This window comes from Phaethon aethereus (genome assembly GCF_964289735.1).
Source record: "Phaethon aethereus genome assembly, chromosome: 7".
NCBI classification, from domain to species: Eukaryota; Metazoa; Chordata; class Aves; order Phaethontiformes; family Phaethontidae; genus Phaethon; species Phaethon aethereus.
The window spans coordinates 34,335,425-34,407,513 of record NC_138583.1 but is presented as its reverse complement, the minus strand read 5'-3'; the positions used below and the strand labels follow the sequence as shown (position 1 = coordinate 34,407,513).

Here is a 72,089-nt window from a genome sequence, read left to right as displayed (position 1 = left end):
GAAAACTCTCTTGATGGAGTCAGCAGCTTTAACAGGGAATTGATAAATCAATAAGTTATTTCAGATCAAACTGGGATACAATTTCATATCATAGAATCATAGAATGGGTTGGGTTGGGAGGGACCTTAAAGATTATCTAGTTCCAATCCCCTGGCCATGGGCAGGGACACCTTCCACTAGAACAGGTTGCTCAAAGCCCCATCCAACCTGGCCTTGAACATTTCCAGGGCATCTACAATTTCTCCAGGTAACCTGTTCCACTGTCTCTCCACCCTCATAGTGAAAAATTTCTTCCCTTTATCTAATCTAAATTTATCCTCCTTCAGTTTAAAGCTTCTTGTCCTATCACTACATGCCCTTGTAAAAAGTCCCTCTCCAGCTTTCTTCTAGGCCCCCTTCAGGTACTAGAAGGCTGCAATAAGGTCTCCTTGGAGCCTTCTCTTCTCCAGGCTGAACAATCACAACTCTCTCAGCCTTTCTCCGTAACAGAGGTGTTCCATTCCTCTGATCATCTTCATGGCCCTCATCTGGACTCGCTCCAACAAGTCCATGTCCTTCTTATGTTGGTGGCCCCAGAGCTAAAGGCAGGTAGGTCTCACGAGAGCAGAGCAGAGGGGGAGAATCACCTCCCTCAACCTGCTGTCATGCTTCTTTTGATGCAGCCCAGGATATGCCCGGCCTTCTGGGCTGCGAGCGCACATTGCTGGGTAATGTTGAGCTTCTCATCAACCAATAGCCCCAAGTCCTACTCCTCAGGGCTGCTCTCAATCCCTTCATCCCCCAGCCTGTATTTGTGCTTGGGATTGCCCCCACTTATGTGCAGGACCTTGCACTTGGCCTTGTTGAACTTCATGAGGTTTACACAGGACCACCTCTCAAGCTTGTCAAGGTCCCTCTGGATGGCATCCCTTCCCTCCAGTGTGTTGGCCGCACCACACAGCTGGGTGTCATCAGCAAACTTGCTGAGAGTGTTCTCGATGCCGCTGTTCATATCACTGACAAAGATGTTAAACAGCATTGGTCCCAATAACGATCCCTGAGGAATGCCACTCGTCATGGGTCTCCACTTGGACATTGAGCTGTTGACCCCAACTCTTTGAGTGTGACCATCCAGCCAATTCCTTATCCACCGAGTGGGCCCATCTGTCAAATCCATGTCTCTCCAATTTAGAAACAAGGATGTCATGCGGGATAGTGTCAACAAATGTTTTGCACAAATCCAGGTAGGTGACATCAGTTGCTTTTCCCTAATCCACCAACGATGTAACCCTGTTGTAGGCACCCACCAAATTTGTCAGGCACGATTTGCCCTTAGCAAAGACACATTGGCTGTCATCAATCACCTCCTTATTTTCCATGTGCCTTAGCAAAATTTCCAGGAGGATCTGCTACATGATCTTGCTGGGCACAGAGGTAAGGCTGACTGGCCTGTGGTTCCATGGGTCTTCCTTTTTCCCCTTTTTAAAAATGAGCGTTATGTTTCCCCTTTTCCAGTCAGTGGGAACTTCACCGGACAGCCACGACTTCTCAAACATGATGGCTGGTGGTTTAGCAACTTCATCTACCAGTTCCCTCAGGATCCACGGATGCATCTCATCAGGTCCCATGGACTTGTGCATCTTCAGGTTCCTTATATGGTCTCGAACCTGATCTTCTCCTACAGTGGGCAGTTCTTTATTGTCCCAGTCCCTGCCTCTGCCTTCTGTGACTTGAGCACTTGTCGGTGAAGACTGAGGCAAAGCACTCACTGAGTACCTGAGCCTTCTCCATATCCCAGGTAACCAGGTTTTCCATTTCCTTCCAGAGAGGGCCTACATTTTCCCTAGTCTTCCTTTTATCACTAATGTACCTGTAGAAGTTTTTCTTGTTGCCCTTGACATCCACGGACAGATTTAATTCTATCAGGACTTTAGCTTTCTTAACCTGACCCCTGGCTGCTCAGACAATATCTCTGTATTCCTCCCAGGCTACCTGTCCTTGCTTCCACTCTCTGTAGGCTTCCTTTTGTGTTTGAGTTTGCCCAGGAGCTCCTTGTTCATCCATGCAGGCCTCCTGGTATTTTTGCCTGACTTCCTCTTTGTTGGGATGCATTGCTCCTGAGCTTGGAGGAGATGATCCTTGATTATAACCAGCTTTCTTGGGACCCTCTTCCCTTCAGGGCTTTATCAGGTACTCTACCAAGCAGATCCCTGAAGAGGCCAAAGTCTGCTCTCCAGAAGTCCAGGGTAGTGAGCTTGCTGTGCACCCACCTCGCTGCCCTAAGGATCTTGAACTCCACCATTTCTTGGTCACTGCAGACAAGGCTGCCCTTGAGATTCACATTCCCCACCAGCCCCTCCTTGTTGGTGAGAAACAGGTCCAGCATAGTGTATCTACTCATTGGCTTCTCTATAACTTGGAGAAGGAAGTTACGATCAACACACTTTAGGAAGCTCCTGGATTGCTTAGGCCTGGCTGTGCTGTCCCTCCAACAAATATCAGGGTGGTTGGAGTTCCCCATGAGGGCCACAGCTTGTGAATGTGAGGCCACTCCTATCTGTCTATAGAGGCCCTCATCCACTCGGTCTTCCTGGTCAGGTGGCCTTTAGCAGGCTCCCACTATAATGTCACCTGTCCTTGCCGTCTCTTTAATCCTGACCCATAAGCTCTCAGTTGGCCCCTCATCCATCCCCAGGCAGAACTCCATGCACTCCAGCTGGTCACTGACATAGAGGGCAATACCCCCTCCTCATCTCCCCTGCCCATCCTTCCTAAAGAGCCTGTATCCTTCCATTCCAACACTCCAGTCATAGGACCCATCCCACCACGTCTCCATGATGCCAATAAGATCATAGCTCTGCAGGCATGCACACATTTCTAACTCCTCTTGTTTATTCTACATGCTATGTACATTTGCACAGAGGCATTTAAGTTGGGCTCCCGGTGAAGCTGACTGACTGGCTGGAGTGGCTGGAGCTCCTTTGTGCTACTCTTCAGGTGCTCTCCTGCTGACCTGTAATCCTTCTCCAGGCTCTGGACATCTATCACTGGCACTGGCATCAAACTGGTAGGAGTGGGATGGATTGAGGTTCCCCTCCCCCAGCAACTTTAGTTTAAAGCCCTCTTCACCAGCTTGGCAAGCCTATGATCGAAGATGCTCTCCCCCTTCTCTGACAGATAGACCCCATCAGACCCCAGTAGACTTTCTCAAAGTGAGTCCCATGGTTTCAGTAGCCAACCCCCTGGCCATGGCACCCAGTCCTGTAACCATTTGTTGATTCACCAGATTCAACTGGCCCTTTCAAACCCCTTCCCTTTTACCAGGAGGACTGATGGAAAAACTATCTGTGCTCTAGAGTCCCTTACTGCTGCTCCGAGGGCTCTGTAGTCCTTCTTGACACTCCTCAGTTATTTGTCCATACATACTACAAACCCATTGACTGCTCCTGGCTGTATTACAGGATACTTGAATAAATTCACCTTCCTGGAACTCATATGAGTTGTTGTTACTCGTGGTCAGATCTTGGCACCTACTTCCTCAAAACAGTCCTACTGTTTCCATCCAAGACTGGTCCATATCCACAGTAGCCATCAACCCCCAACTACTTGTGGTTCTGCCCTCTACAAAAATCTAATCAGTGCCTAGTTTTGTAGTTTATACAACTAGGAGCCCAGGCTAAATTATTCTTTCTGGTACAGTCTGGACCACTTTTGAATCTACACTTCAATTTTTCAAGACTCAGCCAGGAGCAGTCAATGGGTTTGTAGTATGTATGGACAAATAACTGACGCATAAAGCATCTTTCTTTTCAAAATAAAAGTGCTAGATTTTCACAACCATGAAGTGTAAGACTGGATTATGTCTACACAACATTGCAATATTGAGCTAGGCCAGGGCTAATTAGCCAGCAAAGCACTGTGTTGATGTAGGTATGGTGCTGTTAGTATCCAAGTTAGGTCATGCAGAGTTTGATCAGATATCTTTGCATGACACTTCAGAAAATATAGAATGATGAATCATAACTTTTAAAAATATCTTGCTTACCAGGGATATACAGAGTCCATTTCTATGAATACAGATAAATATTGTAGAATGAATCATAGAATGAATACGCACTCTATTATTGCTTGAGAAAGACGTCTTAAATAACAAAGACAAAACCAGTACATGAGTAAACATGCACTGCCTACTTCAGCCCTTCACCTTCTCACAACCAAAGATCCTCCCATGTTTTTCACACTCCAGTGGAGTCCAGTGAGCCAGCACAAACTGCCTAGTGTCTCCTTGCACTGCTGTAACAGTCTGGGGCAACTGAATAGTCTCACTTTTCAATTCCAGACTCTTCTTAATGAGACTAATGTGACTTCAAACAAAGACCCAGCTTTTCTGGAGATAATAGATTTACAGTTACCTCAGTATTAGCTATACTGTAAACCAGGTAATACCTACCATTCTGCCAAGGTGGAAGCCAAAGTACTATAGCTGGCAACTGGTAATGGCAACAATTTGGCAATTTTTGTCAACAGAAAAGGAAGTAAACCAATAAATTAGCACACAAAGATTTACAGAGACAAGTTTCCTCAATACAAGACAGCATTTTACCAGTTACTAAAAGGTTAATAAATTTGAATATTTCCAAGAAAAAGTAAGGGTATTACAAGATGAATAGATAGCTAGATGGATGACTGTAAAATACTAGAAAATTGCTGATTGCTTTGCTAAAGGGCAGAGGCACATTACAATCATTGTCTTTTGTTCTTGTGAACCCAAGGCAATTTTTTTTTTTTTTTGTAGTCAAGTTATTTTAAAATGAACCATACAAGAAACTATGATGTCCCAGGAAAATGTGAATATAACCCAGGACATTTAAATGGGTCATGAAGCCCTCCTGAAGCAATACTGAAACACCCCAATATATTTGCCCATTTCACAGGCTTCACACAGTCTGGAAAAGGCTAGAAAATATGTCTTTTTAGCAATACTACAGTATCTTAAGGTCAATGTTATGGTAACACAAGCTTCTTCGCTTTCATCACAGAAAGGAAATTGTATGGTCACTGCAAGATAAAATCCCATCCAGTTCAAAAATTTAAAAATCCACCCTTCTTCATGCCTTGCTGATGCAACTAGATGAGGTTACCTGCTTAGAAAAGCAAGGAATAGGAAGAGAAGCATATAACTGTGGCAAAACAGCTCCCAAACAGATCTTGCTTGGTACTTAAAAGTTTCCATAATAATTTTTATTATCCTGCTAAAAGAAACCAACCCCCTCAAATGCAAACATCAAAACTCCTTCACCTTTTCAAAATCCTGTGATGGTTCCTGAAAAATTCTTTTGATAATACTGTGACCATTCCTTTCAGAAACTCAGAAGAAGAAACAAAGTTTTCCTCTGAAGAAAAATTAATCCATATCCAGTCTGTGAGGCTGTTACACAGAAAGAGTTGCCTTATCTGGATTCCCATTGTAGCTATAAGCTTCTCTTCCTAGCGGCCATCTGGACTAGAATGCCTTTAATTTTATTACATCCTTGTTTCGTCATGAAGAAGTAGAATGATTTAATGCAAGAGTATAATAATTCCTGGGACCACCACCCCATTCTGGCCACAGTTGAGAGCTCCCTTGATTTGAGGCTCAGCAAAGGAAGGCTTGCTTTGTCCTCTGGTCTCCTTAAACCCCTGCTCTGGCAGGAGCCTGGCGACACTGGGGAGAGTCAGGGCGGCAGCCCAGGAAGGCTCTCCTGGCACCATTCCCAAAGACGACAGTCAGGCTGAGGAGGAGCCTGGCAGCCTGGTCCAGAAGGAAAGGGACCCCAAAAATCCTTGGGGACAACTGGGATTTTTGGAAGCCAGCAGCTTTGGGGGCCTCCTGGGCCCCCTTCTTCTTTAGGAAAGAGCTCCCTGAAATTCCACTCAAAATAGTCCTAGTATTCCCCCAACCACATAATATCTGCTTTAAACTTATGTTTATATGGTAATATTTAAATTATAAAGCACTAGCCTTTCACCTTTAGGTTCCTGACTGGATTCAAACCTTCCTCCTAAGGGAAATGAGTTTGGTGGCCTAAGCTGAGTCTCGAGTAGACAAAAGTCCTTATCTCTAAACTCCAAACATAATTCAGCACAACACAGCACGATTGGAAGTCCCTGCTCAGGAAAAGACAAGGAATGAGCTTGTGTCAAAAGTAAATTACCTAAGTAATCAAATCAATACTGAATTCAAAGTGGAAATATCAAAATTATCAGGTGGTGCTGCAGAGTCTACAAAATTGCTGTTTAGCACAATGTTTTCCAGCTATATTCAAAATGAGAAATGTCATTTAGAGCAGATAAACTACAAAAAATGAGGTCAAAGCTGCAAAGAAGCATAAGCTGAGAACCTTAATAAATTAAAAAAATTACTTCAATAGCACCTTATCTCCCTTGGAAGAATGCATACAGTCTGGAACTGTGTTTCTTCCCTCTTCCCAAGTACAAGGCAAAGAAAAACCATGATCTGCATCTCAGAAACATTTGAAGATGTCTGAGCATGTGGTAGAAATACCATTTAGAGGTGAGTCCTTACGCAAATTTGACAAGTTTAAAACTGGACATTGTACGTTGTGGCAAAATACCTACAGATGAAGTAACATACATTTAAGTTAAAAGAGATTCAAGAAAATACAGAAAAGTACAGTTCTCCTCTCTGGTTGGAGGGGATAAAAAGATGTAACAGGCTGTGAACATCTTCACTTGATGATGAAAAAAGCAAAAAAAAAAAGCAGCTCTTGCGGAAAAAAAATTGTTGTGTTGTGATCCTTAAACCATCTCCTGGTCAAGTTAATGTGACACTAGATATTCACTTCTTCCCTGTCTGCTTGCTTTGTAGTCTCTACCCTTTACTCACAACAAAATGGATGACAGTTTCATTACAGAATGGCATCACTTGTCAAACTTTGAATTACTGATCATAAAAATATCAGTTATTCTTTCAAGGATTGTTTGAGAACTCTTTTTTTTTTTTATTTATCAGCATTACTGTTTAGTGCAAAGTACACAAGGGGTTGAGGGGGGAAATGGTGGTGGAAAGAAATCAAACCTGGCTGAAGAGCTATGTTTTGCAATACCTTACCCATACAAACAAGCTTCTATCGCAGTTATAGACAGCAGAAATAAAAGGGAGCTTTTTGGCTCACAGCTATAAAAAAAAAAATTATCATAGTGATGAAGTTCCTCAGCCATCAACAGAGCTGTGATAACGCTGTTTGATGATGATTTTCCCATGAATGTTAAACAGCCGCCACTGCGGAGGAAAAGGAGCTTATCTGCACCTAATACTGATCTCTAATTCCTGCCCTTCTTGAACCATCCATTTTCTAACAGCATTAACTGGCAAATTTACATCCCATCTTAATGCTGCTAAAGAGGACAGGAGATGAAGAGTAAATGACAGCAGTGTAATGAGGATGGCTTTTTTCTCCTTTCTCTTTAATGGCTGAAGATTTACACAATTGTCTGTAAGCTTATATAGAGAGCTTACCTGAACCTTTTGCCAGCATGGATTCAACTTACAGGAGCTTTTGTTAACTAAATACACATAAATATTTTTAAGGAGGTTTAATATTGTGACTTCAAAGAAAGCTAAAAGACAGGATGAGAAAAAATATTTTTTTAGCATTTTGATTATGGATAAAAATTGCTAATATTTCTTTCTTAAGCAGATGCAGTTGTATTTCCAAAATACAAAAATCAGATTTTAATAAAAATTCTTTTTCTGCTAAAAAAATACTTTTTTTTTTTATTATGTAGAAGAAGAATCTTTTTTCAGGTTACAGAATTTTAGTGAAGAATTATCTCCAAAACTCAGAAATCAATGGTTATCTAAACACATTATGTAGAGCGGTGTTTCACATGTCACCCATAATATGGATTGCTTTCTGATCATGTAGCTTCAATCAGAATAGAAGGTGCTGCACCACATGGCAGAAAGGAGAATAAGAATGGAACTTCTAATGGTTCTAATATGGGAAACCACAGCAACAATACTTGGCCAGATTCAGTCAAAGTATTTCTATACATCTAGATGATAATTTCTATGGAAATTAGAACCAGTTCTAGATGTGCTGTTGATATTCAAAAGGCTCTTGCTATGGCTCAGGCTTTTGCTCAGATACAGAAGACTAAATTTAATTAGCAACAATTTTTTTATTATACTTTTTTTTTTTTCCAATTCTTAATTTACTTCACATATGTTATTTCTCCAGGGTGTACAAGAAAGGCTGTAGTTGAAAGGGAAAACACAAAATTGTTTAAAAATGTTTAGAAATGCAAGAGTGGAGGCTTCAATTCCCACTCCGTAAGTAGAACCCAGGGCAGCATAGGTGTCTCAGTAAAATGCAAGAGAGGGGATTTGCTGTTTTTCAAAGACAGCTATGATCTATTCATGTGATCTGTCAAAGACAGTTATGACCTATTAAGTTTACTCCTCAGAAATTTCAGTGTGTGTTTAACATATAATGCCACTATTTCCATATCAGGCATGTCACAAGTATTTAATACATACAAGATGAATATGTATCTATTCATGTATGCATACCTATACACACACACAAGTATAATATTGTATCAAATGCGTATGTCAAACACACACATCACATAATAAAATATTCAAAATTAATTTATATTCTTCTTTCAGCAACATTGGTATACACTTCTCCTCCCTTTCTCAACGGAAAAACTGTAAATGTACCTTGAGAAGAGCTTCTCAGCAGTGTACTGCATGTCTGCCCGTACAACTACTGTTGCTCATCTAATGAAGATTCAAGGGCCCTGAACCACTGTTGTTTTAGAAAAGAGAAAACACAGCAGTCACAGGCCAATCACTATTGCTATGCTGACTGTGGTGACATATATTCCAGAAGTACCTGTATCTCTGAATACAAACTTTCTTTATGCTTGAGATAATATTTGGCATTTACATTTATAAAACATACCCATCTAAAACTCCAGGGCCTAGATTTTCAACGATGTGTAGGTTTCTAAACTGCTTTACTACCTTTGATTATTCAGACTTACCTTTTGAAGACATTAGGACATGCTGTAGGTAGAACCCAAGACATCAATTATAGGATTGATTACTGAATGACATACTTTGCCATTAGGTATAAACGAAAATTCGTGTTCTGTTGTCTTCTGTTCCTCTACATTAATCTCTTGGTCCTAAGAGGCTGATAAAATAAAGTCAGCTAATTTGTAATCTGTCATTACTGTCCAAAAAAATGTAAACAATTTGAGTTTCAGTTCAATCTAGTCAGCCCTCAACCCCAGGACATTGGCCATAACTTCCTTCTAACCTTTTAAGGATACCTAGATCTCAAAGAGTGAAATAAAAGCAATACATACCCAGAATAAATAATAAGTTCATCTGAGTGCTTCTGTTTATTGATCAAAAATAAAACAGATTTTATTGCAAATAAAATACAATACAATATACAAAATAAAAACAAAACAGATTTTTTTGCAAATGATAACCAGTTTTAAGTAGTACGTTGCCATGACCCAACACTACTTAGATTCCAAAATCACTAATGAAGTTGCCACATAGAAGTCTCCACAGAAGAAACAGAGAAGCCTGCATTTTGGGATGTACAGATCAAACCAATTTCAGAGGCTGGGAAGGTCTGCATAATCTTGTTTTGGTTTTGATTTTCCTTTGAGTATCATCCAAGCCTTCACTACAGTTGGCTTTTTGGCAGACAGAAGTGTCTTGTCACAGACTAGTATGCCTCTCCCAAATAGGTCCCAAATTCAATCACTTTGACCACCTTTCAGATCTGAAATAACCACATGCTTTTTAATCCATCTATCTGCATGACATATTAGTACTCTCCCATCTAACTTTCCTGGCAGCCCATCCTTCTACATTGCATGCAACTTCCTGAAAGAATAAGGACGCAAAGGAAGAGCCTGAGCTCAGAAGAAAATGAGAATCTTAATATACAGCAGGATATAGATGTAGAGGACACTGGAAAAGAACCTAGGAGAAACAACTGGCATTCATGTCTCTCTACCTCTTCAAGGCTGTAATCCTGAAAGTATCTCACTACATCTAGATGAGAATTTTTTACAAAATTCTACTTCCAGGGCAAAAAGTGTTCTTTTCATGAGAATCAAAACATTATAATTTTCTTATAAAAATAGAATGAAATATATCCATCAGGCAGAAACTCCTTTTGAAATAACTGAAGGAGGTTTGGGGTTTGCTTTTTTTTTATTAAATGAAATTTAAGCTGATTCATTTAAAACATCTAAATAACACTTCCCATGAATCTCTACAGTATATTATGAAGGAAAACACAGTTCAGTGTTAAACGACACCATAGAAAACATGCTTGGTCTAACAAACTAAAATGAAACATATTAACATTTTAAAATTGTTTATATAACTACCCATTACATTAAAAAAAAAAAATCAATCTGATATAATCAATCAATAAACGTCAAAAAACTTTGGCATAGTAGATATTTCTGTTTTCAGCCAATTCTTTCATACGTGCACACAAACTTAGATCTACATTTAAAATCGGTTTACAGTTGGCTGCATGGCAAGAAGGCCAAAACCAAGGTCAGCATGGCAGTCTTCCCAACAACTTTGCAACGAATATCCAATTTCCATTTTGCTCCACACCATAAATAAATACAACAGTATGAAAGAAAGAAAACTACTGAAGCAACAGTAGAGGTCCACATGCATTGCATACTTGAAATGAGATTAAAATATGAAATATAATTAAAATATCATCACAAAATTTCATCGTTGTCTCAGTTTGCAGCATGTACTGTCAGAATCACTGTTGGCACTACAGCATGCCAAGTGTACCAAAACTGTATCTTACTATAAATTTCAGATTCTTTCTGTGCATATAACAAACATTTTAGTATAACAGGACATAGTAAAGATGCACCTTCAACTGTACTTCACAAAATATTTTCTCCTGGGCTGCATATTGGGAAGAGAGGGTACAAGGAAATAATGGATGAAAAAATACAGACAGAAATTAGGGGTTTATAAAGAAAGTGCAGAGAGACAACAAAACGACAAACCCAAAAAAGCCTTAAATGCTATCCAGATTGCTTGAATACATCATGATGCCCCAGATCCTGTTAACACTAAGCCTTACAAAGAGAGATGGGAAACACAATGTGGTGTAACTCTGCATTAAATCAAGGTGAATCCCTCTCTGCTGATTATCAAGTGAGGATAGATTTCCTGCTCCATTCTCTGTCCTTATACGGGAAGAAAGATACTGTGACCGATAACATCTAAAACCATAATAGGAAAAAGAGATTACATTAACTGTTGCTTAAGAACTTTCTTTGTACCAGAGAAACAAACAAATTGAAGGCTTTAAAAATCAAAAGGCAATTTAATGTTGCAGTTCTACACAAACACAAAAGGACTAATAAAGAGCTGCCTCCTCCTGTTGCAGGTAGATCACAGAACTCTCACTGTTTCAAACATGTCAGCAGTGGCTTCCTACTACCACACCTTATAGCAGCCCTGGGAATACATGGCTGCCTAGCTTTATCTTCAAAACTGGATTATAGGCTGTCTATGCTAGATTTACTATTGTACCCAAGAGAAGAAAAATGCAAGGCGGCTATGCTGCTGGGAAGAAAACATTCAACATACCTGAACATGTGAGGTCTGTTTTTCATATGTGATGTGGCTCTTTGTGCCCCACCACCTATCCAGAATATCGAGCCAGAATTCCTTCCCAGACTACAATGGTACTAGATTGTATAATGGAAATGGATTTTATCTGGCAGAAAAAAATAAGCGAAATACAGAATGAACAGTCTGCATCAGAGACCCCTAAATCAGGACCAGAACAATAAAAATCCCAATACGCTTGACTGAACTGAAAATCACTTCTCACATAGAGGCTGTCCTGGGGATGTCGGAAGCTGTAATATTGCATGCTTGAGAAAGCCAATGAACAACTGCTGTAGTAAGAAATGTTTCTGACTACAATGAAGCAAGGAAGTGATATGCAGGTGAGAGGTAACAGCAACTGGCCAGTAGTCCCACAAGACATTGCAAGGACATTACAAAATTACCCTGAGCAAAGTGTGCAGTTCATCTCAGGTGATCTCCCTGATCTTTGTCTCCGCCTCCCACACGCTGGTTCATAGATGAGGATGTGGATGTCCAGAAAGTCCAGTACCATCAGCTTTACTGTTTGTCATTTGATACAGACCTAGTATGCTCTAGAACTCTTCATGATCCTCACATGGCCACCCTTATTTCTACAGTGTGTTAAGATATATGCCTGGCCTTAATTCGCAAACCAATATATCCATTTCGGTCAATGTGACTAGGAAATAAAAGAAAAAAGAAGAAAGAGGGGATCATGCCAAGGAGTGACTTTATATCTAACCACTCAATACTGGGCATCCAAACTTGATCAAATAGGTGGAAGCTGTAAGCAGTAAACACAACAAAAGATAGGAGTAAATATTAACCAACCTCGGTTAACTTTTTACATACAAACCCCATAGTGTTTTGCTTGTAGCTGCAGACTTGCATTCATTTTTGTGAATGTGTCAAATTATGATGCTTATAATGCAGTACTGTGAATTCAGCCTGTGAAAAATATCACCAATGACATTTTTAAGTGGTCCAGTTTAAAAATGTGACCCTTAGAGACTTGATGAATAAAATTAGTCAACTCTGTAACTTTAAAATAGCTCTTTTCTAATTAAAGTGTGATGAAGCTTTCAGCCTATCTAGCTTGGGATGCGGAGTGCACAAGCAAGCCAATTAGAGATAGTAGCAAAAACAAAATGGTGTCACAAAAAGATTTACCACATCAGTCCCTCCAGCAGCTGTACCATTTCTGCTGATAAAGGTGAAACAACAGCTACTGCTGCAGCTAAGGCTGAAGCTAATGTTAAGCTGACAAATCAACTTTTAGAGTCTTGGGAGATTCAGCAGAGCTATCAAGAGGCACAAAGGCTACTAATGCTTATGTCATACTTCTCAACTCTCACATTTTACCCAGGAGACGCCAGATTTTTTTGGCTTAAAAAATTTTTTATTTTTGTATTCTCTTGGGCAAAAAAATCAAAGAGGCCCATTAATTCAATGAGAATTTCACATATCTCTCTGCTCGATTTTTTTTCCACAAGACTCACGCTGTTTGAGGTTGAGAAGTATGCTCTACTTTGATAATGACACCCTGAAGGATAGCATTGGTAGAAAGATGAACACGCAACAAAATCCCAGCTGCTGGTATTCCATGCAAACATTCACTACGTTTTGATGCTTGAATTCAGGTGGAGAGACCACCATATATCATTACATTGTCATTCAGGGAAGCCTACATGGTAAGACGCAAAGAACAACTCAGCTAGTATTTGAAACTACGCAGCACAGAAAAGAGAACAGATTGGTCTGACTCTTGTAAGCAAGCATACGACTAGTAACAATCTGTCAAACATTTGCATGCCTTGTGTTAATCTGGTTCACCACTTCTTAGAGGATGTGATTACATGCTTACTTGAACAAATCTCCCTGGCTGTCTAGTGGTAAGCATTAGTATAAATGGGAAGAGACAAACAGATATGATGCCCCAAAAAGAAAAAGCAATGATTTTTATAACAGAGTTTCCTCATGTTGTTTCAATCTTTCATATCTCAAAATGCTGGGGGGAAAAAATAAAGTTTTTGCAAAACTTGAAGTTCTATACAAAAGGTAAAAGCAAAGCAAGTGTTAGAGGACAGACCAAGGTCTTGCAAGTAAAGTACTTCTCATGTTAGGTTCAAATTATGTTCCAGAAAAAACAAGAATACAGCTCCTTTGAGGTCAAAAGCACATGTGTTTGGGCACCTAAGGACAGAATTACTAGATCTTCTATATACTGTTACCAAAACAACCCGGTGTACTCTGTATTTACATTCAATCATATTCCATGTGGAAGAATCCTAGTAGCATAAAATGAGAGGCAAAGATCCAAGAAAAGTATGTAGCTCAGATATTAAAAATCTATATCCAGCTTCAAACAAATCTATTCTCCCTTGCTTCAGATGCAGATCATCTTGTAAAGAAACAACACGAGCCTAATACATATATTATTCAGAAATTGAGGTGAGCTATAAAATAGAAATACAGATGCAAAGTTTCAGGACTCCGTATTCCAGAATATTTCCCCTGTAAAGTTCAGATCTGAAACTTAACCCAAATTGTATGTGTGTGGCTCTTCAAAGCCATAGATTTAATTCAAGCTTAGGTACAACGTTATTATTATGAAGAAATAGTAATAAAAAGGCTAAGTTAGCAAGAGGATTGGGAAAAAATGTAAGGTAAAGTATAATTTTAAGATGTAGGTAAACACAGAAGAATGATGTCTAGTTAATTACATGTAGGAGAATGGAAATAATATGAATTAGGAGCATGATATTATTGAAGGTAATAGCACCCAATAATACATCATAGATTATATGAGATAAAGTGAAGAAGAGTAGATTCTTTACAGGTGCAATCAGAAAAGGTTACAAGTAACCACCATATAGTCTACCATCTATGGATGTGACATGAAAACTGGCCTTGCTTTAGAAAATAGTATAGGTATGGCGGTTGAAATCCTATATAATTACCACACAGTTTTTCAGGGGAGGCAGAACAAAGGATGACAGATTTTTGGACTCATTGGATTAGGAATACTTGCAAAACATAGTGAAAACATCTGCATTTGACATAAGGTGATGTAAACACACCGCTTTGGAAACACAGAACCATACTATGGATTTGGTGCTGGAAACAGGAATTAGGGGAGGAGAGTTCCTAAACTCTTAGAACTCAGAAAAAACTACAAATTCCTCAAATTAAGATTTGATTTTCAGTCTGCAAATAACAGAGAAAAGAGATCAGAAGAAATATTACAAAATGTCCAACAGAAATACATTTCTAATTGACCAAGGCCATCCTGTCTTTATAATGCTGATACCTGTATTTCTGATTTTGTCTTGCCAAAGACGTTTTCTAAAACTGTCAGTTTAAGCAGCACGTGCAAAATACAATCTGTTTTTTCCTGGGGCCAGCATTTTTTTCTGGGCTGTGAAAGCATAGCTCTGATACAAATCTACATCTATGTGTGCCTGCTGCATTAGTGATCATACGCAATGGCCAGTCTGTTGTGCGAGATTATGGGGATACTGCAGGCAGGGGGCAAGGGATCAGCCAGGATGTGTACAAACTTCAAATTGCTGGCTACACCCCTGACTGAAGTCTACATAAATTATGTCCACCACGTTCCCATCATTTATTTCTTTTGTCATTCCTTCAAAGAACTCGGTCATATTCTGTCTGACAGGATTTATTCTTGGTAAAACCATTGCTGATCTTCTTTTAATAACCCTTTCCCCTATAAATACCCAGCACTTTCATCCCTAATGATTGATTCTCATATCTTAACTTTCAGCAATATATCTGAGGATAGCTATTGAAAGGCAAGTTTCATCTGCCAAGGCAAGTATAAAGATGAACTCAGGTGGCTTTATGCTTAAATGTCTGTGTATCTATTTATTATCTGCTAAGCTACAAACAGCTCATCATTACAACAACAACCACTGAAGATGAAAAGGGTGTCCTTCACTCAGTCAATTCTAAAGCAGCAATCCAGTGTCTGGAAATAACAGTTTAAATTTTTTGAACAGGAAAAGGAAAAAACAACCTTTTATCACAGACATATTACTGTCAGAAAACCATTTCCCACCCCCTCCATCAATACATGTCTACTACAACTAATGCATACGTATTAAAAAATGTGACCAGTTTGTTCTAATACAGACTCCCAACTTCTATAGCTTCAAGTTCCAAAATATACTGGTTTACCATATTTGATTGGTGAGATTTTATTCTAAAGTTGCAGGTAATAATTGAGGTTGTCATATATTCTAGTATTCATATTCAGTTAGTTAATAAGTGGTTTATTTCCTCCCGTTTCGAAACATGAAGAAAAAAAACACGGTATCTACTCTTGCTAATACAAGTTTACATGCCTGTGTCCACTCTAGAACGAGCTAATGCAATTCCATGTTAGCATTATGTTGGTCTTACTATTGCACTGATGAAGAAACATCAGTTAGTCTGGAACTCAGCTGCTGAAATTTTGACTGACACCACGCATGAAAATCACATTACCCTGGTTGTAAAAAACTGTCTCTGGCTACCTGTAAAGTACAGGATTATGTATAAAGTCCTAGTTATTAACTTACAAGTCCTTAAATTGACTTGGGTTTGAATACCTCAGAGACATTCTGGAACCATACATCCCCAGTCGTTTTCTTTGGTCTCAGTCAATTGGATTAGTTCTTTTTGGCTGAAGACATTGAGCTACAGGGCATTTTTAGTGTTTGTTCGCTCCTCATGGAATTCATTAACCATGGAGGTCAGCCTAGCTGACTCTCTAACATGCTCTAAATCTGACCTTAAGGTACATATTTCCAGATTGCTTATTAGGATGTATAAAAGTTATGATTCTCTCTGTTAGGTTTCTATAGTCTTTTCACATAGGTACATATCAGTGAGTGTCAGTATTTCAGAGATAGAATTAGTCTTGTCTCAGGGTTATTTTCCCCTATGCACTGCAAGAAAAAAACCACACTTTGTATTATTGCTACTTTCCCCAATAGCTTTTCAAGGATCCACAGAGGAGAGACTTGGCAGATGGAAATCCAATGCTTAGACAAGACATTCCTATTTTTAAAACACGTTTGACAACATCATCTAGATCAGTATTTCCAGGAAGCACAACAGGCGAAATAGAGAGCAACTCTCTTTTTAAGTTTTTTGAAGTCTTTCATTCAAATATTATGAGTATATGCTTTTAAGTTATTTATACCCGTCTTCCTTTTTCTCACCAGCACACACCCAAAGAAGCTCCCTTGGTTTTAGCTGGTCTGCACCACAGTAAATGAGCACTGAATTCAGAGATTAGATAAAAATAAGTTCTGATCTAAATAATTAATAAGACTAGATCAGATCATAATTTTACTTTACTTTCTTATTAATCCCTACGTGGTACAATGATACTTACATTCCACAGTGGTACAGCAGATGGACGTATTCTAAATTATAAAATCATAACAAACTTAAATGGTTGACTAATGAGATGCACAGCCTAACACTATTTGATTTGGCCCTCCCTCTGTGTCCTGGCAAAAGTCTTAACTAGCTATAGAGAGGACGATGCAATCAAAGAGGGAGGCATGGATGCATGTAATCCATGAACGTGCTCCCTATATTGGTATACCATACAAAGAACAATTCCCTACCAGCAGTGTATGAATAACTGTGTCTTGAGCTTGCATGCCCATAGCTATGGGTAGATGTCATCAGTTTAAGGAATAAAAGCTGTTTCTACAGACATGCAAGGCAGATTGGTGAATTTGCCTGGTTTAAATTAGGCTGAGTGGTTCATGATGGTGTAAGGAGGGGAAAGATATTTTAATAAAACCAGCCAAATCAAACCTTCCCTGCCCAATCAACTTTTCACAGAACAGGTTGACAGGGTATTAAAAGCTGTTCCATTGCATTCTGCATGTGAAAAGGGTGCCTAGCATCTAGATTTAATAGAGCCCTAAATAGCTATAGATAATTTATTCTAGTTATAGCTTTAAGTTCTGTTTTTCAGAGAATATGAGTCTTACAAAAATGGTTTCCATGCAAATCAAAACCAGCTGAAAGCTTGCCAAGGCCAAGATGTAATTTAAGATGGCATTTAAGCTGCTCTGTCTTTTCTGTCTCTAGAGATATCATCATAAAATAAAAGAATTCATAGGTAATGTTTTCTTCATTATTCAACTGCACAGTTCTGAAGTGAAAAAGATAATTAGACATACAGTGCTGTCAACACATAGTTTATGAGGAGATTCTGATTAATTAGCTATGGAAAAGGTTTTTATACAGTCATAATTAATTTATATTTCAAGAAAAAAGGCAAACAGACACTACACAGATTTTAATATTTTTTTCCTCTGACAGATTTATCAAAGTAATTCTGAAGTTCTGTTGAACCTATTGCACTTCATTGTTACTTTGTAAAGCGGGAAACAGACATCTAACAGCACAACTAATATTGACTTCCCTGGGAGTCAGACAGCTTAACACTCTCACACCACTTTGAAAAATGCATTTTTTCTCTGCTGAACCAGCAAATGAAACCAGTGTGAACTGCTCACCAAGACACTGGCCTGGAATACATTTTATCAGCAATGCAAGATTTGGATGTAACACACAAGTTGCCTTCTAAGTTCTATCATACTTCCTTCTACCAAATGGACCTGATTTACAGTGGGACTGAGGTCAAAAGGTGATTATTCCATATTTCCTTTACTTTTGCATATTGAGTATTAGCTAAAAGAGTTAGACATATTGTCTTCATATATTGTCATGTTAGCTCTAGGCTCGTGCTCACACTCAAATGCAAACTCGCCTAACTGACCTCACAGGCTACACGTTGATTTATGCTTTGGTTAACACTGGAGTAAGCCAACCAACACAGCAGGCAAAGAGAAGGATGATGCAAACCCAAGTAAATTCAAGTGCATAGAAGAAATGCAACTTGTTCAAACCATATGGTACAGAAAAAGTGAGCCTGTATTCAGGCACAGATAACAAAGACAAAGCCACAGAGACTTAACTGGTGTATCTTCAGTAAATTACTGGCAGGGATTAATTTAATCTAAATAAGAAAGATGAAAACCTCTCTGATCTTTGACACAATCTTTAAACTGCATCACTGTGTTCTCAGGTATATTAGCCAGAGCACGTATGTACTATGATATAAAGTTTCATTTTTTCTGAAACAAACACATTACGAATTCATGTTTGGACATGAGGCTAAAGGTACAAGCACACACGGAATCGCCAGATACCGATCAGGGATTGCTATTCACTTCTTTTAGTCACTTATTCTGAGAGAGGTAAAGTCTCCTCTTGGGACCTTCATCAACAACCACTGAAGACAGTGGGAGTCTTTCCAATATAATTTGGCTCATCCCTTTGAAAATGTTCAGGTAGCATTTCAGTTATAGGCAGAATTAGAAAGACTGCCAAAACCACTGTTTCTTCTCTTGTTTCAGAAAGGACCTTAGTGATAAAAAGTAGCTTACAAGTCCTAAACTGCAAGATCCCAGGTAATGTCCATTCAATTTCTGGTTAAGTTTATTTGATGCAGTACATTACATTACTCAGAATGATTTGGAGCTATAAAAATGTTACAATAGTGAAGATTCCTGAATAAATAATTCTCAGTTAAGTGTTAGCACCTAATTATATTAACTTACAGTAATTACTGATTCAATTATGAAATTGAAGATTAACCTGAAAATGCAGACTGGATAATTTATTTTTATGATAGCTATACAGCAATAGCACATGTAGTTGGGCTTCTTTAGGCAAAAGCAAGGTAAGAGTTATTTTAACACTCATTTAGGAAGCTAGATTATCTTGCAATACTTGAAGAATATCTGGGTAGAATACCTACTGAATAGTGTCTGACACAATGTTGCATTTTATTACATGCACAGATATGGGGGAAGAAAGAGACCTTGATATTTATCATCTCTGTTTATGTTTTTTATTTTTTTCCTGTCAAAATTTGCATGGGGACTTTCATGTCAGAATCTGATTTTTATAGTAAGTAAAAGCAGTGAAATTATTTCCTAATACACTTGTGTTTAGATTTTTTCTCAGTAACAGAAAAGTTAGAGAATGCTTTATGGTTCAAATTTGTGTAGAGGGGAGAATAGGCTCAACCGTCAGTCCAAATTATTTTAGTTAAGTATTTAGGGAAAACTTTTGACTATTAAAAGAACGGTGAGCTAGAGTAAGGTGAAGTTGATATAAGTAAAGCTTCCTTTGGGTCAGGGAAGATGGACGAGACGAACTCCTGAAGTTCCTTCCAGACCTCAGATTTTATGAAGGTGTAAAAAAAGACTTTTGGTGTTTTGATCTCTCCTGTAATCTCATTATTATAAATTTTCAATAATGAAGTAAAATAAAAGAAATTGAAAGAAAATTATAATTTTAGTATATTTATCATAGCAGAATAACTGCTAACTTTCCATATTTTGTGTGACTAAGGAGGGAGTTTTGACACAGATTTCTACTCTCAAATCACATGACTAAAAAATAACAGCATGCCTTGGAATTTTAAACTGGTAATTTCTCCCAAATCAAATTTTCAGTGATGATTTACTTATTGTGCTACTTATAATAAATATCATACAAAGATAACAAGTTGTATTTGTGAGTGGTGCATGTCGCATATTTAAGAAGTAACAAAGCAGTAAAGATTACTTCACGTGTACAGATTATGTATTATTTGTTAGTGTGTCACTTCCAGTACTCTTTCTTTTCCAAGCGAAAGTATAAAAAACATGTGATTAGCTATGACAATTTATGTGTTAGCTTTTACCCAGATAAATGTCAGATTTAGATAATCCTATGGGATCTATGCTTCAAATGCTTAGAAACATGACTCTGGAAGTTTAAGAAAATATATACATACATATTATTGAGATTAGTATACCAAATAGTACAGTCCTGCAATTATAACGTATAGGGTAGGATTGAGTTTAGCAACCATCTCCAAACATTTCCTATGTGAATTAATGGAAGCCAAGTATATGGTAAAGGGGAGTGGATTATTCAGTAAAGATGACTGTTAAATATATCATTTCTCCCTAATCCATCTCAGTCCTAGCATATTTTTTAAAATTTCAATCTCAAGTATATTTGTAACTTTCAGGAAGATAAAATACAGTGTATATGCCTTCCAAAAGTGACTGCTGTGGATGATTCTTTTTACTCCAATTCATGGGCTTTTTCACAGCTAATTGGTTTTTCCTCTACCATTCCTCCTTATTTATGTTTTTCTCATTTTAAATGACAAATATCTATAAAGTCCGCAGACAAAATAAGTGGCAGTATGAATACCACTGCTGTAAAGGCAAAACATTTCTATCGTAAGAGGAATTCCTACAACTGATCAAATTTTTGGCCCATCATGGGATAAATACCTGTTGATATTCTGCAAGCTTTGTGAAGTATCACATTTACTATACAGGCCATTGTTGGGGACTGAACCTTGCAGGAAAATTTTGTTATTAATCCTCAGGCGTCTAAATCCTTCTCCAAAATTAATTTTGCTTTTGAATTTTGTCCCTTAGGACACAGACAAAGTCAAGTGCACTATGACACTACCTTAAAGGGAGAATTTATGTCTTGCAGAGCACTTCAGAGACACAAATAGTTTTACATGCATACTTACTGAGCGGGTTGCTGTATATCTAGATCTTACTTTTTTCACAGAATCATTAAGGTTGGAAAAGACCACTAAGATCATGAAGTCCAACCATCAACCCAACACCATCAAGCCCACTAAACCATATCCTGAAGTGCCATGTCCACACGTTTTTTGAACACTTCCAGTGATGGTGATTCCACCATCTCCCTGGGCAGCCTGTTCCAATGCTTGACCGCTCTCTTGGTGAGGAAATCTGTTCTAATATCTAATCTAAACTTCCCCTGGCACAACTTGAGGACATTTCCTCTCATTCTGTCGCTATTTACTTGGGAGAGGAGACCAACACCCACCTCATCACAACCTCCTTTCAGATAGTTGTAGAGAGCGATAAGGTCTCCCCTCAGCCTCCTCTTCTCCAGACTAAACAATCCCAGTTCCCTCAGCTGCTCCTCATAAGACTTGTGCTCCAGACCCCTCACCAGCTTCATTGCCCTTCTCTGGACACTACAGTCCTTCAAGGGTCTTTCTTGTAGTGAGGGGCCCAAAACTGAGTATTCAAGGTGCAGCCTCACCAGTGCCAAGTACAGAGGCATGATCACTTCCCTCCTCCTGCTGGCCACACTAGTGCTGATACAGGCCAGGACACTGTTGGCCTTCTTGGCCACCTGGGCACATGGCTGGCTCATATTCAGCCGGCTGTCAACCAGCACCCCCAGGTCTTTTTCTGCCGGGCAGCTCTCCAGCCACTCCTCCCCAAGCCTGTAGCATTGCATGGGGTTGTTGTGACCCAGGTGCAGGACCCAGCACTTGGCCTTATTAAACGTCATACAGTTGACCTCGGACCATTGATCCAGCCTGCCCAGATCCCTCTGCAGAGCCTTCCTACCCTCCAGCAGATCAACGCTCCCGCCCAACTTGGTGTCATCTGCAAACTTACTGAGGGAGCATTCAATCCTCTCATCCAGACCATTGATAAAGTTATTAAACAAGACCAACCCCAAAACTGAGCCCTGGGGAACACTGCTTGTGACCAGATGCCAACTGGATTTAACTCCATTCACCACAACTCTCTGGGCTTGGCCATCCAGACAGTTTTTTATCCAGTGAAGAGTACACTTGTCTAAGCCACAAGCCACCAGTTTCTCTACGAGAATGCTGTGGGAGACAGTATCAAAGGCTTTGTCATATACCATGTTGCTATACAAGAAAGTGAAAAGTTCCAAGCCCTGGCAATTTGCTCTTTTGACTTGCCTTGCTCATCAGAGGCTCAAACTGGAAAAATATAAATAACTTAAAGATAATGAAAACAAAAGAAGTAAAATTGTTTGTACAACCTCATTTAAGTTTTGGAGAAAGTCAGATTGTTTCACATTTAAACAGAAACCTGTCACTACTCAACATAATGTAAACAAGTTATATAGGAGTTCACTGTGTACCACTTTCATCCCACTCTTTCTATTTCATGACTCATTTACTGCATGTTTCAGTTACTCCCAAGACACACATTCTCGATAATACTAAATATTTTAAGAATTCTTTACTATTAAGAAGTTGGCAACTTGAGTGCATGAAAGGACCATAGGAGAGGCAATCAAGCTTTCCAGTACAAATCAGAATTTGACACTGAATGTGTAGAAGAAGTGTGAACAGCAAGGTTAACCTTGTACTTGAGTCTTCCCTTTCCCATTGCTGTTAAAATTTATTTCTTGCTGATGGTTAACTCACAAACGCAAAATTTACACACCTGACTGCCAACTATGCACAGCTGCATAGATCTTGCTGCTGATCCAACCATCTGCAAAATTCAGCAGCCAGTTAATGAAGAAATCCATAGCACTCTTAGGAAACAATACTTAATTTTCCAAATGCTGCCTGCAACTCAAGAGAGACATCCATTCTTTGGGATTCTTGATTAACAGCACTGGATTCAATTTGGGGCCCTAAATGAACAGGCCAGACAGTTTTAGTATTTCTGAGTTTCATCAAGGGCCTGATACAAGACAGACTGGTTTTGATTCATATACCGAAACAGGCTAGAAGAATCAATCTCACTGACAGCTATCCATAATAAAAGTGGGCCACAAGGAAGGTGCAGACCTTAAAAAAACCCACCAGAAATCCACATCAGATAGAATTCTGCTGTGCACACACTGTTTGATATATGAAAAACATGTGATTGGGGCATTCTGACACTTTGAAATATATGTAACTAGATATACTAAGAATTTAGAGTGGGAACACTAGATTTAGAATATACTGAGCACTGATTTAACTGGGCCTTTATCAAAGCATTTATTTCCTCAGCAAAAAAAGCAGCAGACTAATGTTGTGCAGTTTTGAAGAAAAAAAGGATGAAGAAAATATACTGGGCACTTACAATACAAATGATTGGCTGTTAAGAGATAAGGGATGACATAGATGATGTCTCCATCTCTTAAACTATATCCTTCTCTTGGAAACCAGCTCTGTGTAAATTGAAAATAGGCAAGACAACTTTTAATGAGAAAAGAATAGGATTCTGTCCATTGTAAGTATCACACCTAATTTTTTAACAATGTTCCAAACCCAAAGCTTTTGGAAAATTAATGTTGGAAAATAATGAGATACAATAAAACTATGGTTAAAATGTGCTAAATTACGATGATCTGCCTGACACTCTCTATGTAGAGTTAAGAAGAAACATTTTCCAAAACGCTTGTTGACTTAGAGACATTAATTCCTCTTTTAATTAAATGAATAATTTCTCCTGAAGTGTTTATTTCTAATCAAAGACCATTTAAGATATTTTAAAAATATTAAATAGCACCCACTTTACAATGTGTGTTCTGTAGACTCTTTCATCACCCAAAATGTACACACCAATTACTTTGCCTTTTGCACAGACTATGCTATCCCAAAGAATTCCAATGTGTTTTGGAAATATAATTAACAATATGGCATGTCAACTTCCACTGTTGATACACAACCATTATTTCTGAAACCATCAGTGCTTGGCAATACTGTGTAAATGTTTAAAACAAAAGCAAAGAATTGGTTTTGTGTCTAGGGGGCAAATATAATCACTTAACTTGGAATTTGATTGGGATTAAGCACTGGGGTTTACAACCCAGCTCATTATTGCATCCCCATGGTATCTTGATGGTTAGCACCCTTTAGCTGCATAATGGGTCACAATGCTTCATTGGGTGACTGCATCAGAATGAATAAGCCTTGGTTTTGTTTTGTTTTATAAGAGAGTTCGAACCTTCTACAAAATATGCGTTTGGTATAGTTAAAAGGAAAGCACTTTGGCGGTAGAGGTAGGTAGGCTTGTTGCAGCATCTAGAAGCTGTACACACTACATCCCTTCTGATTTCAGCTTTCAAGGGATTACCAGGCAGCCACAGGCAGACCTCTGGGTATCACCTGGCCTATTCCTGACATATTGCCTACAGTAAAATGGGTTGACTATTGCAGCTACAGAGGCCCAACACGCTGGAGGAATCTCACGCTCATCACTTAGGCTATCCATATGGTCTGATACCATGATAGCCCAACAAAGACTATGACAGGATACACTAACACTCTTAAACACAGCACAAGGCATTACAGCTAGAATACACAATGATTTTATGGTTCATGAATTTTGTTTCATGAAACAATAAACTATGTTTACTTTCCATGGTTATAAAGGAGGATGTGAGAATTCCTGGGTTGTTCCAAAAATGTAAAGCAGGATCAGCAGTAAAAGATGTTAAAGCAGCAGCATTTCCCTGAGAAGCAGCCAACTTAGAAGTGGAATATGGATTAGTGTCATCAGGAGCAGCAGCAAGAGCTGCACAGGCAGTCTGATGGGGCACTTCCCTCGCACATCATTCTGCAGCTGTACAGCTGAGCCACTCAGAAAATCACAGCTGAAAAATTTTGTCCAGAACTATCAAGCAGATTTGCACCCTCTCTACAACTCTGAATTTTACAGGTTACTGAATAAAGATGAATGAATATCTTATGTAGCAGGTATAATTTTCATCTCTGGAAAAGAAAAATGTAGCTCCACTACTGTGCACAGTAATGGCATGGACTAGAATTTGATGTGCCATACAGTATCTTTGCAGAAGTCTGTAATCTCTTGTTGGATGAGGAAAATAAATGTTGTTTTTAAACAATTCAGTCATACTCTTCTTCAAATTCTGTTTTATTTGCAAACATTATAGCTGGGAAGTCTCTAAACATGTTCAGATGTAACAAGGAAACACTCAATGAATTTTCTTCTTTAACATGTCATTTTGAGACTACCTAAATACTCTTATTAAATATAAACTAACACAAAATATGCTAGAAATCAGTCTTCCACATTAGTTCAGTGGTAGCATCAATTTCAGTCTCTGTCTTTAACTGGCTATAGTCAGCAAATCTGCAGGGAGTTCATGTATCTGCCTTTCTCAGTTGAAACGGGCCAGCAAGTTAAAAAATTATGAAGGAACTGATTACTGAATGACTGAAAGTCTGACTGCAAACACCATTTTTCTTTGGAAATACAAAAGACCAACCAATATTTACACCATAAAATATTTCAAGTGGCAAAAGGCATTTAAATTTAAACTGCACAAGTTCAATAATGCATTTTGTCAATTTTAAAATATTCTGAGTTACCATAGGGCAAATTTACATCACACTACAAGGTTCAGTTAAAAAAATAATATTCTGGAAGCCTGAGTTTACATTCTAAGATGTCTCACAGAAGGCACCTGAAATTGCAAGTACCAAAAGTGACAGCACACTTTTGAAAACATAAGCTTCTACTTCCAAAGCACAAAATGTTATTATTCTTACTTTCAGACATGAAAAAGCCTTAGTTATTCACCACACATACTCAGAACCATGTCTAGTTTCTTTGCTCTTGTATGGATTGAGTTGGTTTCTCACACTGTCTTTATTTCTGTCACTTGAGTTTGTTCCTATATATCTTTTTGTGTTATTAGCATTCTAAAAAAGTTGAAGAATTCAAAGTAGTAAGTGAGATTTCCAATATGACTAGCTATAGTATTTACCATTATAACATTAGATTCAAAAGACCTTCATGCTACCTGAACTGGTAATTCCTTGTTTTGCAAAGACTTCTGATCATTCTGACTTTGTGTTCTCCTTCTTAAGGTGAAATAGCTTTGACCATGAAGACCATAGCTCTGCAAGATTTTAAGGTAAAGATACAGTATGAAATATCACCTTATTCACAGTTTGTCCATTCCACAGTATAACATAATCACATGGCTTTTACTACCTCGCATGTCCTGGGAGTAGGTGAAAAATAAGAGAATTCCTAATTTTAATACTGAAGAACAACTTTGACCAGAAAGTTCCTTTATCCCAGTGAGTTATTACTTTTTGCCACCAGGAGACAAGTCAAACTTTTTAGCCCCATGCTACAGATGAGAACACTGAGGGAGCAAAACTAAATGACCTATCAAATCTCTGGGTAGTATCAATATCACAAGTAGGAGCTTGTAACTTCCAAATCAGTATTTAGGCTATTGGTGAGTAGCCTCAAATTGTGATCATGGGGCCTTGCAAATAGTCAAATTGACCATACAGTCATAATAACTATGCATTTAAATTAGCCAATTTGTTATTATAATTACAAGTTCAATCTGAATTCTGTATGTGTAATAAAATTTAGAACTACCCCAAATATGTTTCTCATAGTAGATTGCAATTTTTAATTTCCTGACACTCTGCAGATGTCAAAGAAGGGTTACTGCGATCCCTATGTCTTTTAATATGCCCTAAAGATAAGTGAATCAAGATGAAAAAATCCATGAACCATAGGCAACCTCATTATCCATACTCTCTGTGCTGTTCATTTCCTAAGGATTGTTCTATATGTGGGAAATTATCTATATTTGGTGTGTACTATAGCAGGATAGATCTATTTTCCATCTGCTACATTTTCCCCCCTCTAAACTGTACTCCCCCTGTTGGTATAATCAAAAGATAGCCACCTGTCTCAAAGAGAAAAGTATAATAAACATGAAAATGTATCTATTTCATCCTATATTTTTACCAAAATACACAAAAATTCAACACAATTTTTATATACTCTTAAAAGTGAACTAGGCCTTAACAGTTAGCTACCTCATTTTGTTCTAAAATTCAACAGAATTTTAGAGAAAATCTCTTTTTATACAATCTTTTGGATATGTCATTTGCCATTTATATTTGATGGCCTTAAGGAAAAAAAAGTTACAAAAAGGTATTAATGCAAGTAGATAATAAAGCTGCATTCTATAAATCTATAGCAGCTTACAGTAATCATTAAAGCATGCAAAACTCTTTCATCTATTCAAAAATATGCAGTGCACAGAATGCCTGCTAAGGTGCATGACAAGTCAGAGTTAAATATATATTAATAAATGAATTAGCTTCATAAATAATAGCCATAATGACATTTTAGGAGACAATAAGTCTGAGGATTGTCAGAAAATGGTTGATGTATGAGCTTCACGTCTCAGTGATTCTTCAAAATGAATAGGCTTTGCGAGATAGTTCAGACCCACGACCAGCCTATTTCCTTGAATAATTTACTTGTTGTCAATTTGTACAGCCACATTACACATGCAAATTGTGCTGCCTGTGCAAACACCACTTGGAGATGATAAAAACAAATTTACGAAGGCTATAGAGGAAGGATTTATTTCACTTTCTCGCCCAGGTCAAGCAATACATGTATCTGACGATTGTGTGTACCCAATTTTGTTGTAATTATATCAGCAAATTATTCTTTATAATCTTATTATTTTTAGCAGTCTCCTTGTGCTTGGGATAATTAGCTTTCTTCACTCAGTGTAAAAACAATTCAACTTGCCAGCTAGGCAGGGCACAGCTCCATTATCTGTTTTGGGTTTAAATTTATTCCCTATATTCTTGGACACTTTGTGTAAATTAAAAATTTCATAGTCCCTAATACTGTACACGCTGTTCATTCAGTGATGAATTAAGGTCCCTAAACCTCTACGTTTGCTATTAGATATCTCACCCACTTTATATGTTAATCTGTGCTAATGAATTCCACAACCCCTAGCCACAGCGAGATGACTAAAATTATTACCACTTACAGAGATATGCCTTTTTCATTTAAAGTTCAATTCAAATTGCTCCCATAAACAGTCTGCCACACAAAGATACCTCCTTTAAAGAAGAGTTACTTACCTGTAAGTAGAGTTCTCTGAAGGTAGCATTATCTTTGGATACACATTCCTCAGCCACGTGACCTCTGATTTGTGGCAGGGGGGAGTGGATCCATCCCTTGATAGTTAAGACTTTTTCCTCAAGGCACTTCATTACCTCTGTGGCTCCTGTGCCTCAAGGGTTATTTATACCACAGCCTGACAACACAACTGCCCCTCGCCCTCTAAGGTAGACCCTGGACCAAGCTGAAGAGCGGAGAGACTCCTTAGAGGTGGCCGTTGTGTTGGCAGAACATCTACACAGCAGCTTTGTACTGAACGAGTCTCAGGTAAGTGTCTTCTTCCCTCTCAAGATAGTTACCTATGAGCCTGTCATTCACAGCAAGAATAGCAAATCCAGTGAAACAAAAACAAGTAGAAAGCAACAAAAAAAGCTAGCACAGTATCACACGTGTAGCACAAGTCACCTGGATGTCAGCTTGCCCATGGTACAGCTACTTTGCACTTCACAGACAGCCTGGATACACAACCAAAATTCTACCACTCTCAAAGGAAAATAATTTCAATATTACAGTTTCCTCAGTAAAGAACAGCAATACCCTCTGCTGAGCAATTGTGTTTCAAACCAGTAGAGGGCATTGGCATACGTAGAGACTAAATAGGTTCATTACAGTAGCTTGAAAAATCAGCTGTTATTTATATAAATGAAACAGTAGCACATTTGAAATACAGTACAGAGTATCAAAACTAGCCCTTCAAAGTTAAATCAACACAAAATAACACTAAAAAGATCAAGATTCCTCTAAGACTTTCCAATTACATAGACCTTTATTGCAGTACAAATACTAAACTAAATAATTTTATCTGATATCCTTGAAAAGTACTTAAAACAGTGTTGTTTGTTTCACAAACTAAATCAAGAAGAGGTGGAGTGCCTTGCCCTAGCTCTATATCTGAGTGCCACATGAAGGAACTTCTAGCTGTAAGGCTCACTATTGTGTTTCTAAATAACGCCAGTTAATACACAAAGAAAATCTCTCTGGGAGGTTAAGAAAACTGCTTTCTGACTCTTCTTGCATAAAAACAGTCAGATGATATTTCATTTAGTGATATTGCAAAAGGGTGTTTCTCTTCTATTGCCAGAGCAGATGAAATGTATCCAAGATCCCAATCCAGTATATGGACTTTGCGTTCATTAGAAGAAAATTGGGATTGATGTATTTGGATCACTGAAATTTGTCCTACACTAGGTGAAGACCTTCAGATAGGTGTGTTGTCTACATTGCAGTGAATTATATGGCTGCAGGTCCCATAAAACATATCCTATAGTCAAAGTAACAAATGCAGTTGTGGCAACACAGGGGTCAGCTCAGCAAGCACAACAGTCATCAGGTCTCAAGTAGTTGAATAAATGCTATGGCACTTAATGAGAAGTGAACTTCATAGCCTCATTGTACTACCATCGCTGGTATCCAAACAAGTTAGGTTAAGGTTGGTATGGGTACACATACAACAGCTCAGTTACGCTTTTGCTTTCTGCAGAAATTCTAAGAAACCAGATCTTTAGGTACTTACACCTTTTTTGCAGATCTACACCACAGAATTAATTAGTCTACCTGTTATTTGTTTCTTGGTTTAACCTAATATCTAAAATCTGTCACAGACCTTCAGTGGCAACTTAAAATTAGTTGGCTAAAACTTCTCTACCTGTTTGTGCTCATTCCCCTCTTCCTCATCCACACCCAGAGCATCACCACTCTTAAGGCAAAATCTGATCTGCTTTTGAATCTGTTCCTAAACTGCCATACTAGTCAGTGGTCATAATCAGAATTAACCCACACAAAATACAGGACCGAAAGCTGTGGTAGTTTAATAATTTGACCAGATATCGCTAACTGAGGGGAAGATAACATCTGTTATGAAGGCTGACCCTTTGGAAGCTGGCCTGATTAGCCTTCCAATGCAGCCCTTGCCAGTGTCTATCAATGCCCTGAACAGTCCAAATGGGATCAAAACCTGCAAGAGTTTATGCTTGCAATAGACAAGGTTGATGAAAACTCTTTCTACCTGTGAGGTACTAAACTGAAAATATGTTGCTCATTCCTCACAGGAAGCCTGTGGTGAGAATGATAACTGAGTGCAGATCTTCCAAGTTTCAATCATGACTTTTGAACAAAAAGTCTTACTTTCTTCCTGAATACTGACTCTGTGCTAATACTTTAGAGATGCCTTTTTTAAAAAAAAATAGACAAACTTGCTCATGTGTTGCTGATGTTTAAAACCATGGCCATTTCTTTCTGTATCTATGGACAGAATTTTCATCAAGCTGCAAACCTCAGAGGAACAAGGACATAGTAAATGACAATATGACAATCTTCTCAGTAAAAACTCAGGGCTTGATCCTACATTGTTCAGTTATGTAGTGCTGTCAAACAAGCAAAGTTAGAAGCATTTGAGCAGACCTGCTGTGATGCTGCATAACAAAGAGCCCTGCAGACTGACCATGAAGCTCTTGACTTGTGGCTCTAGCAGCACAAGGACTAAGAAGGGAGCACATAGCAAAGCTTCTCAGCTGTACACAAGCGATTATACGCAAGCCCATTTTCTTCAGAATACTGTTCTTTGTTACATCCCTTTCCATTTTTTTGCTTAGTGTCCTTGAGAACATGGGAATGAGTACACAAGGGGACTTGAGGCTTAGATCAGTTGACAGAAGACAATCTCTGGTATATAAACCAACTGTACACACGTACGGTCAACTTGCGTTCCAGTGTAGCCTGCTGCACACTCTTGGCCTAATCCAAACCTAAGTGAAGCCAATGGAAATCTTTCCACCGACTTTAACAGGCTTTCAATCAGGGCTCAGGCAAGGGCCTGCCTGGATTAAAGTCTTACTTTGAATGAGGTAGAGAGAGCTCAGATTACAAAACATCATTACTACTTACAATATATACTATAGAATATTTACTAATATACTTTAATGTATGGTCTTAGATAATGTTCTTTGGAGATTTCCATTAATTGTCTCTATGATGGTTCTTGTAATGTTTGTTTAGCAAGAATTAATTTGGTTCTTATATCACACAGTAGGTGGAAGAAAAACCCTCTGTAATCCTTTTAACTGACTTTAAATGCCCATTTGAATAGAATTATTTTAAAGGATTAATAAAAAGTATTTTTTAAGTTAGCAACAAATTAAAAGTTTAGGAAAAAACAGGTTATTTTATTGTCTTTACATCTCTCTCTAAAATCATATTAATTTTTCTTTCTAACACTATTTTACTGTATTAAAATATAATCATCTAGAAGTATTTCTCATTATGTTAGCAAAAATGAATACAGGGTAGATAGTACACCAGCACAATGATGGTGATCTGCTAATACAATAAGGTCTTCCTATTATGTTTAAACAAGAATTCAGTTCTTGATCATTTCAACATATTTCCAAAACACTGTCTCAAAAGGATAAAATATAGCTTATTTCCATGCTTAAGAAAAAGTTTATGATGTCCTCATTTACTGCTAAAAAACAAGAAACAGCTAATAATGCATAATTTATCTTGTAGTAGACTCCATTAGGAAACTGTGTATATTTTGTGGAAATAAGCGGGTACATGATTATTTATGATTAGCTAAACACGGCTTCCAGCATATGTTTGAGGAAATAGTTCAGGTTTCCACCATGTCCTGAAACCCAGCAATCTAATCCAATCTAGTCTAGCCAGTCTGATGAAGAGAATTACACTGGGATAATCTGCCGTGGGGAGCAGGCATGTACACAGCCGTTAGCTTTTCAGGTATCTGACAAATTTGACCACTTCTGTTACAGTTACTAATTACCAATACTAATAATACAGTTATTAAGAGAATGTTTCAAGAAGAACCCAAGCAATGCTGAGTTTTGTAGATCATAATCAATACTTTTTACCCAGAAACTAGCAGCACGCTTGCTTTCAGTGCTGCTACGTGAAAACAAGCAAAGGTGTGGAAAAATGCTCTGCTCAGGCTTGATACAAGTGCACACTGCCAAATGTGGTTGTGGTATGAAAAGTCCATTCTAAACAGTCCCAGGAGTAAAAATAGCACCAGAAGCACAGACTGGTTACCCAAAAGAATACAGGATATCCTCTTTGCAACAAAACTTGCTTAAGACTACCTCAGGACAGCATGAAATAGAAGCACCACAGTGCTATGTACTAATACTTAGTTATTCTACAGTAACAACAGAAAGACCGACCCCCAGAGCTGCTGTTTTCAATTCCTGAGCAGACCATGTGCTCTGGTCTACAGAGATTCCTGTAGCAGGAATCTCATATTCCTCCTGCCACAAGACAATACATCTGATAAAGTAGGCTGTAACAACTGCGACCCAAAGCAGTTATCTGTAAATATCAACAGCAGAAGGTAAAGGTAGGGAACAGAGATATAGAGAAAATCACCTAGAACCTGAAAATTCACAGAGATCCTGAGAGTTTCAAATTAAACTAAATGTTATATCTAACTGCAGTAGGCCTTCCTTCTAAAGATTAAGTAGTTTTTAACAATAGCATCAAAAATATGTAACCTGTAATTACTGTGTTGCACTAGTTTGATGTTCCATGGGAATCTCCAAAGAATGACTCGTTTCACTCATGAGTCATTGTTTGGCAGGTCCTCAGGACAGGAATTCAGGTGATAAAGGAAGTCAGATCAGTTGACCAAAAGGAAATAAATCAGATGATTTGAATATTTGCTCAAAGGGGAACAGAAAACCGGCATGAGAAGAATTTTACACTGAAGGAAGTTTTGGCCAAAATATCAGCCCTCACAAAATTGACGTGGGGACATTGGTGTTGGTCACAAGAGTGTGCTGCCTTGTCCTTTCTTTCCCAAATAAAAAGACTCTACACATTTTTTCAACCAAAAAAAAACCCCAATAAATTGCAAATTCTGTGAAGTGGGCAACAATTTGTTTTGCAGCTTCAGCAATCACTGACCTTTTGAACACAAATGCTTCTGGATTGCTGAAAGCCATGTAGTAGCTCTGTCCCCCTTTTTTTCTCATGGAAGAACCTGTGATAAGTCAGAATTTGTTGCAGGAGGACTGGAGATTATCCTGAAATTTGGCTTTTAAATTACAAATGCAATGAACTTGTAATTATAAAATGAAATGCAGGTGAACATTTGAGTACTTCATTTGTGTGCACAACCAGTGCCAATTTGTGGCACAAATTGGCTTGTGGCTACTAAATAAGGAGCACAACATTTGGATACAAACTGTGTCATGAAATTAAATTTGTCTTCTGAAAATGTATCCCCACCAAATATATATTTACAGGTCATAAAGATGTCACACATCTTTCAACTTTACAAGTGTTCTCAAATTAGCTCACAATAAGAAAATATCATGAAGCCTAATGGTCTAGCATCTTGCTAGAACAAATGGCAATAAATATCCAATACGTTTATCAATTACCATTTATCTGTATACCAAATACAATCAATTATTAAATGTAAATAAAATAAATCTCTTAAAAATTGATTTCCCAGATGAGAGGAAAATCTAGTTAGCAAGCTGAGTGTGAAATTTACAAGTAGTTCATGAAAAAGTGATTACTTACGGAATTAATTGATTTTAGAAATGAATCCGAGGATGTAAAATTATGGCATAAAAAGGAAGTGAATCTGAAGATCTGTTTTAGGTCTATGAGAAAGGTGTTTACTTTTTCCTTCCACGCACAGCCAATCCCAGAAGCTGTGATCCACCAAGAAATCCCTACTCAAAGATGTATTTCCTATTACTCATCTTCATAACACTTGAACTCTTGCCATTTTTTCATTCCCTTCATAGCTGAATTGTTTGTCCACAACTGTGTGTGTGTCCTGATTTGGTGCCAGCAATCCCTTTCTCAGAAGTCTTGATACTGAGATTTAGCTTTCAACCTGGCAAATCGTTGCTCAGAAATGCACCTTCTTACAAATTATTTCAATCATGAAATCTCCCATCTTTCAGACACATTTCCGTGCTTGTTATGTCAGCCTTATCCCATCATCTTTTTCTTTCAATGTTTCTGTGCCTCCCTTCCTGTTGCTCCTTATGTGCAAGATATTCTTTCTGAATCATGTTCAGGCAAAATACCTTTTTGTCATCTGTCTCACTTCTGAAAGCTGGAAGGACAAGGTGTAAGAGAATCTTCCAAATAAGCAAGTCCTTCACTGAATGCTCTGCATAAACTTAGTGTTCACCTTTGAAGCATCTAGCACAGTGCTATTTGGCTCAGACTTCCCAACAAGTTTCTGAGATCTTTTCCACATTCTTGCAGCAGTTTAAAGAAAATGTATGCTCTGATGCTGGAAGACAATCCATAACAACCGACCTTGCAAGATCTGGGACTAGCGTTTTTGAGGATTTCTCTTCACCACATTGATCCAAGACACTAGTGGGAAATTTAAAAGGATTTTTCCATCCTTGAAGAGTAATGTTGCTGACCCTAGTCATTCTATCCCAGCATAAACACTTAGTTATTGTTTAAATTACAAGGTTTACTTTTGGAATAGACCCCATAATCCTTTATGGCAGCTAGGATTGCTGTAAACCTGGACACCTGTCTGTCTTCCAGAGCACTGCTGTTAATTCTGACAAAGACACCTCACTCGCACATGTTGGGCTGTCAGATCCTTCCGGAGCGAGGAAGTTGCTCTGTTTCCCCAGAGTGGCCTCACTGCGAGGAGGGGGCCTATGCCCCCACAGCCCCCAGGGGAGAACCCCTGCCCAGGAAGGCAGCACCTCTGCCCCCGGGCCGGGGCCGGGGCCGGGGCCGGGGCCGGGGCCGGGGCCGGGGCCGGGGCCGGGACCAGCTCCCTCGCCTCTCCGTCCCGGCACAGGCCGCCCGCCCTGCCTCGTTGCCACGGCGACCAGAGAGGTCGTGCCCAAGACAGCAAAGCGCCCGTTGATTGGCTGTGGGGCAGAACCCAATCGGCGGGCGGGGTGTTCCGGCGGTGCCAAGATGGCGGCCAGGTAAACACGGCCGGGGGGAATGCTGGTGCTGGGGTTGTGGTGAGGGGGGGCGGGCTGCTCGGCGGTGCTGCCGGGCTTGCGAGGGGGGCTGGAGGTGCCGGAGGTGCCGTCTGCATTCTCCTACCTGGGCTTGAAGCGTCGCTTCGTCTGGGGTGGGCTGCCCTCGTTTCCCCGGCCTGTCGCCTTCCCCGAGCGGGCTCTTCGCTCCGTCCTCCCCGCCGGCGGGTTGGCGGAGCTCACCCGTACCCGGCCTTGCCCACCGGGCGGGAGGGTGGCGAGGTTGCGCGGTCCTGGGGAGCGATCGCGTGGAAGGGTTGGACGTGCTCCCCCGCCGCCCGTGCGGAGAGGCGGGAGGCGTTTGCTGCAGTATCGTCCGTAAACCGAAAGCAGCCGCAAGCAACTGCGAAGTGGCAAAACCTCAAAGAACAAGGAAGAGAAAAAAAAAAGTTAATAGCTTCAACCTGTGTACTTATATTCTCTACTTCTCTCCGAAATAGTAAGTATTAGAAGCTTTATAATGTGCTTGTCTAAAACATCTGATTGGTACTTTCTCAAGAGAAACTAAAATGTTTCTCATTATGTGTTTTGCTATTTCTGTTTCTCTCTTCTGCAGACTAATTATGATTTTATCTCAGAATGGGTAAGCACACTCTGGTGTCTTTGCAGTGACTTTAAGTGGCTTGGACTTGTTTGAACTGGAAGATGTGGAGTGGACTGTTACCTCCAGGACTGAATGAAAGTGATGTTGACTTAAGTTCTGATGATGGAGATGAATTGCATAGTTCCTTTTCAAAAAAAGATGCAAAAGAAGATAGTGAAAGAGTTCAGCTTTCTGAATTCCAGCAGAATGGACCTGAAAGTAATACTATCAGTGAACCCATTGTGATATCAGTGACAGATGGAGAAAAAGAATCTCAAACGTGCCCTTCTGGAATTTCTCTAAATATGTGGAATGTGGGTATTGTTACAGGTGTCCAAATGTCCAGAGCATAAATATACTGAGCAATATGCTCAAAGTTGAATGGCTAATTTTTAAATTAAAATAACTTAGTCTTGAATATTCAATATATAAATCTGAAATTAAATAAAATATTAGCAAAGTGCAGTCATCCTAATATACCTTAGATTGTTTCAAGCATGCTAAACAGGAATTTAGATTGGAGGTGTATGTAGCTTTTTTTTTTTCCTCTTTAATGGTGATTGAAAGTGCAGCAGGGGGATGTTTGGATAACTATACAGTTGTATAGAAGCTTGTAGTTTTGGTAGTGTATGGGCTCTTGAGTTTCTTCATAACTGCTTTCTGCATTAGTAAGGATTTACAGCTAAGTATATCAGCCACTGTACTGGTGATGTATCTCTTCAAAATAAAGGTGTAATCCTTCCTCTTTCTGTAGGGGTTAGTCGCAGGCATTCAGATTCAGTTGCTTATAACCTCTTGATTTTCCTGTTGCAGGCTGAAGACTGAAAAAATAAATATAAACAAAGCAGCCTGTGCTTTAGGCTTTCGAGTCAAAATAAGAATTGGCAAAAACTAGTTACTGTTCTCCGTCAGTCAACCCATGTAGGTAGCCTGCTGTGCAACGACTATGTTGTCAGCAGTACTTGGATGACAAACTACCAGCTAGGCAATAACAATACGTTGAATAGCTCAGGAACGGGCAACGAGCAGAACTGTGTTCAGTGTCATGTCCCATGAGAACACTGTTGGGTTTGGATAGTCCTGGGATTTAGGGAGGGCAGAAGGTCAGAGAGAGGTGATGAAAGATTAGAGCCAATTCTAGTTTAACACTCAGAGTTGGATGTTCTCAATTCATAAATTTTAATGTAATAGATATAAGTAGGTAGTATGGATAAATAAGATATTGGGACATTTCTCAGCACATTATGTAATTTTTTTAAAAATGAGGGAAAAAAATTAAAATACTGATTTGCCTTTTCTAAATCTTGTAGAAATTTGTAGAGCTTCAGAAGAAAAACCATGAAATGAAAACCCAAGCAAAACAGGGAAACAAAGGCCGAAAAAGGAAGCGTCCCAGAAAAGGTATTTTTATGTAATTACATAATTTATTGTCCTAAAATGGAATTAGTATCAAATACATTGGAAGTGGGATTTGCTGATGTGTGGTGGTTTTTTTGTTGGTTTTGTTTGTTTTTTTCTTTCTTACCAAAAATTGAATGCCTGAGTAGATGTATTCTAGCTATTGTCTAGGGTTTTATTTTTCTAGTTGTATACATCACTTGTAGGACTAGGTTGTAAATTGCTGCATAAAGTTGAAGTATTATATTTCTTCCCCCCCCCCCCCCCCCTTTTTTTAAAGGAGGTAGGACTTAGCTAATACTCATTTATGGCTAAGTGTATTTCAGTAATTCTATAAAACATACTTTTGTGTATTCTGGTGTAAAACTTCTTTGCAGATGTTGTAGGAGTTTCTTCATATGAGAAGTCCTACAGCTGCATGGTTTAAATCCACATGATCATTGGGTAAAAATCTTAATGTGTCAGTCTTTCAAAGGAAATGTGATTATAGTTCTGTTAACTTCATTGGCTGCTGTAGGGTATTACTGTGTAATATTGGATTTTTTTTTTCCCCCCCTAGAAAAACAGAAAAAGAACGATGAAGTGACTAAGAGGTATAACCAGGTCAATGTGATTATCTGAGGTCTGTTTTTAATATCAGGCAAAACTTGTGAAAAGCTTGGCCACTTGCATGGCCAAAGCCTAGCTTTGAACGTCATGTAAAATATCTGCTGAAGTTGTTCAGTGTCTTGTTGAGCAGGCTGAATTTGATACCAGTGACTCATTGATAAAGTTTATTGCTTGATTTTAAAAATAAACACAAATGTATTTAATGTATCTTAAAATGGACTTAATGTTATTCCTAGATGTTTTGCATGTAATGGCATACAAGCTCCTGTTCAGCCTGCTCTTCCTCCTCTTCTTTTTCCTCCTTGGCAGTGTTAGGTTTATGGTCGGACCTGGTGATTTTAAAGGTCTTTTTCAACCGGAATGATTCTATAAGCTTGCTTTCAAGATTGTGGAATTACCCTTACAGAGGGGAAGGAATAATTAATTTCACTTCCACTAAAAACTGCAAATGGATGAAAAGAGCATGTCTGCCAAATGGAGGAATTAATTTTAGTGTTGAAAAGAATATTACAAGTTGTGGAAAGGGAACTGGTTATATTAATTACTTTTTGTTGTTTGTTTTTAGTCGTCAACAGTTGGCAAATGAAGACAAATGGAAAGAACTTACACAATACTTTGGAATCAATGATAGATTTGAATCACCTGTGGATAGCAGGGCTTCACAAAAGGTGACTGTTGATACAAAAGCAATGTCAGGTTGTACTTGACAGTAAAAGACCTCTGCCTTAACTGAGATAGGAGAAAACCTGAGACTATTTGAAAGTTAGTAAATGCTCAAGTCACTCTGAACAATAATTTTGTGCACTTTTTTAATTAATTTAATTTTAGATATCACATGAATCATACTTGGATTGAAAGGTTGCTGTGCTTTCTTTTGAGACAGTATCCATGCTTGTTTCCTGTCTGGTTTTGTTTTCTGTTATCATGAGGGACAGAGCACTTCATATGCATTGTTTGACTTTTCTTTTGGCTTTTTTAGTCATGTTATAACTTTGAAATGTGTCACATAAATCCTGTAGTTGACATCAGTGGCTATAGGTATTAGAGGGACAAACCTACCATACAGTTTTACTGGATATATGACACTTTCTGTTCATAAATATTGTCTAACTAGTCATATTTGAAATAACTAGTACAACATGATGGACAAGTTAAACTGAAAATATAATGAGTTCCTCATAGCAGTATTTGTTCTTTAGCTTTTCTGGTAAAGGCCTGTATAAGTTCTATGACACTAAATGTTTAGTTACCCTCCTTTATGATACGTTTTCTATTTTTCATTTGCCTCAAGTAAGTTTCTGCATTCAAGTCATAAGACATTTGCTTCTGTCTGAGTTCTTTCTTTTGGTGGGTATTTAGTTGTCATTAAACTGCTCAAGATAGATCTGGAATGAGGCCCAAAGTGTTAAAATGCAGATGCTCTCCACATAGGTTCAGATATTTTATCGCTAGTGGAACACAGGTCTCATTAATTGCAGAAAAGGCATCTAACAGAATTGGCTATCACTTTGATTTCCAGTTGTGCACTTTTCCTCAACATCCACCTGAACAGTTCAAGCGCAGTATTTGCAGATCACTGTTTCTCAAGAATTGTTAGCTTTTTTGCTTTTATCTTTTTAAAAAAGTACATGTTATGAAACTGTCAAATATGTTTTCTTTAGCATCACTAATATTTAAAACCAGTGAGGCTGTAAATTGCCTTCTGTTATGAGCAGGTGAGTTTTCTGTGAAATTCTGAAGTCAGTGCAACTGCTGTGCTACCCTTCTGTATTCCTTCAGAAGTTTCCAACTATGATTTCCAGTAAATATTTACTTTTCATTGTTACATTATTTGTAAATGTTGTTCTTATTTTCAGAGGTTAAATTTTGAAGCTTTTTCTTTGTTTCCCATAGGACTGCTAAAATTTTTAATTTATAAGTACAGTGGAGTGGAACCATGCCAGAACTCAGTTTTTGGATAAAGATAGGATCTTAGAACTATAACGATACAGTGGTAATTGCCATTCTTCATGTTACCTGACACATACATTTCACATTTTGTTTAGAAAGCTCCAGGGATGGAAGAGATAAGCCAGATCTTCAGATGAAATTTTATTGTGACAGGCATAAACTAGTCCGTGTAATTTTTTTAACCTACAGTATTATCCTGCACATAAGGTGGAACTAATGCAATGATTTGTGCTCAGGCAGCTTTTCAGTGAATTCTTAATTATTCTGTCCATTACAATACATAGACAAAGTGATTTGTGTTACATAGAAATTACAGGTTTATGCAGTGTCTTAAAAGAAAGAATTTTATGAAAGAACTTGAGAAAGGAGATGCTCCCTTTAAATGTGTTATTTCTTCTTGTCCTAAAGATATTGGCTTTTCTTTTTCTAGTCTGGCCTTGAACTTAGCATAGAGAAGTCTGTGGCTGAAGGTGACATTGATAAGGCTGAGGAGCTGAGTGATAGATTAGCCGTTCGTGAGGTAAGTGGGCTATTAACAAAAGCTCTTGGGAAACGTACATCTGTACAAAAAGTGTCTTAACTAAAATAGCATTGAAGATTGTTTGGGCCCTCTTTCCTGCTTCCTAAGCAGATTTCTGTCAGTTGACTGAAGTATTTTGCTGCTGATCTAGTCATGCATGGACAGCTGTATATAAGCTATGACAGCTATGTATAAGAATTGAAAATACAATGGTGAACAATCCCAAGTAACCTTGCTGTAAAGCCTTCACGCCGGCTCCACGAATCAGAGGAGTCAGTAACTGGTTGTCTATACTGAGCTTTTGATTTTTCTGCATGTCGCAAGCCAAGAAAACAGGACTAGGATGTTCTCTTTCCGTGAGTTCCCTGTGGCTCAGACTTCTCCTTGCATTCCCTCCCCAGCAAGCTTGGGAGGTGTGAAAAAAGGTAGAGATTTAGCAAGTTTAGAACTAGAAATGCGTCAGTGCTGCTTTTCCTGTGTATTTACATGATCAGGAGTTGACAGGTGGAAGAATTCTGGAGAAGAATGGGAGTAGATGGATGTCAGACATACTGCTGTGGCACTAGAATGATGTTTATAGAATTAATGGATTTTTTTCTTTTTGTCATTTTTAATATAAAAATGCATGTCTTTAAAAAAAAAAAAAAATCCAGGTGAGAGAAATGCTGGTTTCGTTCAAGACACTGTCTTGTTAGTTGGTGTATCGGAGTAATTTTATGAAGGCTATGTTCCTCTTTGCTGTAAAAAGTGGACCCTTTAAATTTGTAGGTAGTGCTGAGTGAATACTTAAACTGGTGAGGAATCTACCAGATATCTCTGGTAATTGCAATTTCTTGTAAGAAATAGTTAAATTGGTGAACATATGGTAGATGGTAGCAGGTGAAGTACACAATTGAAAGCCATGAAGGCTGTTGTACCCACTGCTATTTGTGCACAGGCGAGAAAATGCAAAGAAGGACAATTAGGATAAAAAGATAGTTGGAATAGTTTTGAAGCCAGGTAAGAAAAAAATAACTAAGTATTCTTTGAGGTGAGTACAGGACCTATCATTTTTAAGTCATCTGAGCTACAGTATTTAAATCATACATATTATAAATTTATATTAGAAATTAATTATATATTTTTGCTTTCATTCTTCTATCTTGCATACTCTTCTGTCTTCACAGAGTTAATGGGAATTTTCTGTCCACTCTATACACTAGCAAAATCCAAAGGTATTGGAAAAGCATTAAGATGGACAAATTCCAAATACTTCTCATTCTCATACAACTATTTAAAGTGTTCCCCAAGTACAGGGTCTCAAGCTAATCTTTAATGCAAAATTGCAAATTTATATCTGTTTAATGCAATATAATATCACACTATTGTGATGGCTTTAAAAACAGATGGCTTTTGAAATGGGAAATACAGTTCTTAAGGTTCTGTAAATAAGGTTAGGTAAAAATAACTTTTTATACAATCATTAAACTCCTACAGTTAGTCACTTAGGGCAGTTTCTAATGACTAGACTCTTACCTGCCTATTCACCAGTGATCACAAAACTTCACTCTGCAAAGATAACAGCTATTGACAGTGATAGGACTGTGTCCTAATGTTCCTTTTAAGTCTGACCAGCTTCTTGCTGTGATACTGTTGCATTACCTTTCACATGTACAACGTGAAAAACACTTGCTGTTCCCCTTCACAAATGTCATTATCCCATCTACTCTAAAGTGGTTAGAGTATCATAATCAATAAAACATACTGAGGTTCTAGTGCAAATTGTTTGACTATAAAAACAAATTAATGTAAGAAGTTTTAAGGTTTTGTAATATTTATGATAAACTATTATCTGATTTCGGTAGCCATGCGATGGTACAACATCTAGCATATCCCAGGTGCTACAGCAATGTATTTATTTGTGGAACATTAGATCCAATTTGTTGACTTTCAAATATTAACATGATGTAATTCTGAAAACAAAGTGCTTGAAACATTATTAGTATTCACAGCCTTGACTTGGTTTTGGTTAAGTGGGTTTATCTGAATAAATAGTATGTTCAAAGAAGGAAAACTCAAATGACTCTGGCTTGATCTCATGGGGAGTTCTGCTGAGGCACAATCCATGGGAATTCACTGGGGTTCTCTACTGTTGTAAAAATGTGCTAGCTACATAACCCACTGCAAGACTTATTTTTCTTTGTGGTTTTTAAGAAGCTGTGGGGTTTTTTTTTTTATGTTGGGTCTTTTTAATACTTTTATGGCAATAATTCTAACAGTGACTAATTCTGATTCAGTGAAGAACTATAGAAAAGGATTTGATTATGGAAGAGGTTGATTCAAAAATCATTGTTTTGTGTACAAGTACAATTAATAAAAAACTGCTTTCATGTTCTATAGTAGTGATTAAATCACTACTTTCCTTCTCTTTGCAATATAAAGAAATGTCCCTTTTAAAACTCATTTTACATAATAGTGAGTTAATTTTTAAAATATGTGGCTATTTGTATCCCTCCAACTTCCAAAGACAGCACAACACTGTGAGGAAGTCAGGCATGGAACTATACTATGGCTGTATTGAAGTACACCACTTCTGAAGTCTAAAGAAATAAGTGGATGAATTTTCTTAAAAAAATCTTTTATCTCAACTTCATCTTCTTATGTATAGTTTTCATTTTTCTTGAGCAATGTTGCAGGGTTGGGGGCAGGGAGTGTATGAGAAACAGCTGTCTTCTGTTTGGGGTACAGCCCCCTTGCAGCCATGTGAAAAATGTTCAGTGGGTAGGTGTTCTTTTTGAAATCAGGTGTATGGGTTTTTAGTCGGCACCATTTTCTTTTGCAAGAAGCAGTGACTGGAACCTGCTGATAAAGCTTTTGCTTTGAGGCACAGATCCCAGAGTTCTTAAAGCCGTTTCCTGCCTTAATAAGTGAAACTAATTTTTGATGTATAACATTTATAAGCCTGTGAAACTGATAGGGCAGCTTCAGTATTTAGAAAAATGAAGCCAAAAATAAACAGATGATGAGAATAGGCAGTAAAAACATCTTCTAAAATGCTAAGGAACACCAAAATGATGCTGTCAATATGCTAGCATTATGACACAGTGAGAAAAGGTTTTTAAAAATCAGATTCCTTTAAAATCGGTGGTGATTTAGGCAATATGCATAATCTAGCAGCTGTGAGTGGATCACTGAAATTTACATCCTAAAAGACTAAATAATACTGCTTCAAGGTTTTGAGTCTTTTGGTTTCCATGTGGTACTTGTTGCAGGTTCTTTAAGGAAAATGTTACTGTACTGCTGTAAGTGAGCAATATGTTACTTGCTGCTTGCTTCTCTTTTGATGAATATGCAAAAATGCTGATTTTAAAACAAAACTTCTTAATCTAGTAGCGTTCAAGGTTTTAGACTGAGAGAAGTTAAAACCTGGATACTTTATGGATGAGGCTCTGTATTTACTAGTGACTGCATCTCTGGATTCGTATGTAGCTTTTGAGACTAGCTAAAAATGTTTTGCCCCTTTTTTATTGGCAGTTGCATTTCTATTAAAAAATGGATTGTACTTATGTGATGATGATATTCAGTCTAATCTCTTGGGAAACCTCACTACAAAGTATTACCCCTTGTTTCCTATAGTCATCCTAGTTTGTGGACTAGAAAAGTGATTGCAGTTAGTTTGGGATTTTCAAACTGTAGCATCCTTGGCCATACCAGCAGCGTGTTCCCTTGTAGGCTGTTCTGCTTCACTAAGAGTTCTGGTAATCCTGAAATTCTTGATTGCATTATTTTATATATGAGTGAAATTCTTCCTGAAAAAATATGGGCATGTCTGCATTATGTTGTACCAAACACATCAGACTTACCATCAGTAACTCTGCTGCTTTAGCTACTCTGCTTCTAGAATCCAGTCTAGCTTGAGCATCTCAGTGCTGTGGTGCAGTTACAGTATATAAGATCAGTACTCCTTTGATAAATTTTTGTTGAGCATCAACATAATGCAGATGGGTCATATGATGAATCTCAATTCACTGTGGATTTTTAAACAAGCTATTAGACTGAATTATTACTGTAGTACCTAAACCATAGTACTACTAGTATTAAATAACTAGCAGTTCATTGCAGTGTGCTGGTATACTAGCACAGTTAAGGTTTATTATTGTAACAAAAAGACAGCAACTGGATTACAACATTCCAGAGCTTTCAGCATTGGTAAAGAGTCCTTCGTGTTTTAAAGTTGTTCTTTTCAAATGTAGAGCGGCATACTTAAAGCTATTGTTCAAACACTGCATTTAATGATGACTTGTTTAACTTGAGACATGCCAACAGAAGTGTTAATATTAAACGTAGGAGTTGCCAAAAAAATTTTGAACCTTTTAGAATGAAAGTTTTTGAGAGAATGAAGTTTATGTGGACACTTAGCTGGGCTGAGAAAAAATGGTTTTCCTGGTGATGCTCTAGGACAAGGTAGTTGATATTTAATGGTAGCAGGTACTTGGATGCGTAGCTGTGAACAGACACTTGGAATTACGTCAACTTTTCTAACACTTTCAGAAAAAACTTTTTGGAATAATATCTTGAAATGTACTTTAGTTGTTCCTACTGTGTTTGTGGGAATCTGTCTAGACCTTTTTCAAGAAGAAATGTTGATAAATTAGAGCACTGTGACTGTGTTGGAGGTGTTTATCCTTTTAAGTAGGGATGGTATGTGGAGATACCTCATAATTTCACTTTGCTGTAAATCAGTTTCAGTTTGGAGTGATACTTGTAAAAGTTCTTCTCCTAATTAAACCAAATAATTTTGAAAGGTTGCCCCCTCCCCCCCCATCCCCCAAACCCTGTAATATATAAACCTGAAAATATTTACCAAGCTTCTTTTACCCCAGAGAAAGAATTTTTAATAGTGATTTTTTTTTTTTTACTCAAATCATTGTGCAGTGTCTCAAGAAGCAGAATGCAGATTTTCTTATGACGCTAATATTCTGAGAACTGATCTGGCTAAATCTCAAACTTTGCATTATGCTTGTGGTTTTTGTGTTAACTGCCTGGTAGGTAGGTGCCACATTGTCTAAGAGTGCGTTAGCCTGAGGACTGTAACTTGAACATGATAAAATAATCTTGACCATATTAGACTTACCTGTCAAAAGGAACTTCTAAAATATTTTGTAATTTAGCACACTAAATTACTGGAGTAGTTAGTTGTCAGTCTCTAGGTAGCGCAGGCTTTTTGACAGCACTGTTCCCAAGTGCTTAGCTTAGTGGCTTCTGGCATTTTGGTGAAACATTTTTAAAAAGCTGCGATGTATAGGGGAACTATGGTATTTTAATCAAGCTTAAACTATGATTGTCAATCTACATCATAATCAACAAAATTAATTGGCTTTTCACTGGGATATCATTCTCATGTTACAGCAAGATCAGTCCCGCTGTTGTCTTCAAAATTTGTTGCCTCAGTGTTGATCATTTTCTAACCATTAAATTAGTATCCATTGTCTGTAAGTAACTTCTAGTCATATAATTTAGAATAAGAAGTACATGAGCAGGGTTGTATCTCGTAACCATTAAGAACCATTTTGGAAGCTGTTTTCCACTTGAAAATCTGGGTAGGATATGATTGAGCATGAGGTCACACACACATTACTGTTTCAGATCGACAGGTTACAGTGCTTGATGATCTTCTATTGGTAAAATAGTTCAATTTCTAAATTCTCTTCAACACTCACAATTTATCATAGTGCTTTTAGGTACCTGAAGAGATTGATACAATTTATATGGAATATAACCAAGCACCAAATAACTTGGAAATCTTGCCCATTTAAAGGACTCGGGGGGAAAAAAAAGAGTTTATTTTTATCTCTGAAGGATTTTCTTTCTAATACTTAGCGGAGGTGCTTCCAAATATCTATCTTCATTGAGGTTGTTCTCGTTTAACCTTTGGAACATGGCAGGGTTATCACCTAGAATTACATTCCTATGCTCCCTTAATTATGTATATCTTTTCCTTAACAAACCTTAAAAAAAGATTTCAGATGTTACAAGTCTAATTAAAGAGACAGACAAAGCACAGTTTATACTGTAGATTTTTTCTGCAGTTCAATTAATCAGCATGTTTTCTCTTTTAATTAAAACCATTTTAGTAAATTAAAGCCCACAGCAAAACACATATATAATTTGTTTGTAATTAGCTCTTAATTGGTGGTAGTTGAAGCTTAGCACCCTTGGTTTCTTTCTTCATGATTGCCATTTTATTAGCAGCCAGTCATTAATTAATCTTTTTTTCTAATTAGCTTATAAAACTGTTGATGGCACATTATTGTAAATGTGATTTTAAGTTCAAAGCTTGTTAATAAGCTTTCTTACTTAGAAGAACAGAGATAAAGAAATTGCTGAAAACAGTACTACAGTTCTTTTTTTAAAACTGCTTTTCTTATAAGGGGGCTGTGTAAAGCATCTAACAGCTTATAGTTAATTTTTTAATGCTGTGTTTTCTCATGAATGGAAGAAGTAACTTGCATTTAAATGTTTAAATCTAGCAAAGACCTTAATAGAACAGTTTTCTGTCGTTGCTCCATTACTGTGTCATCCAACTATAATTTGATGTTGTAATACATGGCATAAAAACACAACAAAGGTATTACAAAGTATTTTACAGTGAAAGTTGAGCACATCATTGAAAGGGGACAATTTTCACTGCAAAATCCACTCGTTATTCTTGTTTGCTTTATATATTTTATATACGTCAGCAATGGATAACATTGCATAACATAAAAGGAGAAAATCATTGCTAAAGGCAAGCCTGAAATAACTAGATTCATATTTGATGAGAAACTGTAACACTGCATTAAAAGGCTGTTTGGCTTCTCTGGTATGATCATAGGATATTTCAGGACCTGTTTGAATATAGCTGTTTTGTTAGAGCTTCTGTAAGCTTAGTGTTTTGTATATCATACCTGAATATTTCTGGAGCAGTTCTTGAATCTGTTGTCTCATTACCTGTATCATTCAGCATTTACATTACACAGTGCCATTGTAATGAAAAGTCTTTGCTTTATGATATTTAATGTTAAATGTCTTGATTTTCAAGGAAGTTTTCTGGAAGTTACGGTAGATTCTGTTGCAACTTAAGAAAAATGTTTACTCTTCTGCCTGAACTTTTACATACTATTTCAACTTGAGCCATTTCTTTGCTTGTTTTAAAAGTGCTTTATGATGCTGTGCAAGAAACACTAGAAAGGGATAGCTGACAAGGAAAAAATTAAAAATTGGATAAAAAGTAAATGAATAATGTCATATTACTAAAAAGATGAGAGGCTAATTTGCGCCGACTTTTTGCTAATTTTGTTCAAGCCTCAAAATGAGGAGCTGTCACCCGTTCTGTGTAGCACTGATGACAGTGCCAATGATCCATGAAATAAGCTGCCGCTGGCTTTGTTCTGATAAGAATGAACAAATCTGCACAATGTACGGCTCCCAGAATCTCATTTTCATACTTGCATGCAGGCTAAAAGAAATAAGCTGTTTGCAGGCTTGATTAATCAGACATTTGAGGGTTTTTTGTCTCTTTGATCTCTTTCGTCTCCTAGGTAACTTGCTTGACATTAATGTTGAGCTTGAGTAAAGACAATCAGGAATTGTAGACCAAACTGATATAAAAATTAAAGACCTTAACACTTTAAGTACTCCAGCAATGGTTCCGCTTTACTTCAGAAAACATCTGTTTTCATTTAATTAAAGAACAAAAGAGAATGGCATAAATATTTTTCATAGAGACCTGTTATTCCATAAAAACTTGAAGTATGATAATTGGTATTTTTAAATAAATGCCTTGAAACTGTTCAAAAAGAGGCTAAGCATCAGAAATTTGTTACAAGGTAGCAACTTCAGATGAGTAAAAAATTTATGAAAAACAATGGATAAGGAATTTTCATTTATGCTACACTAAACATCTAGAGTAAGATATTTGACATGATTATTGGTCAACTTCAAAATGGAAAGGTCTTTGCCCTGTAGAAATGAAGTTGTTTTTTCAGTTTGTCTTAAATATATATATATTGTGTTACAAGGATGAACCATTATATCAGCTTTACTACCCAATATGATTTACACACTTTAAACCTGTAAAATTGAAAGGAATTTAAAAAAAAAAAATGTCGCAGTGCGTTTGCTTGAGGTTATGCAGACGCTTTTACAAATCTTCCAAGTGGCTGTAAAGATGAATGCCTCAAGGGTCTAACCAGGGCCCTGCTTTTCCAACCAGCTAAAGCCCTTATCTTAAATCCAAGCAAAGTACCATTAATCTTTTTGAAAGACCTTTTATGGCTTTTAATATATCCCAAATTAGAACATTTTACACCCTTGGTTCCTGAAATATGGTGATAAAAAGCCTTTAGAGCTTAATTTTCCTTACTGCGTGCTCTGACCAATTTGCAGTTCTTTGTGATAATGTTTAGACACCTTAATTAAAATGCAGCAAAATATTGGATGTTCTATATGGAAAATGCTGATACTTTGACTACACAAGAAATTGTTGTGTATGTTTTTATTCATGCTTTCTTACTGCTTTTAAGATTGTATTTTATTGAATTATCTGATGACCTGAAATGTTGGTGTGTGGGTTTTTTTAAATGTAAAACCCATTGACCAAGCTTTTGTGGATTTCTTTGGGGGGTGAGGGAGAAGTGAAGATGTATGTCTGGGTGTGGGTGGGAGCAGATGATGTTTAATCTAAAACGTTTGTGTGTGTCTATATATGACATATTTATTTTCATGTCTTGAAAATTTGACTCTGTAGCTTAGAAATGATAACGTTAACGCTGCAAAATGTTTCTCGTTTTACTTCCACATACACTACAGAGGATCTTATTATCCCATTTTTTCTGTACTTTTCAAAGATGGAAGAACTCATTCTGTTTTCCAAGAAATAGAATCAGAAGATTTTTCTGCAGCACTTGTGTAGACCTCACTTGTGTATATTTGTATGTGTGTAAGTGCTCACTAGGCCACTAGGATATATTCTAAGGAGATGCTGTTACTCATCACATAGTAAGAGTTAATTTTCAAGTATGTTAGCAGGTAAAATACAGTTCAGACATAACGGCATGGTTCTGCTGATTGACTTCAGCTATCAGATAGCTCTAGTTTTTAAGCTAATAATTAGTCCTGTTTCAATTAACAAGTAAATATTTTTTTAATATTTTAGGTGACTTTTCTTAAGCATACTGCAAGTATATTAAAGTTAACAGCTGCCCTTAAATATTAAGTGACGGTGCAAATAAGGGAATGTTGTGTTCTAGTCTTTGACTTGAGATTTGGAAGTTCAGATGTTGTCATTGAATTACTGATTATATAAAATGTTAATGCTCAGGGCTAAAATGATGTCGCTAATAGAAAAGTTTTTTAAATGTCTGATCACATGAATTATTTTGTGCATCAAGATGATTCCATAGGTACATACGTATGACCTTACAAGATGTGAAAATAGGAGATGAAAAACTTGCTTAGCATTATTTAATTGGCATGTTTTCCTTTTAAAATACTATGCATACCTCTCAACTGTTTGTGTTGCTAGTGTTTAGAGCCTTAAACAAACCACAAACTGGTCTTGTGCTTACTGCATACATGCATGTAGACTCTCAAAGCCTTCTGCATAAAGGCTACTTTCTCGATTCTTGAACCCTGAAAGGACTATAAGCTAGAATAGCTTGTAATGATGCTGTTTTGTTTCACTTCGTTAACAAAATGATCAGGGTATTGACCTACCTATAGGGTAGGCGTTTGATGCGCGAGTTGTAGAAGGTGTGTAAGCGCATCTACACCTGAAGATGCGTTCTTGAGTTCTCACTCGTCAGTTAAGGAGTGTTCTTTCACTTGGGTGTCTCATGCCTCTCTTGTTTGATGCTCCCATGACATTTTGGGGAAATTTAGAATCATTTTCCAGTCAGAAGCATGTTAGCTAACTTCAGTAATTTTGGACTCGATAGGAAGAAAACATATTTGTCCACATCAGTTTGTAGCAGTCTTGAATCAATGAATTGCTTGTTTGTGTTGGAGAAAAGCGGTAACTTTTGAGACCGAATTCTTCCATAATTCATAATTTAGTTGCAGATAATGTCAAATCGTGACAGCAATCAGAAAACGTGATGTGGTCAAGCATTGGAACGGGCTGCCCAGGGAAGCGGTGGAGTCACCATCAGTGGAGGTGTTCAAAAAACCTGTAGACATGGCACTTTGGGACATGGTTTAGTGGGCATGGTGGTGTTGGGTTGACTGTTGGACTTCATGATTTTAGAGGTCTTTTCCAACCATAATGATTCTATGATTTTATTCTGTGTAACTACAATGAACAAGTTACGAATGCTGATTAAGGGAAAGAATATGATCATAGTTCACAGCACATTCTTCCATCTTTTTTGCTTTATTCTTCCCCTCCCCCCTCCTTGACAATTCACTAAAGTGAGCTTAATTCTCACAGTGTGAGTAAGTTTATGAAAGTAAAGTAGTATTCACCTACAGCCTATTACGACCTGATTTGAAAAGCATGTATATTATCACACTAATAATCTAAAAGCTGGTAATGTGAAGACTTAATGCCAGGTGGACTGTAAGGACACTGCTTGATTTACTTTCTGGACAGACTGATTAAAACATGACTACTGGTGCTACTGGAAAATGTGTGGTAGCAGCAGTTCTTCCTGTATAAAACTGTCTTTTTGAGTGGGTTTCATATCGGTGAGACCTGATGCTATTGTGTTAGCACAGCTGAGGTCACGGACTGGTCTTAATAATGGAGACTGTGTGTATATATCTATGTCTGTATATTTATTAAAAAAAAAAAAATCTAGTGGGCAATTGCCCTTTGCTTTTCTTCTTGAAAGCAAAGGATTTGGTGAAAAGGGTTCTTGCCCCAGAATTCCACTCCTCTGTATTTCTCTCAAGAGACATTCTTGATTGTCTGATCTAGTAGTACAGCGTCAGCCTAATATTTGAAAGATATTTTAATATCTGTTGATTTTTGAGAGACAATATCAGACCAAGTAATTTGTGAGGCTTAAATTTCATATGAGTCATTTGCATCTATTCAGTTTTCCTTTGTTTCTTTCTGTGTCTTAGCTTGGTGTGAAAATTGCCGAAGCTGCTGCTTGCCGCAACTTCGTAAAAGCCAAACAAGAAGCAGAGGCTGCCCAAGAAGCTCGAAAAAAAAAGAAGCTTGCTTGGGGGTAAGTCATTTGAGTATGGAATTAAACATTTGTGGTTTCATTGGCACTAAGTGTATACAGTACAGTCTCAGTTAAATGTTTTCTGAGTTGAAATAGGCTTGTGCTAATCTTACTTGTTTAGTTTAACCTTGTTGGGGTTGGGGGAGGTGATCTTTTTAGCAGTGTATCAGACTTAAGTACAGAGGCTTTACCAGAATTAATGTGTTGGTTATATGGCTACATTTGCCTTCATGTTTTAATTATAGTATTAAAAATTATTTTTTTATATTAATAATAGTGCGGCTGAATACCTGAAACACATATACCCATGATTCCTAACGTGTTTTTGTGCTCTATTTCAGATTTGAAGCCAAGAAAAGATGGGAAACAAAAAGCAACATGGGATACATGTAATCCATCCTGTTTTCCTCTGGAGTCAAATACCTGTTTTTACTTGAAGAATCTCTGTGAGAGACTTCTTAAATCTAAACACCAAAAAAAACCCCCCAAAACAAAACCCAGCACGTCAAATTCTTATGTTTCTCTTAATGCTGTTAGACTGCAGTGTCTTGTTTTGGCGTGCTCTTGTAATGTAGCAAAAATACTAACTAAACATCAGTACTATGTTAAATATAGTATTTTCATCCAAAATCTGAAAATCTAAGATAATGCATTTGGAGTCTGGTAGAGAACTCGTAAAGTTGGAATAAAATACTTGGTTGAAATGTGTTCTATGCCGCACTGCAGTTACAATGCGTGGGTATGAGGAGAGGTTTTCCTGCTAAGTTATACAGACTTAGTGCAGTAAGTACTTACTCTTCTGATCGCTTGAAAGTTTGGGGGCACACTAAGTAAAGAAAAGCAAAACCACTCTACTAGTTTAAAACCATCATTATGTATGCATTTATGGGCTTAGTATATATAAAGAGAAAAATACTGGCTGAAAAAGTCCATCCTCCCTCTCCTGGGAGGATCTGGTACTATTTGTCATGTCCTGTTGCCATGTTCCTTAGGATATTTCAAATTCCCGTTTTCCTTTCTTTCCCAAGAACTCAAGTTTTAAAAGTCCCAATTTCTTTGAGCAGATAAAGTATAGAAATGCATATCTTGAAAAATATCTGAAATACGTTATGTTGTGCAGTTAACTGCATCCAAGAAACAAATGCAGATTTTAAGTCCAAGACAAAGGTTTTACAGATCAATTAGGATTTGAATGTTTATGTTGTAAGATTATAACAGGAATTGATGATAATGTTTCTTCAGAATTGTTCTCAGTGAAAAGTAGGGACACATTCAGAACTAATAACTCTTCTCCCTGAAGCTCTTGCATATGTGTTTAGTCACCACAATGCCTGAATTGAATTGGTAATGTAAATGTCAGTTATTGTTAACCAAGATTAATATGTTTCAGGCCAAAGGTATGGTATTAGCGCAGTGGTGATTTACTATGTAAGTACTTGAGGCTAAAACAACTTGCCAACAAATAGCAATTTGAAGTTTTACGACACCAATTCGAAGAGTTTAGGTTTGCAGTCCAACATGGAATGGTGCATTTTTGTTCATTAGCCCTCGGGATATTTGATCCTTTTTCTTTTTTAGCAGACATCGTATTTCTTTCACAAAGATGAGAGTTTCCAATATGGTAATCTGCAGTTAGCTGTAATTAGTTATGATGACAGTTGAATACAATTGCCAGGATTGTAAATCAGGGGCTAAACAGGTTTCTGCAGTATAACATCATAAATCTCACACTGTGGTTTACAAGCTATATTAGCTTTAGAAACTTTGGTGTGGAAGGAAGAGAGTGATACCTCTTTGTAAAGGTAAATTGCATGTTTACTTGTATAAACAAAGATTACACCATAAACCTTCATCAAGATTTTTCTCAGTTCCAAATGTTCCTGTCCAAAACTCTGTCTGTAATTGCTGTTGGGGTTTTTTAAGCAGCTGGCAGAGTGTTAGATACAGTTGACCTTTCTGCTTCAACATACTGAAAAGCAGTGTGATGCTGATAATTTTGTGCTGAAAACATCAGCAGTATTCCATTAAACACTTAAGTAGTGTATATTGAACAGATACTATACATTTTCTTGTAATAGTTGCTCTTAACAGTATTTATTAGTCAAAGATCTTTATCTAACTGTAAGGATCAGTGCTGTTTGATACGAAAATGTGCTTTGAAAGAGCTCCAAACCCTCAAAAAACAGATACTATCTGAGAACTTGCCACATTGTATTTGTCACAGGAGTGCCACCTGTAACATTTTTCACTTAAAATAACCAATAAGTTTTATGTTTGGCCATTAATACTCTAAATATTTAGGAAGTATGCAGAATATTTGCATTGGGTTACTTGTGTGATGAATTTAAAAATTACTGCATTTGAAGTATTTTGATCTACCTAAAGTAGTTGCTTAGAATATTAGTCATTTCCCAGAATTATACCATGTTAAAAAAAAAACCTGATTAACAGGGAAAATACAAAAGCCTAATACAGCTTTAATAGAGATCATCTGAATACATAATAAATAAGTCGGCGCATAACTGTACCTTTAATAAACATCCTCCTAAACTGCTGATCTGATTCTAAGATGTCTTGCATTCCTGACACTTTTTTGTGAAGTAGTTTTGATCTGTGCTGTGAAGTTTGGTCAAACAAGTAAAACTGTGTTCTAAGATTTAACTATTCCTGTTTTTAATGTGTTTAAAGCAATCCAAATGCTTGTTTCAGTTAACTGAAACCTTTTTAATCAGCTTAAATATATAATCTTTTATGCTGAACTAAATTTGAGAGATAAGAATAATTCTGTTAGCAAATGAAAAGTTTGCACCATCTCATCTGACTGAAATGACGTATCTAGAGGAATGTACTTAAATATTTGGCTTCACAACAGATTTGCACTGAAATTAATAATTTATTAGAAGCTCTTCGATGATATCTTGGGTTGGGCAACAGTCAAAAGGCAGCCTTGCCTAAGCTTCTTCCTACCTACCGCTCAGAAGCCTTGAAAAACCTAAATGCTTGCAGTAGTTTTGCCCCAATTTTTCCTCCACCACACTTTCCTATTTCTTCCAACTATAGTGATGATACTCTCTTGTATATGCTGAATAGTTTTAAGTCATTTGCAGAAAAATCTCACAGCTTTCCAAGTGCAGTTCTCCAGAGTAAACAGAAAAACTAACTTTAAGGGGAATGTCCTCTCATAACTAACCATCGTTCTGTGAACAAGGCTTCTATGGGAGCTACCTGGCCCGATCGAAGCTAGCTCTATTAGGTGCCAAACTTTGCCAGTGAGGCCTCTTAACTGAGTTTATTACTTGGGTACTACAAAACAGTGAGGTGGTTAGATTGCTTTTGGTTTTATAGTAGACTTGGTTGATGTCAAGTTGATGGCTCTGTGCACTATTTCACTAAGCAGAGTATACACTCCTCGTTGTACACTTCTCATGTGGGTAACATACTTTTTCATTTCTGCTCCCAGCTGGGGATAGTCTAGACTCACATTCTTGCAATTCTGTTGTGTTCTAAGGCCTACACAATCAAGAAATAAATTGTTTATCAACTCCTGTGATAAAATACAGCCAGGTTGGAGTTTGACAAGAGCGTACTAATACAATTACTAGTATTTCTTAATATTGCATTCCTGAGCTCCTAAACCAAAGAGTGGCTGCAGGGACATTTTGACAGATAAAAACATACATATAGTTGTTAGAGTTTTAATAGTTTTTTGCCTGCAACCATAATCTGTATCATTATTTTTTTAGTTTAATTCTGTTGGACAAGTTTCAAAGATAAATATGGTGTGTAATAAGCCTTTGCAATCTCTAATTTGTGAAGGAGTGTCTGTCCAGTTAATACTTGCTCATTGAAGCAAGGGGTTTTGAAATAGCTGAAGTACGAACTGTAATTACTGATGTCTGTTTCCTATGCACCTATGGCTTCTGGCATTTGATCAAAAAATGTAATGTATTGCTTAATCTCAGAGCATTCCCCACTTTCAGAAATATTTACTTCATGACAATTGTACAGCACTAAATGACCTCGGCAAAACCAGAGTAGATTTTTATTTGGCATTGATCATATGTAGTTAATCCATCAACAGTTATTTTTCCTGTTGGTTTTGAATGTTGGTAATTCAGATATGCATGTATTTATAATGTACCTCTAGCGCAAGCTCAAAGCATCTTAAATTTTAAATATATTAATAATAGGGTAGATTTTTTATTTTACAAATGGAGTGGCTAAAAAGAGGAATACAAGGGCAGAGCAATTTATGCAAGGGCGAACGGCAGCCTGGCAGCAAAGTGGTAAACGGAATCTCCTGGTTTGTGTGCAGTTTGTCATAGCTGGAAATAATGTGGAGAAAGAAATCTTGAACAAATGTGAGGCGTTTGTGGCGCTTCAGGACATGGTTTAGGGGACATGGTGGTTCTGGATTAATGGTTGGACTTGATGATCTTAAAGGTCCTTTCCAACCTAGTGATTCTGTGATTCTGTGAGGCAGGTGCCTAAATCCCTTTGAAAGCCATTGGGATTTGGGCACCTCATTACCATCTGCCCTACTGAGAGGGTAAAAAACTGGGATATTGAATGCAGATGTTCCAGACATCACAAGAGTAAGCAGCTGCCCTAATTTCATTTGAGAAAAGTTGTCATCTTTCTTGAAAAATGCTTGCATTGCTTTGATCTGCCTCCAGCTGTGTTTATTATACCATCAAATCTTGTCTTCGCCGTTTCCTTGGGACTGTGTAACAGAGTTGAGAGTTTTTTCTATTTCTTTGCTTAGAGTCAGACCTGGAATATGACATTTTCTCCTCAAAAGCATATGAATTAGATGGATACTAAGAAATGCGAACAACCAACTTTATATGTAAAAATGAGCTCTACAGATTTTGTGCGTGATGGTTATCATGCTCATTCTTTCATTATGTTCATAAATGCGATGGGCACCATCTGAGGAAGGAGAAAGCTATTTTCAGCATCGAAAAGCATTTCAGCATTGAAAAGACAGCATCGTGCCAGGATGTTGGTTGAGTTCCATATCAGAGAAGCATGTCAGTTACTGAATAGTCATCCTAATTTCAGTAGTACATTCATTTCTCTTGGAGTTCCCGAGGTATGCTGACTGCTTGGCTCATACAGATGAAGTGACTTCAAGTCAACATGAAGTGACCACAGATTGAAATGAACAGTTGTATTTTTGTTATGTCTCAGAAGGAACTATATTTTTGCAACACTCTTGCTGTAACTGAGTACAAATTCATGTGATGTAAGAGAGAAGGTAGATACAGAAATAAGGATTCCTACTCAAATGAGAACTAACTGCTTTCTATCTGCTAGCAAAAGAGGGAAGATGGTTTTTTTTATCCTTTTTGGCAACCTATCTGAAATTATCAATATATTCACACACCCCAAGCAGCAAATCTAGATATTGCATGCAGTGTAATGCTGCCTTTGGAGACTCTTAGCTAGATGGTATCTGTGGTATTTTAAAGCTCTCTGTGTAGAGAATTGTTTGCTAACCTTGTGGGACCTTCCTTAATACTGAAATGTTAGTTGGCCTCTACTGCTAGAGACCATTAATTCCAAACTAGTAGCCTCCTGAATTGACCAGAACTGGTCAATGAGAAGGAAAAACCATCTGCATCTTCTGTGATGAAAAATCACATCCTTTTGTGAACTGAAAAGATTCCCAACATAACTGTGGGGGATTGAGGTGGGTTTTAGTTTGGTTTGGTTGGGTTTTTTTTAAATGTTGATTCCTCAGCTGTAGAATTTATTAAAATACGTTTTCTACAATTATATGCTGTCACTAGCTCCCCCAACTACTCTCTGCAAAAGCGTGTTTCTAAGAAAGTCCTAAATAAAACTAGGTGTAATATGCTAGTATAAAATGTAAATACCCAAAGAACATTGGAGCATTGCTGCATTGCATGGTTCAGCTTCTAATTGCCATCAAAGAATGTAGCATGGAGCTTTTATTTTTCCCTGGAATTAATGAAGAGAATGTTGAGAGCAGCCTGCTAGCAAGAGCTGTCCTCTCTGTTATCTGCTGAAGGAGTACACAAGCTGCAACGGGGAAGAGTCAGCCAAATGGGCATTTCCAATTTGAATACTTTTCTCTTTACAGAAATATGTTTATAAAATGTCCTCCACTCTCACCATAGCAATGCCAAGGGCCTTTCCTGTAGAAATAACAGGCATCACAGAATACTCTGTTAAGAGTTACTGCCTTTGCTTCTCTTGCTATGTTTTCTCGGTTATTCTAACAAACGTTTTAAAATAAGCTTTGCTTTAGGTCACTTTAATTTCTAAAGAACAGTTCAGAGAAGGGATTTGGGTGCACTTTGTCAAGCAACAGCACCTTTTTCCAAGCTCCCCAGGACTGCTGTTCCATGTCATGCTTTACCAGGCTTTCTAAAGATCTGCATCCCATCTTGCACCCTGGAATGGTCTGCCTGCTACTGGGGTCAGGACTCCAGCTTACCCATCTTGCTGTTTTCAGCAGTTGCTCCTTCCTTTGCAATCTCTTCTAAAAGTGTTTAACTTTTAAAGCCGTTCCTTTCCCTCATCCAGTTTAGAGTGCAACTCCAGAAATGGTTGTCCAGGGCTCACTGGGGGAGTAGCAGAATGGGGCAGGGAGGTGGGAGCAAAAGGAAGGATGAGGCTCTCATAGAAGAGCAAAGAGAGGAGGAGTAAACTTCTTCTACTGATGTTATCTCAGGTCATGCTGTACTAACGCTCCTGCGCTCAGTTTTAGTCTGACAGTGCTCCCATTGGAATCAGCCTTCATTGATTTTGATAACTGATGATAATGCTGGACAGTGTTGTTAAATATAATTATGGATTTGAAGCATAAACTTTGATGTAATTAATTTTCTTTTTTCTGATTCATTCAAAAAGCCCATGCTCTAGGAATATGTTGCCAGACTTTTTCATTATGAAAGTGGCACAGTTTAGCCACAGACTAATCTCTAGCGATCATATTCCGCTGCCCTCAATCAAGAAGAGCCTTTACTCCAAAACTGGCTGCACTGGAACAAATAAGGGTGACAAAATTTGCATGAAAACAAACTAGACTGGAGACGTGGACCTGCATTTGCTGAGGGGAATGGATATTAGCTCCTCTTTCAATGCTGAGTGGAGAAGGGTGTATAAATCTTTAAACTCTGAAGGCAACTGTTAGGTGGAGAAAATGAAAACACTGCTGTTTGGTGCTGCTAAACGTAACCTAGCACTTAAATGCTGGTGCAGCCTGTACAGAAAGAGCTCCCTACATGTAAACTGCCTTGTAGGTGCCTGAGCTCTGTTCTTCTGCACTAATATTCACTGGTCCTAGCACCTGCACGTTGCCAGAGTTATATCGGATACTTACAGATCCTCAAAATGTGATTCCTGGGGGATTTAATAGGCTCTATCAAAAGATCTGGGCCTTAGCTCAGACTTCTATAATATTTGCTTTCTCACAGTCTTTGAGTAAGGTGAAGGGGAAAGGGTTGTGGAGGAGTTTTTAAGTAGTAGCCACAAGGGAGTGTTGTGAGATGTCCAGGCTTCATAACGGATTTCTTTGATCCAAGGAAAAGGGTATGTTGAAGCTGGGGGAAAAAAGAAACCTTAGAAAAGGAATTGGGAGCAGAAAAGGCTGGAGGACTGGAGATAAAGGAAGGTAAATGGTTGGTGGAAACTTCCAGCTCTGCTGTCAAGGGTGAGATTGTTTCTGTCCATTCAAAAGCAGGTGCTTGGTTTACACAATTGAGTGTGCATCACTTGCTGTTATTTAGGTACAGGGAGGTGCTAAACGGCTCACTCGAGGCTGCCTGGCTGTTGTTTGTATTTCAGCATGTGAGCTCTGTAAAGTTCAACACAACTACTGCTGTACCAACAAAAAAAGACCTTCCCAGAAATGTTTTTGTATTGTTCAGTGAGAGCTTATCACAGCTGGCATGTCCCTTTCATTTCCCTCACGAGACAACACAAGGACTGCTACCAGGGGTGTACCAGTCACCTTCGCCAACGCTGTAGACTGGTGAGGGCTGGAGTAACACCAAATAGACCATGTACGGCACATTTTGCGGTACCAGTTGGGAGTGCGCACACAGTCATCACCAGAGCTCCTTCGCTTAGAAGGAGGAAGTTCATGGAGTAGACAAACTGATCAGCTGTTAGTGATTAAGACTTTTCTCGAACAACACTATGTTATTTAAGAATCTGTTTCATTCTAATGATAACTTGCATCTGTAAAGGTGGACGACACTATGTCTAGAGTCCAAGTAACCAAGATTATATGATTTTACGAACAAAAATAGGAACTAGAAGACCTCCTTTGTTTATAAAGCCATAGTAAGTTACATCAGCTGTAATACTATATTGATTAAAGGTCATCTTTTCACAAACATAAGCAAGCAGGGAATTAACAATGTCAATCATTGGCAGAACAACATCCAATGCTTGTAAAATCTCTTGATCTACCTGGAAGATAAACTTCCTTCACACCCATCTTTGCATAGGATACTTACAGATAAACATGTATTGAATCACAGGACTGTTCATCATTGTCTTGTGTTGTGTGTATGTCTCTGAAAACTTTTAATAGATATAAGATCAGATTTAATCAGTTAATGTAATCTAGTGAGAATGTTTCTGTAATCCTGAATGTCTTCTGAAAATGTCTCCCTGTGGTTATGCGATGTGGAAAATAACACGATAGCGTAACCTCTGCTTGTCATAGCTGAGTTCTGGTGTAGACAGGACATGTACTGCTTGCACAGATGTGAACAAAATCTACTATTTGAGCAGCAGTTTTACTCTCGTTGGCCCTTGATCGAACGCTGTTCATTTCTATCGCACCGACCGTGCACGCAGCTCAGTCAGGACTGCTGACTCACAGTATTAGGGTAAATACACTTATTTTTTTCCCCAGTAAGAGCACAGACGGGTTAGGAAAGTTGGCCAAGGCTGTGGAGAATATGGCTTACAGGATACAAAGAGACCTGATCTCACATTAATCGTAACCAAACAGAGGCAACCGGACATTTGACTTTTATACAGTGAGAACCTGGCAGCAACCCTTGTGATTCACAAGTGATCTGTTATAAGCACCTGTTTTCCACTGCTCATAACCTTTAGGTCTTACGTATTTTGCCTTTCCCAGACTGAGTATTTTCAATTGACTTAATTATTGTCATAAGTAAATGTTAGCTAAAAATGTATAAGCCACAATCACATCTAGGATGCAAATTTTTGTTGAAATAGGTTTTTGGGAATAATGTTAGAAATTCACAATTTTTTGTTTTATTTATTTGTTATGAAATTCATCCATTTTGATTACATATCAAGAGCTGTATAATCCTTGTTATACTAATTTGCTAGTGTGATGTGCCACAGACAAAAGATTTTCTGTACCAAGACTGAACAGAAGCTTTGTTTGAAATTTGAGATTTAGCATAATGACATTGCAAATGCTAATGTACCTCGGTTGATGTTTAGAGCACTGCTCAGCAATGCAATTCATCATATAAGCATAGAATTCTACTTCTAGAAAAAATAAGCAGAAGTGCTTAGATCACATAGACTCCATCAGAAATAGGTTGTCCATCTAATAATGTAAAAAATGTGTGAATTCAACCTGAGGATAAATGGGTACAGCCCTATTGAAGCAAGCAGTCTTTTTATATAAGTGGAGTTGCACATGTTTTCTCCAGGGATTGGTTCAGTCCACTTTGCCTTTGTAGTCTACATTGAAATTCTTCAAGATAGGAAAAACTTGCACAGTATTTGCAAGTACTAAGTGCCTGGCATAGATCAGAGTCTTTATTTTTCACTTTTGCTAGCAGTACAATCATTTAAAATTAAAGAAAAAATAAAACAAGTAATTAATCCTGTATGAATGTTCAAACATTCTGTTACTAAGAGTTTTTTTCTCCCACTAGACCTTGGACTTCCTCTGTGTATGGTCCAAGAAGGCAAGTAAAAGTCCTTTCCAGGAAAATACAATTTTCAAGTACCCTGATTGTGCTATGATACTTGCTCTACCTGAATCTTTTTAGATAACAGGCATCATGCTGTCTTTGGTGTATTTATCTCTGATCGAAGAGCAGGGGAACACAGAAGTGGCAGTCAAGGAACGTATTAGGAGTGTACACACAGTTTGTGATAGTAAGATCAAGCAGATCTTGTGAGAAGGAGAATTTTCTTCATCTAGAAATTCAGCTGTGCTCATAAGATCCACCCTCACAAAGGAAAAAGAAGAGTCTGGAAAAAACTCTCTCCCCCACCCCCACCTCCTTGAAAGGACAGCCTGATCCTGTTTTTAGGGTATGGATTGGGACTCTGGATTTTTTTCCATGGTCTTTTGCGGGCCAGACTAAGATCATCCTGTCCTCAATCCAAGCTGGCTAGCAACGAGCCAGCACCAGTCCCAAATCTGTGCAGCCTTATTAGTGCAGTGCTGTGTCCACTCTGTTAAACCTTCTGAGAGTCCCTAAGCCTTGTTTGCAAAAATCTGGATAGACATTCCTCAGAAGATCATAGTTCAATATCCCACACTGGCACCATTTCACTATGAGACCCTGGAAAAAGCGCTCCAAGCCAGATTTTTAAACATGCAGAGCCATCCCAGACCCCACTATTAAAATGCTACTGATCTTTTAAAAGACACTGCTCAGTTGCAGTCTCTGTTTTTGCCAGAGGGTATATATAAAGCCACTCAAACTTTGACACTGCCTCACAGGGAGGCTGTGAATGAACTTGTGCATTAACCCCTAAGTACACGCACTCTCTTTTTGATGCAGTGGAAATGTAATTATTTGTACAATCCTACACGCCACTTTTAGGGAGGATCAGTCAAGCCCAGGATACCCAGTTGCCTCGGTGTCTGGGATATTTCCTCAGCTGTGAGAAGGGTGTCCTGCAGACTCTAGCCCAAGTTGGATAAAAATAACCAAAATCTTTAACTACTCTGATGACTACTTTGGTGAAAAGCTAGTCCCTGGTGAGAGGCAGGTTGCTTTCTGTCCATCTTATCACAGATGGGATGCACAAAGTTCAACCTTTCTGACTGAAAATACTCCTGGGCAGAGCTCTGTGTTGTTAGAAGAATAAAGGCTTTCACCATCCAACCATAGTTGCTTCTACCCCCTCCCACTGTACAATTCTCTTCTTAGAGAATTTTTTTTCTTTTCAGAATGGTGCTCTCAACCTGGTGCTTTAAATCCAAGCCATACAGCCCAGTTCCTTTGGCAAACTGTTTTTGTTGTATTGTGCTTGGTACTGCCGCCTTTTCCCAGAACAGTAAATGTTCTGCATCTTCTTTCTTCCACGTTTCTCAAATGGTGGGTCAGCCTCACTTCTGTTTAGCATTCTGAAAGCAACTATAAGGGGTTATAAAGCCAAAAGGGATAATGAAACATGGTTAATTCTGCCATGATTTATATAAAATTTTGTGGAAGAAAGGACAGAATGTGTTATACATAGGCAGGTAAGGGGACATGGAGATCCCAACTTCCAAATCCTTTTTAAATGAGATCTAAGAAAACTACTTCTAAAAATGTGATTTTTTTATACCCCAACTTTTTAATTAGCATGAATGACATTTTGCCTTTCCTCATGTCAAAAAAATGAAGGTAAAGGTACCAGAGCAATGCAGTTAACTTCTTGCATATCATCATGCAAGAAGTACCTCTGCAAAGGGCTGCCTTCAGTTCGAAAGAGGCATGCACTTGAGAGCTCATAGGACATACTTCCAAATTGTGTTACAAGCTGGGTTTGAATTTTGTCCTGATTCTAAGACAGGAAGACCCACAAGATGGAGTCATTTGTAGGAGATCTTGGACATAGAAACTCATTTAGAAATATTTCTCTGATCTGTTTATGCTTCTAGACACGCATATGCAATGTGTGTCTAGCTCTCTTTATGCCATAGACACGTATGGGGCTTAAGGGGTTGAAGAAGCCTGTGAAATGTCCTGCTTTTGTGGGAGAAAGCAAATGCTACAATTTGACTTTCCTTCCCCAGGGTGGCTGTTGTCCTTTCTGAAGAACTAGATATTGGACAGTGAGTAGCAGGGAGGTGTATACATTACAGGGATGGGGGTGGGATGCAGAAGCAGCCAAATTTTTGCTTCAGCATAGTCTGGAAAGCAGCTACGAAATGAGAAACAAAGACTGTGGCTGGCCACAGCTTGAGAGGATGGCAGCGCCCACAGAAGCCATGGCAAGCTCCAGCTCTCCCTCCTCCCTGCCCTCATACCAGTGCGAGAAACGGCTTGCCTGGCTTCCCCCGGCTCGCCGCGGCTCCGATATTGTAATTCCGCTGCAGTTGTGCATGCCATCTGAATTCATTTGTCATATTCTATGAACTAGAATCCATCAAAGCGTATTCACTGGCCTTTTAATTAGTCTTAGATTAGCATTTTAAGATATGGGTAAATTCCCAAGTCTAACTTTGTTTAAAGGTGCATATTCAATACAGTAGCCAGGAAATCATGTATTCTCATGTACTTATTGCCTTAGTAATGTAATGCTGTGAGGGAAAAAGGCAGATAATACTTCTGACAAATATTAAATGTTATTTGTATAGCTACTGTCTGTGAATTTAAACAGAAAATCATTCCTCATGCCTTGCCATGAAACACACACAAATTTCTTTTGTGGCTTTCATGTTTCATTAAAGCTTTGTATGTGGAGGAGAGGAAAATCTAAATTGCTATTTAATTAAAGGGATACTGTCAGATTAAATATATGTTGAAGGAATGAACTTTGGTCTTTACCTGGGTTGTCAGTAACACCTAGGATTATTAAAAATGAAATATTTTTTAACATGTAATATACTTCTCACCATTTATCAAGCTGGGTCTTTTCTTCTCCTTGGCTGGTGAAACCGAAATAGTCTCTTGCTTTTCCCTGTAGTCAGCTTCATTGTCTGGATCCTATTAACAAACCCAATATTGGAGGGCTTTAAGTTGTAAATACCAGGAGGTGAAGCAAAATGTATGGCTCTTTCTTTATTCCATTAAAATATTTCTCTAAAGCTGGACATAATGTAATATATGCTCCTTTAATCATGTTTTCATCACCACGCAGCACGTGCAGTGCGGGTTAAATCCTGGAAAGTGCTGAGCAGTGTTATGTGTGCTCCTTTCCCTCTTACCGAAGGCCGAAGATGCTACGGTCGCCCAGTGGTACGGGGAGGGCTCAGGCAGCTGTGCTGCAGTGCGCAGAAACCAGAGCCTCAGTGAGCTCCTTGCTGTTGTCCTTACAAGGAGCAGTAAAGATTAAAGTTAGGACCAGGGCTGTGTTTCAAAGTCTGTGGGTGCATCTCATAAGTGAAATGAGAACTGCTTTGGAGCCCCTCCAGCACCTTCACTTTCCCACCACGGCTGGACGGTCCTGCCTAGCAGGGCGGACAAAACCTTGCTGAGGCAGGTGCCCAGTGTAGCTGTAGAGAAGACCAGATTCTGCATAAGTGGCTTTGTTGTTGATTTTACAGGAGCTGCAGAAAGAGCCTAGAGAGGGTGCGTATTATGGCTTAATATTATTATACTTGGAAATAATAGTGTGTTCAGCAATCCCAGCACTCTACAGTATCAGAACGGGTATTATTTACAAAATGGCCCTGTGTACGTATACCAGTGAAAGCTGGTTTTGGAATTTCATATTAATGCACATTAGCATCCTCATGAACCTATCTGATAATACTTATACATGGAGACTTAAGCTCCTTAAGCAATGTTCACACCTCCATGAAAAATAGCACCGTTAAGTTCTTCCTTTAAATAAACTTTCTAAGCAAGTCTATTAACAGTTATCTGCTATCTGCCACAAGGGGAAACATGTAGACAGTTCCGTAGTGTCTTATAAATCTTGGGCTGCTGAGTATTAGGTAGTAAATTAAATGAGAAGTGAGAGCTCCTTTCACTGGATCCTCCTACTTCATTTTACCACATGGGAATGTTTAAGTTGAGCCCTAAGGAAACAATCTGCATCCCCAAGGGATATGTTCCTGCTTTCTGAAAAATAAGCCTGCTATGTAAAAGGCATTTTAGAATGCTTTTGTGGTAAAGGTTTACCGTGGCCTAGAAGTATAAAAGCCTGCCTTGGTGTCGTACAGTGTTGTATCGTTTTAACTGGGTATGTGCCTAGTGAGACCGCTTATAAAATCTGACTTCAAATGTCTGGAGTTGTCCACAGGCTTCAACAGCAAACAATAGCCTGTGGTTTGGCTCCTGCTAGAGGGTTGAGCAAATGGAAGTCAGTTCCCAGGTCGACTATTTCCTCTGACTGTGAGCAATTCCCTTCATCATTCCCTGCTTCAGAGTCCCCTCGCATAAGGGGTGGCGAGGGGAGTGAAGGAATACATTCCCACCCTTGCGATGGCTGGGGTGGCCAGGGATCTCCACGGTGGAAACCACGCGAGTCACTTGGTGAGCAGCGGTTCTGGACAGAGCCGTGAAAGCTGATGGGAAATTCTGACTGCTATGAAATGCTATCAGGTCATTAAAAAACAGGTCACTAAGTCAAACTCTAAAGAAGGGATGTCATTGTAAATTAAATTCCATAGACTTTTTACTTTGTTGGATACATTTGTATGAAATCTTACAATTTTCATCCCATTTGTTGCTGCATGAATTTTCCACAACGGCAGTGGAATTTCATTTGAATAAAAAAACACCCTCAAAAACTGCAGGATTTGGATTCTAACCATAAAATTTAAGCTAGCTGGATTTATAATATGCCATAATCAAGTAAAAATACATAAACAGGGAATCAGACATGTACAGGCAACACAGAATGTAGATAATTCCTTTTAGGATTAAGCATATGGCCAGCAGCTGGCAGATCTCTGCAGATCTCTGTGAAACTAAATGATAACGTAGATATCCTTTGCTGCATGTTCCTGGGTGACAAAAACTGGTAGGAAGGAAAAGACTGGCAATTCATAATCTTTATTTTATTTAGTGAGACTTTTATTTCTGTTTTGAAAAGGGTAAGGAAGACATGTAAAGGCAGAAGCTTCCTGGAAAGTATAAGCCTGTATAAACGGCAGTAATGGGAAAAATAGGCTTTTATTTTCTTTCAAAGACATTAAATTAAACAGAACTTTCCAGCATATGTTAGTATTCATAGCTCTTGCAGACCATGCATCAGAACAGAAGACTTGTGATGATTATTAGTTCTTTGTATTGCGGTAGGTCCTAGAGATCAGGGTGCTATTATGCTAGTTGTTCATAATTAGAGATTGTGTACTCCCTGGAGTAGTGACTATCTCAATAAACAAGACCATGGATGAGAAAAAGGAAGTGGTATTGTTCTCGTACAACAGCGCACTGAGAAACTGGCAAATTAAATGATTTGCCCAAGCTCATACAGGAACTCTTTGGCAGAATTTGGTAGACAAAACTTCTTTTTTTGTTTGCCTTCTAGGAAAATTATTACAATGTGGGTATTTAGCAGATTGATTCCACTCCAAAAATGAAAGAAACTATTGGTTTGCATGTAAAAATAATTTCAGATTTTAAAAATATTTTTGTTACCTTCTAAATCTATGAACAGAACACATGGATGTCAGGTTTTTATTTTTGAAAATTTTTGTTTTCTTTTCAATTTCCCCAGTTTATTTCCATCCACCTTTCTATTTAAAAAGAGGTTAGTAGAAAAACTAGAAAAGAGTTGAGAGACCTGGTGAGGAAAAACAGTAAGCCAAAATTTTGATAAAAACCAACACAATCTCCCCATAGTTTCCAACCCCAATCTGAAAATTTATCAATATGGAAAAAAGGGGCTCCTTTTCATGAGACACGCAATTAATTTACTCTCTTATTTTCCCCTCTTTTACCACACACATTCAAGCCCCCAAACCCATGACTGAGATGAAGCCGGCAGAGATACGCGGCCGTACACCCACGAGGCTGCCCAGGGAAGTCAGCCCAGGACACTGCTCAATTTACGCAACTGACTGCCCCTACTCATTTGGGCTGAGCTCCAGTGCTCCCCTGGAGCTCCAGTCCCAAACTGGCAAGGTGGGACAAGTGCTGGAGTCAGGATGGAGCTGTAGCCCACAGTGCATTTGGAGATTTGCTATGTAGAGAAGGGTTAGGGTTAGGGAACAAAGGGCCGTCAGAGCCCTTGCAGCACTGGGAACATCTCAGGAGGGCTGTTGTGAATGGCTTGTGACAATCTGTGATCCTGAGCTCTCGTCCGTTATGGGTTTTTAAGCCCATAATTCTGTCTCTTCCCTACCTGTAGCACAGGACCTAAAATGGGCTTCTTGCAACAATTTCCTGCCATGTCTGCACCAGTCAAAACCTGACCTTTGGTTGCAGAGCTCTCGGGAGCTTATTTCACTCTTCCAGTTCTTCACGTGGTGTCAGGAGTCCAGAATACAAATAAGGATCCTATTCGTGATGCTTGCAGCATGAACACATGAAGGAGAGATGCTGGATGCACAACAGAAAGGTCCCTTCTTCCATCCCTTGATCCATCCTGTCTCTCTGGAGGTGAATATGTACTTTGTTTCTTTTGTCCTTGTTTCTTAGTGCTAGCCACACTGTGGAATGACTCTGCCCACACTGAGGTCAAGGGGTTCCCCCCAAAGGCAGGGATGGGGGTCCTTGGACATCATCCTGGAATGTCTTGCAACACACAAAAAAAAGATTTAAATATGTTCCAAGACCTCCCGTCATTTGAATGATAATGATGTAACATTTTTATAACACTTAACAACTTCAAAACTTGAAGGAAAAGCAACCAAATTAACAAAACAAAACCCATTGCTAGAACTTAATACTTTTAGAACACTAAGTTGCCATAACAACTTGATGCAAAATTCTTTGGTGGCAACTTTGTACTCAGTCCTATTGAGGCTAAAATAACCTTACTCTTGTGTTAATGCTTAGCCAGCATAGTAAATACTATTGGTTACAGAAAATGAAAACTTTTAAATAGTGAAACTACTTTTACTGAAGTAAAAGAAACCTCTTAAATCTAAGTGTTTTTCTTCTTTTAAAAAAGCATAATTTGTCAGACATTAAAATAACAAAAGGTCTTTGAAAAAGGATTATGGTTTCTGATGTTTCACTACTAGAATGGATTTACTTTATATCCTACTGATGTTGTAATCTTGAATTCTGAGGTAATGTTTTAGCCCTTTCTTTCCACATAAATAAAGATTTCAATGATAGCACTTCATTTCTTCTGTAGAACTTTCCTTTATTTTTCAAACTACTCATTTTCTCTCGCTTAAACCATTTCATCAGAATAACATACAAATTGGATGCAGTGCTTATTAGGAGGAGGGGAACAGTTAGAAAGGCAAGGCATTTCAAATCAACACACTGCTGACTGCAAGGTAGATATTAAATGGAGAATTTCCATATTTTTTCCTCCACAATGTACTTTTTAAAAAAAGTCTTATTTTTAAGATTTCCCTGTAAAACATAAATGTGTATTTTTTAGTATATTGGGGGGGGGAGTGTATTTTAAAGTCACTTGAACCTTCATTGCTATACGAAGTGAAAACAATTGTTTTCCACCAGCACTAAGCACTGAATTTTAAGCAGCAAGAAGCAAGAATCATATTTTAACCTGGTAAGAAATTACTTGCTACTCAGACTGACTTCATCCCTGTTTGAGAAACAGGAGGGTTTGGGTTGCATAGATTTTAACACTACATGTCTTCAAAAAGTCACAAATTCCCACCTTCTCTGAAATTAAATCCACTCTTTACACACTATTGGGCTGCTTTTTTTTTTTTTTTTAATATCCTATAGGAGAGGGAGTGGTGGGGACAGCGGAGTATCTTTAAAGGTTCATTGTTTACTACCAAGGGAACAAAGAGTGCTGTGCGTCCTTCCAGCTCAGGGAGACTTGACAAGAGATCTCCCTCCAGCAACTTCGCCGTTATTAGCTTGCTTGCCAAAGAGGGACCATTCTCCTGACTCTCACCCTACAACCTGCCTTTGAAAGTATAAGAAAGTGGTGTTTATAAACCAGATTTTTTTTCTTTCTTATGTAGAGTGAAGTGAAGGCCAGAGCCTTTTCTGCTTCAGCAGAACCAGCAGGGAGGAAATACATGTAGTAATTACCTTAAACAAGCAGGCAATAAAGGCTTCCGCCTCTCAAGCCATGCGGTTTGAGGACAGGGTGAAAGGTGGAGGTGTCAGCACTCAGAGCCCAGACCAGCTGGCTGGAAATCTGGCATCCCCACGCTCCTCCGGCCGCCTCTGTGGACAGGGGTCCCAGCTGGCCGGGCTCAGCTGCCGGGGAGCAGAGCCGGTCCCCGGAGCCAGGGCATGGCCGTGTTCAGGTGAGCAGTCCCACCGATGGAAAGGGCGTCCTCAAGGGAGAGAAATTGATTGTAAGGACTCAAGAGATATCCACAGCATCGAGGAGGTTTCCCACTTGAAAACCAGCGACAGAAAAGACAGGGTTTGGTTCAATCCTGTCAGAATCATTCTCTGGAGAAGAAATTTTCAGTGATCCCCTCTTTTGGCATTTTTTTTTTTTTAATAAGGATCAAATTCATTTTTACTTTATATTTCAGCACAAAATGCTCTTCCCTTTCCCCCCTGCCCCCATGCTCCTAGAGCCAGGTCCTCTGCTATGGTAAATTAGGGAAACTTTGCTGACAAGCGCAAAGCCATCACAAAGGACCTGAGTGTGAGGAACAGGCTGGGAGGTACAACATGGAGTATGTGGCGCTTGTGGGCTTACTGTAGGACAAAATATGTGGCTTAAAAAACGGTGAAGAGACCAGCCAGGCCCCCACTCATGGCCCTGCGTGCCTGCTGCAGCCCTTCACTCCACGAGCCCTTCTGGACGGGAGACTTCTGGTGTCCCATGAGGACTTGCAGAGACGCCGTGCTGAGGTGCAGGTGAGATGGGGCGGCACTGGCTGTGCTGAAGGGGACAGAGCGGAAGGCGCAGGTACCCGCAGGCCGCTCCCCGGGGCCTGGCCGGCAAGAGGGCGCCGTTAGGGGCGGCCGTTAGGAACGGCCGTTGGGGGCGGCCGTTGCGATTCCCGCCGCGGGCCGGAGGGGGCGCACGCGCGCGGCCGCTGAGGAGGCGGCGCGGCGGCGAGGCGGGCGGCGGCGGGGCGGCGGTCCCGATCCCGGTCCCGCCCCGCAGGCGGCGAGCCGGAGGCTCCGGGCCCGTCCCAGGTTGGCTCCCTGCTCCGGCCTGGCGGGGCAGGCCTGTCCCGCAAACGGGATTCGTTTTCGGGGCTCGCGCCCCGCACAGCCAGATCTTCGTTGCCCTCTTGAGATGTGTGGCAGATTATTTCTACTAATTTTTTAAGTACCAAGTGTATCTAGTGTACTTATTACTCCTAATTAATGTGAGAATAAAGAATCAAAGAGGGTATTCCTCCAATGAGTTGTTTTTGAAGAGTGACAAATTAATCCCCTTGGATATGGCTGAAGCCAGGGAAGATCTTTTTGTTCCTCTAACAAACTGCAGCAATTAGACGTTCAAAACTCCGCTTGTGATAAATAGATTTTAATAGCTATTTATTCTCTTTGTGTATGCCAAAATCCCGGGGCTTACGTCCTTCAGCCAAATGTTCTCCCAGGTAACCAGAGATGTAGGAATGCATCTCCAGTTGCCGGGACCTGTGTGCACGCACATGCGTGTGTGAGTGCACCCGTGAGGAGTCGGTGTTTGGCGTTGCATGCATCCGTTTGCCCACTAAATTTGTCAGACTTCTTGTGCTCTTGTGAGCTTTGGAACAAATCCTCAACGGCCCGATTTGCTTGCACAGTTACCTGCATTCTCTTGCCCTGAAAATACATTTTGAGCATGACAAGAAGAAATGTTATGGCTAAATTTTTTTGTATGGTTCTCCCTGTAAATGCAGGGTGACATTTCAAGGGGATACTTGTAATCTGCTTTAATAGGGATGAGGTGGCATTTACTAGAACTCATTCAGACTTCACGGGTACAACTTCAAATCTCCACCCGCTTGTGGAGTCAGAGGGCTTTGACAGCACTTGGGGGTGATAAGCCAGAGATGAGGTTTTGGCAGGCCCCTTTTCTAATGGGGTCTGGAGATAGGTAACTGGGAGATTTCCAGTCTAAATTGTTTCTCCAGGTCCTGATGCGGGGTGAGAAAGGAGGGCGATGGGGAAGGCGTGGAAGCCACCTTTGTGCTGAAGTGATCAAAGCGGGGAGCTGAAGGCTGCTTCAACGCTATCAGCCTGTAACAGGCCCCCGCGGGACTCCTGCACCTGCCAGCCACCACTCCTTTGTGCCTGTGCCGCATCCCGCCCTACGCTCCCCTTACCGCCGGGTGACAGAGGCCCGACTGCGCCAGAGGGTGTTCTCTCACAAGAGGGTAATCCTCAGCTGTTTGTTCAGGAGGCTCAGAAGGGGCAGCA

General features: G+C 38.6%; 1 protein-coding gene across 1 annotated transcript; it reads left to right on the top strand.

Annotated features, from left to right (window-relative positions):
• Nucleotides 1-36,134: 36,134 nt before the first annotated feature.
• FAM204A (family with sequence similarity 204 member A) lies at nt 36,135-52,134 on the top strand (the record flags this gene model as incomplete). Its single annotated transcript, XM_082002607.1, has 7 exons — nt 36,135-36,386; nt 37,383-37,473; nt 38,030-38,063; nt 38,645-38,747; nt 40,460-40,549; nt 51,635-51,741; nt 52,083-52,134. The coding sequence occupies 7 exons, from the start codon at nt 36,135-36,137 to the stop codon at nt 52,132-52,134; spliced, it is 729 nt and encodes a 242-aa protein (XP_081858733.1).
• Between the last annotated feature and the right edge of the window lie 19,955 nt (nt 52,135-72,089).